At 38.6% G+C, this 71,889-nt stretch overlaps 3 protein-coding genes, 1 long non-coding RNA gene and 1 pseudogene across 8 annotated transcripts; 4 read left to right on the top strand and 1 right to left on the bottom strand.

Moving 5' to 3' along the window:
- Nucleotides 1–1,480: 1,480 nt before the first annotated feature.
- Nucleotides 1,481–8,839, top strand: LOC131313339 (uncharacterized). 5 transcript variants are annotated; one of them, XR_009196171.1, is made up of 6 exons: nt 4,904–5,223; nt 5,363–5,501; nt 6,064–6,177; nt 7,249–7,682; nt 7,824–7,917; nt 8,412–8,839. It is a non-coding gene; the product is annotated as an uncharacterized LOC131313339 (long non-coding RNA). The 5 variants fall into 5 exon arrangements; XR_009196172.1 differs by lacking the exons at nt 4,904–5,223; nt 5,363–5,501 and adding an exon at nt 1,481–3,023; XR_009196173.1 differs by lacking the exons at nt 4,904–5,223; nt 5,363–5,501 and adding an exon at nt 1,481–3,023 and having other exon boundaries at nt 6,832–7,682.
- Nucleotides 8,840–20,453: 11,614 nt separating this feature from the next.
- On the top strand, nt 20,454–35,835 carry LOC131313338 (uncharacterized protein At2g24330-like; annotated as a pseudogene).
- LOC131313960 (uncharacterized) lies at nt 23,512–25,626 on the top strand. Its single transcript, XM_058342458.1, has 5 exons — nt 23,512–23,621; nt 23,726–23,887; nt 23,967–24,316; nt 24,602–25,140; nt 25,198–25,626. Exons 1-5 carry the CDS (start codon nt 23,512–23,514, stop codon nt 25,624–25,626), a joined length of 1,590 nt encoding a protein of 529 aa, XP_058198441.1.
- Nucleotides 35,836–44,414: 8,579 nt separating the features above from the next.
- Nucleotides 44,415–45,548, top strand: LOC131313959 (uncharacterized). Its single transcript, XM_058342456.1, has one exon. The coding sequence runs from the start codon at nt 44,415–44,417 to the stop codon at nt 45,546–45,548; it is 1,134 nt and encodes a 377-aa protein (XP_058198439.1).
- An 8,461-nt stretch (nt 45,549–54,009) lies between these two features.
- LOC131313337 (uncharacterized) lies at nt 54,010–63,492 on the bottom strand. The gene is made up of 22 exons (XM_058341600.1): nt 63,335–63,492; nt 62,952–63,215; nt 61,827–61,906; nt 61,129–61,215; nt 60,974–61,024; nt 59,766–59,883; nt 59,598–59,654; nt 59,412–59,476; nt 59,192–59,275; nt 58,973–59,023; nt 58,761–58,823; nt 58,624–58,670; nt 58,435–58,501; nt 58,290–58,352; nt 56,748–56,837; nt 56,564–56,602; nt 56,202–56,429; nt 56,017–56,102; nt 55,734–55,782; nt 55,547–55,627; nt 55,353–55,446; nt 54,010–54,488 (listed from the first exon to the last, which is right to left on the bottom strand). The coding sequence occupies exons 2-22, from the start codon at nt 63,067–63,069 to the stop codon at nt 54,298–54,300; spliced, it is 1,809 nt and encodes a 602-aa protein (XP_058197583.1). The 5' UTR covers nt 63,070–63,215; nt 63,335–63,492; the 3' UTR covers nt 54,010–54,297.
- Between the last annotated feature and the right edge of the window lie 8,397 nt (nt 63,493–71,889).

The raw sequence follows: 71,889 nt of genomic DNA, 5'->3' as shown, positions 1-71,889 counted from the left end.
ACTATTTTTGAGAAATAGTTAAAAAATAATTTTTTGGGGGAAAAAACTGTTTTTATAGTTTTTATTGTAAAAACAGTTTTTTAGTAAAATACTTTTGTTTGAAAACATTGTTGAGAGAGAGAGAGGGGGGACATTTTGTGTAATGATGGGTGTATTTGATTGAGAATATGTGGGGTCTAGACCATCCAGTAAATTTGGTTATTGGCAAAAGGTTGCTAGTTTTGGCTATCCAAAACCCAAAATTTGATTATTTCTAATGAGGTTGTTAAGTTTGATTATACCATTGTGAGCCATATTTTATACCCACATTGTTAACTTTAGAAAACTTTTACTTTTGATTATGGCATTGTGGATACTATTAGAGCAACCAAGTTGAGGGCAAACAATGAGATGCTCTCTCTCTCTCTCTCTCAAAAAATCCCTTTACATGGGTATGAACGAATTGGCCATGAACTACAATCTTTGCATTATCTCACACTAAATCTCAAATGACCACAAACTACTATTTAGTTGTGACTCATATTTACCATGGATTGATGACACTTTTAAGTTTCACAATCAAAATTCTTTTGATGTTTTTCTTCTTTTTTTTTTCTTTTGTGGAAATAGATGTTCTGATGGTAGTCTTCAAGATGCATGTTTTTACCGTTGGAGGCTTATGGGCGGTTGCGAATTTGACGCTCGTTTTTGGTTGATTTTTTACCCCACTTGTAAAAATTCTTAGCTCCATCCTTGAGAACAAATCAATCATGCTCGTTAACTTGTCATTCAAAATTTCGTCAACTCTACTTAGTTTACGTATAGACTGCGGTGGTATTGTGTGACGCAGTTGCAAGTATATCAGACAAGTGCTCTTTCCCTTCACAAGCATGTAGAACAAAAAACACGATAAGATGAAATGGCATTTCCCTTGTGACATTCAAACTTTCTTTTACTACCTTAATGGTGGATGACATTTCTTACGGTGGGAAAAAATAATCGTTTTTGTCAGTTGAACTATTGGGCTTGGCTGTTTAGGTTAAAATTATTTGAGATCAACTTATAGTATGAGTGGTATTCCTGAATAGCAAAATTGAATTAACATGATTCACTCTATCTGAAACTTACAGAATTAAATATGTTTGACAATCTCTTCTTGCCGATGAGAGATCTACATTGAATATTGTTATGATCAACAGAATTATAATAATCTATTGCTCACTTGCTTTTTCAAAATTTTGGTTTTTATGCTTCTTTTTTTTGCATGTAGAAGCTGGCGGGGTAGTTTCCTGCATGGATGGTGAAATTTTTTGTGTATTTGATAAATCTGCCTTGGTATGCAATGGTGTGTTGCATGCCCAGATTAGCCTCTGTTTCTTTTGTAGGAAATTTGAATAAATTTGTGTCGCTTTTGTGTAACAGTGCATGTCTTAGGCTTGCCACTGGTGAACGTAGTTGCATGATTTATACTCGAATGAATTGCAGCTTTTGGAGAGAATTGGTCCTGCTATAGAGAACTGAAGAAGGGTATTGATTTTTTGCTGTGGTTTAAGCCAGCAAACTACTGCACAGATCTTTGACGTGCTTGAGTGCAATTTCATTTGAAATCTCTCAATCAGGTGCTGTCTACATTCATTTGAAAAAGGAAAATAGTGGAAAATTGGCTTCATTTGTTACTACTTTTCATTGACAATTGAATATTCTTTTCACATGATTGTAAATAGCTAGATAGGCCCGTAGTTTTGAACTGATGCCTCAATGAAGGCCACATCTCCCTAATCTGTGGTTTGGCCAGTTTTAATAGATCGATTGATTTCACTTTACTTTCTTTGGCGGTCTTTTGAGTTGAAAACATGTGTGGGACTCCGTCTTGAACACTGCATGCAATTTGGTATTTCCATCACATTTTTGTCAATATGCTGAATTTCAAATTCGAAACCAAATGAATGCAGCAGAAAACATCTATCTATTGAGCCATGCAGTTCTTCAGTCTATTGAACTTCCCCTTAACATATATGTATATATTTATTTATGTTTACATACGCACATAGTGATTGTCCGGGAAACTAGGGAAAGCTGTTAGCGTTCTTGTGGCAGACAAGAACAAGATAGAAGGGTAGCAGAATAACATTTTAGATACGGCTGCAAACAAACCGTGCAGCTCGAGGCTTGGCTCGTTATGGGCTCGACTAGGGTCGACTAGTTTAGCAATCGGGCCGAGCTTGAGTTTTAGGCTCGTCTTTGTTTGTACAGGCTCCCCTCGATTACAGAGGGTCGTTTAGTAAATGAACCAGGCTTGGCTCATTAAGTGCTCGTTTTTGAGCTCGAACTCGAGTTTTAGGCTCGTTAGTTAACGAGCCGAGCTCGAAAACTACAATGCTCTGCTCATTTGCACCCTCAATTCCAGAGCGTGTCCCACCACAGTTAATTATGACTTCCAACCCTAGAATATGAGTCTGGTGATATGTCCATTGATTGTCAATTGGTTTTGATTTAGATGCTATTATGATATCAAAGCAAGGCTTTTAAGAAAGACTCTATAGATTGATTTTTCCATTGTTTGTGTCATTACTCATAAAAGCTCTTTCTTTCATTGAGACCCATGAATCCTTTGTTTACCTCGCCAATTTAATTCGAGGGTCGCACATAGGAGTGATAAGGTGTTCCCACATCGGTTAGTAATCACTTCTAGTCCACAGTCCTAGAGAAAGGTGTGAGAAACCATTTAAGCCCCCTAATTGGGGAGCCTCAAGGCTATTGAATAGGGGCAATTTTGACTTTTCGCTGCTAAAATGGGTACTGTTATTTTACTTAAATTGGTTTCCGGACTTTGCCTTTTTCCCTTTGTGTCCCATTAGCCAGTGCAATTTCGGCCCATTTTGTCGTCTGCCTCTGACGAAAGCCTGCAACGCATTTCTTTGTCCCTATTTTTTCTGTGGGTTACTGAGAGAGAGAGAGAGAGAGAGAGAGAGAGAGAGATTGATTGTGTGTTCAACAAGTGGATGTCAAAGATTCGGTTTGGCTTCTCCGGTCAGTGCATTAAGGTAGGATTTTCACCATTTTTATTCGCCAATATAAACTTGTTCTTTTGGTGAATACGAGTGCTGTGTACATATGTTTTCATCTTGCTGGATAGTTTCATGTCAGTGCATAAAGGTTTGATTTTTGCAATTTTTTCCCCCATAGATTCATGTATAAATGTTTGATTTTTGTCGATCGAAGTAATGTATGCGTATGTATTTATCAGCGTTGGGTTCTGATTATCTTCACCCAGAGGGAGAGAGATGATGTATCAAGGCAATAAAGGTGTCAACTTTAGTAGAAAGTTCAAAAATGGAAGTGGAAACAAATATCATTTTTCCGGTTTAGTTGAGGATGTGTTTGGCTTGGTCTTTGTTTTTTTTAACAAAGAATCACTATGTTGACTTGTTTTTTTTAATCGTTTGGTGCATTTAATTTGATTGTGTTCTTTGATTCGGTTTTCCAAATTTTTGATTGGATGTAAGTATGACTGGTTCACCCTGTGAATGTTGTGTTTGCAGATTGCTGTTTTTGGGCCATTTGGTGAGTGCATTGATCTCTCTTATATACTCCCTCCATCCCAATTTGGTTGTCCCTTTTTGACTTGTGCATGTCCCAAATTGACTGTCCAATTCCAAATTTAATGGATTAGATTGTGTAAATTTTTAAATCAATGAATAAGATTTGGTTTCCTTAATAAGTTGAAAACCCGAGATTGGACAAACAAATCAGGACGGAGGGAGTAGTTGATGATTTTATTTTTTTTGGCTAAGATTTTGATTCTCCTTTCACCATGGTTGTTGGGATGTAGAGGAAAAGAATGAGTCTTGTGCATCGTTTTTTTCAAAGAATAGAAGGGAAATGGAAATTGAAGTTTTTGAATTTTTGGCAGAGTTTCCCAGCATATAGGACTTATCACAGAAACTAATTGAAAAAAATTGGAATTGATTCTTTATTTTGTGAAGAGATGAAAAAAAAATTGGCAAAAGAGCTCATTCAACCTGGCCTGATTACACCTACCTATTGATGAATTTATCTATCCAACTTAGAAATGTTATACAAGTTGAATCTTGTGTATTGTTTTGAAATACAATCTAGAGCAAAGGAGTGTTTCGAATTTTGTGCATTTTGGTGTCGAATAGAAAGACTATGCGTTTCAAGTAAAAAGTGCATATGCCTGTGTGCATTTGTACAAATGCGTCGAAGAAAAACAACTTGCTACCATGTCAAAGAAAATAAGGACTAAATCTAAAAAATAAAGAAATAACTCGTACAAACACCAAATGAAAATAAGTGAAGTAGGGACAAAGTTAATAAGAAATTACACATTGGCTCACCTTTTATTTGGGATTTTGAAAACCCTAAATACAAAAATTACACTTAATCTTCCAAAAAAGAAATTAGTAAGGATCGAACCATTTTTTTTTTTTTATGGTTTTTGGGGTTGCCGTGAGCTGTGTTTTGGAAGAGAGAAAGAGAAGGATATAGAGAAAGATGGAGACATGGAGAGAAGAGATAGACACAAGGAATGGAAGGAAGTATTGGGGGAGTGGGCAAGGGAGAGGACAGGGAGAAGGTGAAGGGGAAGGTGAGAGAAGGGTGACGGAGAAGGAGGAGTAAGTCAAGGTCATCAAGGAGGCTTGCTGGTGATCATGAAAGAAAGAAATGAATTTTGAGAGGAACCTTGCTACAGGTATAGCAACAATTGTACAGCAGCCAGGTACAGATCTCGTTTGCGCCCGTTTCGGGTCCTGCAAAGATGATCGGTACCGCTCATTTTGTTTAAAACATTTCGTTTAGGTTCCTGTAAAAAATCATCTCAATCCGATATCGGAAAGGGTATTTATGAATTATCCAACTTTGCTTCAAAATTTAGCCGGGTATTGCAAAGATGATCGGAACCGCTAGCCTAAATTTTGAAGCAAAGTTGGATGATTCATAAACACCCTTTCCGATATCGGATTGAGATGATTTTTCACAGGGACCCTAAACGAAATGTTTTAAACAAAATGAGCGGTTCCGATCATCTTTGCAGGACCCGAAACAGGCACAAACGAGATCTGTACCTGGCTGCTGTACAAATTTTGTTGTACTACTATCTTTACACTTTTGAGAGAAGGAAATTGATTTTGAAATAAGAGAAACTACAATATCTTCAGTATTACACACAATGAGGGCAAAGATAGTGCTGGCTTTGAGAATTCGATGGCAATGGTTAGTAACGTATGATGCATTAGGTGGATGCTTTGGTAGTTTGTTTTCTTGCTCCCCATTGTTGTTTTCCCTTTCTATGTGCAGTAGATTGATAAATTTACATCCCATTTAAGATTCATCACTGACTATATTCAAATTGGTTTACCAGTGCGCTACGTTTGTGCAAATTATCACATACATGTCACCCGAGCGAATTCGAAATGAACGCTATTCTTACCCATCTGATATTTGGAGCCTTGGGCTTGCTCTCTTTGAGTGTGGGACCGGAGAATTTCTATATTCTACAGGTATTTCCTGTTATATTTCTTTTGTTCATGATTGCTTTCCTTTGCCTTCTATTCAAATGAAGCTATTATATAGTTTCAAGATATGAATGATTTAGCCTCTGAACTTTCAAAATCGTACCTGCTTTAAGTGATTAACTACTATCGGATGTTACTTGCAAATTTTGGTAATGTATCGACACAAGTAATTGCCCTCAATGCATATCCATGGAAGAATCAACTATCGTAGGACGCCTTTATTACTATTCCAAACTAAAAGAGAGGAAGGGAGGGAAAAGGAGAGCTGCCACTTGGTCCCTTTTTCCCTTCTCTCTAGATGCATAGATTTAAGGTATATCTTGTTTATTTTGGTCAATTAGAAGAAATGATGCTTTATAATTTATGAGTTGATCAAAGCATTGAAAATTGAATGGATGTGTCCTTGTTTTCTGTTGTATTACATTATGACTATCTTCATATGCAATCACCAATATTTTCTTTTGGTTCCATCTTACTTCTCGTGAGGTAGATGTCGACATTTGCCTGTGTTTGGTAACGAAGCCAATGTTGTGGGTCTTTGTGTCAGATTTTGGATGATCCATCACCATCGCCCTCCGATCATGTTTTTTCACCTAAGTTATGTTCATTTATTGATGCTTGCCTGAACAAGGATGCAGATTCAAGGCCAATGGCTGGGCAGGTGAGCAAAAGGCATACGCTAATCTGGTACTTATACAAGTTGAAACTTTCAGCATTGGAACATCCTGTCTTAACTAGAACTAATATATGAAATTTTGGTGAGAAATAAATAGGAATCCCAAATAAATACGACTGCAGCATATTTTGTGGTTATTTTGAGGGGTTTTGCAGCTGTTCTCAGAATAATAACCAATTATATGCTATGAGTTTTATTTTGAGATGGGTATATTGTTGCCAACTCAAACATACTTAGCGTAGGCATTTCTGATTCAATAGCTTTGGCTAACGTTCGAAGATAAACCATAAGGAAATTCTTAGCCAATATATATTTTAGCTGATGGGGTGAGCAGGTTATCTAGATTTTTGTCAGCAAGGATCACAACAGTTAGGGATCTGATGCTGTTGCGGAACAGAGTCACAGATGCTTTAAAAGTTAGAACCTTCTGAGCAAATGGGAAGAAGTACTTGTGGCAAGTCAATTCATTAGGGAAAGTGGCTACCGTAGTCAATTTATTATGTTTTACCGTAGTTCTGAAAATGGCTGCATTAGACATCCCTTGATTGAGAAGAGGCATCTGTTTCAAATAGTATGTCAAAAATCCAAGTTATAAAAAGCTTGCCCTGCTGATGATTGGCTTGGCCTGTTATTTCACAGGATGTTTGAATTTGAGGTTTGTATTGTTCCATTGATCCTGCCATTTTGCCTTCACCTGTGTTTGGAATGATTAATGCACTCTCTAATTATCAAGAACATTGAGAGAAAAGGTTGGATCCATATATTAGAATTGATAATGGGTTCACATTTTGCCTTCACTGATGTTTGGAATTGTTCATCAAGTTGTTATATATCTGTGGGACATGTAAAGATCAGACATGCGCTTGGGTACCTACGGAGCAGTAAATGTTGGAGGAGGTTATATTAATTGAGCTGAATATATGGAAGACTTCCCCGTTTGATGAGGAAAGCTGAGATGAAAGTTAGAAGTGCATAGAATGGGAAAACTTTCTTGGAGTCTATCTCCGGCTAATTGTTATCGGTGTCTAATAGCACTTGTGGAATATATTTCTGCAGGTTAACTTTCTGTGATCTCAAGTAGATGCAAATCTTTTAGCGTTTTTTTCCTCCTATATAAAAAGAGCCAGTGCTTCGCTTACCAATTTTTCAAGTTGGGACGAATGTGCCCCTCAATTGCAGCCCTCCTGCACTGCTGCTTGTGCCCACAATAGTAATTTCCCCCTTGCGCAAGTGTGGCAATCTTTGCACTTGACACTCACCTCTCTCGACCTTCCACATCTAGGACCTTTCACATCCTTCCTTCCCTCCTCTCCATTTCGATCCTCCCTTCTCTCTCTCTCTCCCTCTCTCTCCCCCCCCCCCCCCCCCCCCGATCGTGTATCCTCTCTCTCTCTCTCGATCTTTGCCTCTCTCCTGACCTTCGATTCCATGGCCACGATGGCAATGATGAAGAAGACAAAGAGGATGGCATTGAAGAAGGCAAAGGACAGGTGATTTTGTCTAACTATACTAAGTTTTACGTGTTCAATTTGCACAGATCTGTTCTTTTCGATTTGTATTCTCTTTGTTTTCTCTTCGCTTAGATTTTTTCCGGTTGAGAAATTCTACTGATTTTGTTTCCTGAAAAATAGATTGAGTTTGAACAGTCAGTAGATGCTTCTTTTCAGCCATGAAGTTTAAGAGATGAGCTCGGGAAATAAAGAGAGAAACCCAGTTCTTGTACAGGTAAGAAATGAATGTCCTGATTAATTGCTTAAAGCTTTTACTGTGTTTGTGTCTACTGTCTAGGCTTTTGTTTGAGTTATGGATTGGCTGAGAGTTTTATGTATGAAAAGGAAAGCATAAGGGAAAAGATAATAAATAATGAGAAATGATGAGAAAAACAATAAGCGAGAATCTTATTACTTGTTTGGATAAATAGAAGAGGTAGAAGTGGTGCCAAAAGATAGAGAAATGGAAGGTTTTTATTTGCTCTGTGATGGCCCATTTTGTTTTTTAAACCTCATCTTTTCCATGTTTCACCAGTTTGTCCCCATCCAAATAGGGCTGTAAAGTCTTTTGTGTTTCTGGATTTGTTCTTTGTAGTACGGTGTGTATGATTCTTAAATTTCAGTTAGTTGGCTTCCCCTTATAGCTTATTTCAGCATAGACCCACAAACTCTTGAGATTGAAGGGTTCCTAATGCTCATGAACTTCTAAATTCTGGTTTGAAATTGCAGGTATGGTGATGGATTCAAGCTCATGAATCACAACAATAACATTAACATATGCAAAATAAAGAGAGAGATTGCCATTTTGGCACCTTGAAGCTCCTCAAACATCCAAACGTCGTCAGATTATACAATGTGCGCTTCAATTTAGTGTTTAATTTTATTTGCTCTCTGCAAATACTTGATCATATTTCTTTGTTTTTTTGTAAGGTTAATTTATTGAAACACCAAAACTAGGTACAAGATCACTGGGGCAGAAGCAACAAATAAACCAAAACATTGAGCATATTTGTTGTTTTGTTTCTCGGAAAATTTGAGTATATTTCTTTATTTGGTTTGGTAGAGTAGCAAAACTACTTGTAAATGCCAATAAAAAAATGATTTTGTTGGCTGTTGTTCTTTTGCTATATGGTTGGGATCTCAACTGATTTCATGGCATTGAAGTATGAATCTTTTGTATTCCAAGCAGTATTCCTGGCCATTGGAGTGAAAGTAACCATTCCCTTAACTCATTTTTCTTAAATGACTTGCAGTATGAGGTGGCAATAGAATCTGACACATGGTAGATGATGGTTTTCATTTATTAGTGTTGGTTTCGATGGGGATTGTATCCATTTGTTTTATCTCCGATCTCTTGCTGCAAACGTAGAGGTTTGCAAACGGTTCTCTGTAGGAAGAGTAAGCTTTTGACCATTGATTTTAATAGGGATGTAATGCTGTGTTATTGCCATTGCCAATTCTATTTTCACTGTGAAGGGCCCAGATGTGGTTTTGCAGTTCTTTAATGCTTTACAGCCTTTCCTCAAAAAATAAAAAATAAAAAATGTTTTCTTAAGATTTCGGTGTAGGATTAGAAGATTTCTTCATTGACAGAGCTGTCTTAGAGGACATTCATAGTCACATTCAGGAAATTTCAAATTTCACCTGCATTTGACATATAATTAGGTAATTGAGCTGCGAGTAGAGAAGCACTTAGAACTTCTGATATTTATGACCTGTTTAGTCCACATTTCCTAATCTTTTCCTGTTCTGCTGTTGCTGTTTTTGCTACATACCGGAACCGTGCTCACTGAATAACCAACTATAAGAGGCTGTGATATATTTTCACTATCTAAACTGTCTTTTGACGTTGCTACATAAAGTTCACCACAAAATATAGATATTTATGTGTCTTCTCATGATTCAGCTTTATACTTTACTGATCGCACTATTTCAATTCATTCATGTCACTTTTGGAACTAATCCACAAAAGAGAAGGAAAAAGTACATATACCAGATAAATATTCACCACAAATTAATCCATTGCTTTTTTTAGAACTTCGTAAGATAGATATTACATATGTCAAAATCCAATAAATACTTTATCCTGGGGTTTGTGCTACAGTACCATGGTTATTCATCGTAGCTTCGCACTTTCTGACTGCACTCTCAAGCCTTAGAATTGGAGGCTACCAACTTTATTTCCACAGAGAGCTCTCTCCTAAGTACTTCTGGTTACCATAGAAGTGCTCCAAGAAAGCTCTGAATTTGCTTTGCTGCTGAACCAGTGGTGCATTGATAATTTTTTTTTTCTTATCATATCCTTCATTAAAGTTGTCATATAAGATTCATATCTACTTATATTTTCGTCTACACTATGTGTTGGAGCTCGAGTCCTTTAGCTTGTATATGCTATTTGGACATTTTGCTCCATGAATAATGAAAATGTTATACTTCTTTTGAGCTGAACAGGAAACTTGAGTATAGTTGTGTGCTCATAACGAAGATGCATATGTCAAACTTGGCCCATGCTACATGATAATAATCTGCTCTCTACCTTCAGTTCAACGACTACATTTTCATTACCATGTTACCGAATCTTGAGGTAAGGGTTGTCGTTTTTTATGTCGCAGAGGACAGTGAAAGGCTATATGAGTGGCTTGGATTTAGGAGTGGTGTCTAATGCTATTGGAAACTTGCAAATGACAATATATAAACGATTGTGTACGTGTTGTAACAATCAACGGGCATGACACACGTGATGTGCACGTAAAAGAGCCAATAGTTCGCTTGTCTTCCATGTGGTAAAGTTAATGATACAACTTCTGCAATGTTGTACAATCGGCCGATACGTCTGCTAAAAGAGTCTGAAAATTTTCAGGTGAATTTGGAAGCAAGAGTTGGATTTAGCTCCAGTGTTGGGATAGGTCTCGTTGAGGAAGCAAAAGGCTTATCAGCAGAATTCCTTCTTATCGGCCAACCGAGAAATAAATCAAATAGGTGAGAACTGCTCAGTATCAAACTGAAGTAAGTTTGTTTTCCACATTTAGCTCAAAAATATTCAGTCTTCAATTTTTTGTTCTCCAATTTTTTTTTATTAAATTGCGCTCTTCTTACCTCTCTTAAGATGGGAAACATCCTCTATTTTGAAGAATATGGAGAAAATTTAGATACTAGAATACAGCTTTCGAGTCTCAAGTTCGTGATTATTCTTGTTGTAAAGCAGTATTATCCCATGCATTACTGCTGGGTATGAACTGCAGTGCCACCATATTTGTCTCATACTTAAAACAGCTCACTGAACCCTCTATTGTTGCTGATTGAGTGAGGAAAAATCCATAACAACTAGCAATATCTGCTGGTGTTGTGCATTTTCAAATTCTCAGGAAACTATTGATAAAAATTGTGATGTTTTCTTACTACTTTATTGAATGATGAGGTTCTGGTAATGTCATGATCAGCATCCATTTTCCAGTCTCTAACCACATCTGTGGCTCAGTTCCCTTTCTAATGAAGTGCATGAAATGGGAACGGAATCTGTGGGTCGTATGATCGAAGTGAATTTGAATTCTCCTACAGAGGCTCAAACCTATGCGGACAACTTTTGTTACGCCCATCTACATTTATGATTTAAGAAACATCTGCAAATCACAAGCAAATTTTAATTCCACCAAATTTCTTTTGCAGTTACTTTTGCATGCCAAATTTCCATAGACTTAATCATGGCAAGTCTTTTGAAACAATACATATGACTTTGGCTATATCATGCGAAGTCTTTTGAAATTGTACATATTAACTTATAACCTGCTCTTTGACTACCTGCAATAGCAGGACCTTCTGCTACTCTTATCTAATAATTAAGTATGCCACAACTTAATGCACTGTTGCACCTTCTATAAGCTACGCCAAATTCTCAACTGTTTACTATGTTTACTCTTTTCTCTTAAGAATAATTTACCAAATGCACTTAATAAACTTGAACAATGAAAGCTTAGTAGATATGCACTTGCATAAAATAAAAACTTCCATTTCAACAATAACAAATCATCACAGCTTTACTCTAATTTCCTAATCGCCAACTCAACGAGCATGATATATGTGTTGTGCATGTCACCCTCCACCTTGTTTTACCTAAAAGAGTTGGAAAGGAATATGTCATGGGCATGACCAATTGTGCAAAGGACGTAGAAAATTTTGACGAACTTAATTTGTTTTGATCTGTGAATCTTGGTGTTTAGTCAAAGACAATCGAAAAGAATTGTTTGTCATGCAAAAGGGTTGCCAATGCTTTTGATACTACTAGATGCAAAGCTTAAGCTTCGTTAGGATTATGATTTTGACTCATTGGGTCAACAAATTGGTTGCTTTCTGTTGGGGTTCGGTTAATTGGGATATGGACAATGAGCGGGCTCTGGTTCCTTCCTCCGGTGTTTCGCGCTCCCTCCGCCTGACCTGCAGTAAGTCACTAGGGCTGGTGGCAGCCTAGTGACCCTCCAATGATCAAGTTAGATCTAGGGAAGAAAGTGTAGGTCTAGGCTTTGGGTAGAATGGCATACCTCTTTAGGTTCGAGTCCCTTTGCTTTTATAGACCTCGCTTGACTTGGTCCCAAAGCAAGTGCGTGGAGGGTATGCTCGGGTAACCGCCTCGGGTAACGTCACAGGTGACACACAAGATAAGGCGGTTACAGAACACATGGCCAAGTCACACCTTAATGATTATCTTCCTGTAACTGTCTGGGCCCCAACCATGATAGCATCTACCAGGGCACGGGCTTAGGACTTCGAGGATCGGACCATTCCCAAGCCGTTCCAATACGACGGAATCTGGCTTGGTGCTGCGCACCAAGCAATACACCGAGGGGACTCTGGGATGCTTCCGGGCCTTTCGCCCATTACGGGCTCATGGGATCCGCTCTTTCATGCCCGATGGCCTGCGTCTCAGTGAATGGTCCGAGCCCCATTTCTGGGGCCACTACATTTTCATTGTAATTGTTTGATTTTAGTAGGCAAAGATCCTTTGGTTTGACAGCTTTTCTAGAATTTATCAATTGTGCTCACAATTAGCAGAAGAAATTCATCGTGAAAGTGAATATGAAGTATGGTTGACTCAATGAATGGAAAAAGTTCTATTTGATGTACTACAACATTTGTTTATATGCCTATAGAAGAACTAATACGAACGGGGTTCGTTGCAAGACTTTCGTTGTCTTGTACTCTTGTCCCTTGTGATATTTAAAAGAATGCATAAGTTTATTAAGTTTGGCTAGAGCATCTGCACCCAAATCCTTCATGTTGGAGAGGTCCAAACCAACGTATTTTATCAGAAAAGTGGTTTTGGAGACTAATCAAAACTTGATTCTCCATTTCGTAGTTTGAAAATAAATTGTCCATTGGACGAACTCTTGTCCCCATTTTGGAGAAATAGAAAATGATTGGAGGTACTCTTATACCTTGCTTCTGTGACTATTTCTGAGCTGGAGTATTCTGCTTGGAGTCAAATCAATTTTCTTTGCCTTGACTTGTCTACCAATTGCTCTCATCTTGAATTGAAAGTTCTCCTTTAATAACTTTGAGTATAAATGTAATCCTGAATGGTTTTGATATCGGTAAGTGGGCCATTTGGATAAATGAATTGGATTGGAGGTGGACCGAAGTGTGTTGATGAAAGGAACATCAGTGAAACTATTGACAACAGGTTTTCAATGATCAATCAACTAGAATTTTTTGTCACAGTTTCCTTAAATGGGAGGGCGGTAATTAAAAGTCTTGGTTATGATATCCCTACTAATGGCGCTTGGGGACAATTTTTATGGTTTTCTATATACCACCATTCTGTTTGCTGCTCTTTTCTAATTCTCCAGCTTCCAGATGTAGGCATAGGAGAAGGCAATCAAAGATGAAACAGGCCTGTGCAGTGCGTTTTCCTACTTATGCTTTTGAATAAGTTAGTGCAAGCTCTTGTATTTATTTAGCTGCTTCTTTTTTACCCTAAGACGAGAGGGGTTTTTCATGAAGGGCTCTAGGCACCCTATTTGGTATATCCTTTGGCTAAAAAATTATCTATGTGCAATATGCTTTAGCTTATTATGATGCGTTGTTTGAAACCTGCCTTGAATTTGTCTTGAGCATTCCTCCTTTTCGTTATGGTATTTTAGGAGCTCAATTATTAAGCAACGCTTCCAAAATGAAAAATAGAAAATTATTAACTGAAGATGTGATAAATTGTTGAAGTTGAAACAATTGTATGTATTCTGTAAGATTTATGGCAGAGATGCATTCATCTTCAGTTGGACGTTACCATGTTACTTTAGAATCATTTGCTAATGGGTTTTGTTTAATGAACTGATGCAGACAATATGGTAAATAAGCCCCACATTTACAAAAGTTATAAACTAAACTCCTAATGAATTAAATATTTGTTAGATGCGACATTTACCAATTTCCACAAATTGCATGCATAAGGCAAGCAACCTAGAACTTAATTATATATATAATTTATGTTTTAAAATCAACAGGCATGACGATCGTGTGTAGCACGTAGCAATGTCTATGGTACTAGTATACAAGCCTGAGTGGTCTCTGCACTCCTTGCCAATGGATTTTAAGTTGGATACTTTTGACCGATCATGAAAAGAAGATGGAAAAATTTAAGGGCTAGATGGCTACTTGATTTGTAAGTTTGCATGAAAAATAAAGTGAAGCATTTGTCTGAGAGTGGAGCTTTATTATTGTCTAGCCTCAGGTTGCTATGATAATATTTATTACATGTCTTGTGCCAAGTTCGCAAGGCTTCCATTTACTAGGGTTTGGAAGCGATAGTAGGTACGCATTGTAAGTCACACTTTTGCAGAGAGACTGATCCTTGTAGTATGAACCCGGGCCAGAGAACTAGCATTACATAGCACTTGGTACCACGCTAGTTCACATCGTCTCGATAAAAAGCTGAATAAGAAAGTGTATTGTACTTCTTGGTAGTGCTAAAGCTTCCGTTTTTGGCCGAATGGCAATGCCTTTAATGACCAGATCTCTCTTCCATATCCCAGCTTTGCATTCGTAGAGGGAGAATTGAATGTCTCCAGTTTTTTTAGATGTCCTAAACTCCCCTGCTGGAATTTCTATCCATTATCCCCTAGGCTTTTCCATCAAATTTTCTTCATGCTGTTGAGTTGTTCCATCTGGTAGATATTCACTGGAACCTCCCACCTAAAAGTAGGATCTTTCAACATGACCAAAAACACCATCTCATAAATGGTCTATGGACACTCCTAGAGGTTGGCGTGTTCCTATGTCGAACACGGGAACACGGCGACACGGAAAAATACGTATGGGACATGCCATGTGGCATGTCCAATAAATTTAATTAATTTTTATAGGGGGACACGCGAGGGACACATATGGGGACATGGCAAGAGTTAAATATGCAATTTTTTTTCAAAACTTTGAGGGGTAAATGTGTAGTTGCTTCATATATTTTGGAATAAAGATTATGTTTTACGATGTATATATGATGCTTGCTTATAAATATTGTAGCTCCAAGCTTGTACACCTAACTATATTTTTACTGGTATACAATAAATATTATTTATTTTTGTCGTGTCCACTGTCGTGTCTGTGTCCCATTTTTTAACAAATTTCATGTTGTCCATATCCGAGTCTGAGTCCGTATCTGTGTCCATGCAACATAGTAAACGGTTCTTGGTGAGAGGTTTACCATCTCAAATTTTCCTTTTGATTTCCAGCCAACAAACTTTGGCTCTGTTCGTTTTCAAGTTTAACTTTGTTTTGTTTTTGTTTTCTAATCATTACCCTATTTCTCCAATTATTACTTTCATTTCTCTCTCTACTCATTACCCATCTCTCCAATCATTACCCTATTTCTCTCTCCACCCACTACCAAAATTAAAATACCCAAAAATGAAAACCAAACAAAGGCTTAACAGTTCAGCATCATCAACCAACACATCACTGTGAAACAGAAACAAACAAAATGGTATTGAATTGGTGGGAGGACTTTAGAGTAAGTAAGGGTTGACAGCACGACTTTGATGATTATCCAATGGGATTTTAGATCGTCAACTCTTTGGTGTACAGGTTGGGGGTATCCTTCCCAAGGATTGGAATTTGGTTCCTGAACTAACTAGGTCCAGGCAAAGAAATAGTAAGGTTTCAGGATCTCGATCACAAGCGCACATAACTGTTTTCTCTTTGAAAGTTTTATCCGAAGTTTTGTAATATTGAAGTTTAACCCCCAGAAGAGCTTCGTTAAATTGTAAACTCGACCTTTGCAGTGTCCCATATATGTCCTGCCATGTCCCACGTAGATCATCTCGTGTCAACCGGAGAAAACTAATTAAAATAAATGAACACACCACTTGGCATTCCCCACCTTGTACCCAGCATATTTGTGTCTTTAGCGTGTTCGACGCTCATACAACGACTGTCAGTGCTTCATAGCCATATGTTGTATTTGGATATTAGAGTGTTGGGGAAAAAAAACGTATGTTCCTTTTTCTATCTATTTTCGCTCCACAAAGCAAGATTTTGGATCATGGATTGGAATTTGGTTGCAGCGCTAGTTCTTCGGTGACCTATCATAGTCATGGATGATGGATCGCCATAGGTCGTGTTTGGATATTGGATTGCTGGTAATTTGTTCATATTTTTCCTCCATTTTGAAACAACCTTAGCTAAAGCCTTGTTGGTTTTTTTCACAAAATACATACACGCCCGTGTATAAAGAGTTGGGTTTGAATATTTGTTCTTCTCTGTTTATGTAGTTGAATGCAAAGGATTCAAAATGGTTGAAACTGTCGGATTTGATGATATGTGCTAACTATTTTTTCAAGTGTCTTCTATGTTTCTGTAATGTTATGTAATGATGCCTCAAGAAGTTGTTGAAGCTGCAGCGCTTGCGGTGAACGGGCAACCTTTTTAGGTGGCATGTTATGTATTAAGGCTTGATTTGTGAGGCTCTCTAGTTATATATTGAGGCTTGATCTGGTAAGGCTTCGATGAGGATTCAACGGTGCTTTGGGATGAGGTTCAAAATGCCATTTGGAACCGATGATTCCCGAATTAGCCGATTTACTATTACTTATGTTCAGGTTGCAACCCCTACTGGCCTCATTCCCCTTGGAGGCTGCTTCGGGTATAGTAAGACTAGCTGCCCTTACATCACAAATCTTCAAATTAGGCAGATTAACTCCATTTCCTCAAAGATTTTATATGGCATTCAGCTTATCTAAAAGGTAGTATATGGTTTGTAGTTATTTTTGTTGTTTATCTCCTCCATGCTACTCATCAAACATTGTTCATTTATCACTACCATTTTTTTCATTAAAAACATGACTCTCTTTGATGATGGGAACAAAAATCTCACATGCTTACCATTTAACATTAGTTTTTTTTTGCAGCCAAGCACACCATCAACTGAGCATATATGCTAACGGATAGGGTTTTTCTCACTATTGGGATGGACGACTTGCAGAACCATTTTGTGTTTTCGTTTATATTGCACTTATCTTCTTTTTTTTCCCCAAAAAATTGACTTCCTCTTAGGTTCCGTTTGTTTTGAAGTAAAATGTTTTCCATGTAAAATGTTTTTTCAGAAAACAAACTTTAAACTTTTTTTTTCCTATGTTTGGTTGACACATGAAAATGTTTGGATGAAACAACCTTGTTGCTTATAATACAAACCTGAGTCAAATGTCAACAATTAAACAGGATCACAAGTTTTGCAATAACGCGTGATTGGGCAAAGCATAAAAGGTCGTTTTTGGGTTTGATTTGGGAGAAGCACAAATTTCAATACCCACTTTATACTTTTCTATACACTCTCATATACTATACACTTTTACACATTAATTTACTTTTTCAACCTTAACAAAAGCCCACTGACTTTTTTAACATTTTCCTATTTTGTGAATTAAGTGGGAGCAAAACAAGGGGAGTGTATATAACAAAAAATTATCCAAAAATAAAAAGGATTAGCTAGAACCTAGGCCTAAATTTCGGATTGTTCAGTTTGTGTGTTGACTACTGAGGGAAGTTTTTGGAGGTAATAAGTGGAAAGAAATTGATAGAGAAATTTTTTTGGGGACAATGCACAGAGAGAAGAGTTGGATTTTGAGACCCAAAACGAACACAAACAGTCTAGAACAAACTCCATCAGTTTCGTTTCTACAAATTACACACCTTGGGGGCCAGTTCATATGGAGAATTTGATCTGGCTTCAAGTGTGGCTTCTGTTAGTGGACGGTGGATCTATGGTTGTCATGATTAGTCGAGGTGTGCATAAGTTAGTTTGCCCAGACACTTGACTATAAATAAAATAAGAAAAACAAACAAACAAATAAATCTCTTCTCGTCACATGCAAATGGCCTCCCCTCCCTTTGTCCACTCCCTCCCCCCTTTATGTAGTATTGTCAGCGGATAATGAAAGAAGAAAAGTAGGGTAAATACAATACCTATTACCGGTAAAAAAATCATCTCTCCATTAGATTTTTAATCTTCTTTTGCCGAAAAGTATCCCATATACTTTAATTGCCATATTTTGTGTTTATTAGCATTTTCTACCTTAGTTTAGTGGGGACAATAGACCCGTCACATGTTATGGCAGCAATGGCAGCAAGAGATTTCTGCAACAGAAGAAAAGCTCATCCGTAGCACTAGTAGTATGCATGTTAGTTTTGTAGATGCAGTAAGTTGTATATGCAGTTAAAAAGTCTAGCATAGCGTGAGCATCGATCCATCGGAATTTTACTGGAGAATTATTTCCTCATTGTCGCAGCACACGTGACGATATATATCTCTATCCTTGAAGATAATATCATGCATGCGTAATGCTTAAATGGCAATGGAAGAAGAGAAGGGTCTAACATGAAAGAGAAGAGATTGTCAACTTAGCCAAGGTGATTGCCTGAATTCAAACAATAGTTTGGAATAATATAATATTGATCTGTTTGATTATTTCCAGATCCCTTAAGGAGGAGGAAGCAGGCAAATCATCCTTGGCTACTCAACAAACCTCTTATCTACATGTGAGACCACTCTTCCCTCTTGATTTTACTCAATGCTCCAATGTGAATATGCCATTTGATGGGGGCTTCAACTCTATTTATAGCACATGTGATTATTCAAAACTTTCTTATATGTCAATTTGTACTCCGAATATATTCTTTTTCCCTTTGGAAGGACCAAATCCAGAACGAATGTCAATTAGAAAAGCTTATAAGAAAATTTGCCACATGCATGAAAATTGGTTGTATAGCACAATTATTGACCACCAACTTGCTTGACCTTTAGCTCTTTCGAAAGGATATAAGGTGAGGATGCCAAAAATAAAATTGATACAAACCCAAACAAAATAAAATCTGGAATGGAGTCACTAACTATGATATGATAGACTCGAGAGGAAGTCGAGATTTTGATTCTATTGGGGAATAATCTGATGCAAAATTGAAATGCATTTTTTCTCTTGTTCCATAATCAAAAGTAATACATGTATGAAATGGTAAAGAAATGCAAATTTTTATGATAAACGTGTAAAAAAAAAAAACATCTTATGTTTTCAGGTTGGCTGCTATTAGTCACTCTTGTTTAGACAGTGTTACATACTTTGGGCTGAAAAGTATCGAGAAAGTGAAATTTATAGACTAATGGCTAATGTTGTGGTTGGATGTTTTGGAAGAGAAGGAAAAGAAGAGAATTAAACAAGAGAGAGAAATAGTAGGCGGAAAATTATCAGCTAAATGTATTATGTTTCTCTCTCTCTCTCTCTCTCTCTCTCTCTCTCTCTCTCTCTCTCTCTCTCTTGCTTTTATAATTTTGACTTAGTCATTTTCAAGCATTGGTTATTGCATAGGGAAAGTGTTTTGTACCCTGTATGGTTATTGTTGCACTGAAATATCGGATGTTTTTCTTTCACTTTAGTTGACATTTGGATAACTTTGCTAACACCTGTTTAGTTTTATCATTGTTGGCCGGCCTACCTACCTGCATCTTTGAATTTTGCAATTGCTACCTACAATAGTATGATATAGTAGTAAAGAGACCCGTTAACCTGTAATAGCTCGACGTACTCTAAAATAAATGCACTACTGCAGTGGACCTAATTAGGGGACTCAGGAACTCAACTCTGCTGCCTCCTTGAACGACACCCTCCAGCGGATAGTCTGCCATCTGGCCAAATGCCACCATTTTGTGGCATTAAGGAGGTCCTCGTTTATGCTCTCTTTTTTCTATACATACAAAATTAGAGGTAGTCCCTAGTTTTTAGATTCGGTTTTATCTCAACCATAAATATTATTTTCGAACCAGAATAGGCTTGGCTTGGTTATGGAGCATAATGTCTTTTTTTACACCAAATCAACTACTCCGCAAAGTTAACTTTAAAATATCTTTTCAAACGACTGAAAAAATGAGCTCCATACGATAAATGAGAGTGCTTGATTCAATCTTACAATTTTTCATTCAGCGTTCCAGATTAAAATTCTGAATGAAAAGTTGTAAAATAGGATCAAACACTTGCCTTTATTCAATAGAACTCATTTTTTAGAGGGTCGTTCAAAAAAAATATTTTAAAATTAATGAAAGAATTATACTTATTTTTGTGAAATCTAAAAGTGAGCCTCACGAAAAATCTGTAAAGAATCTGTGTGTAAATCATTTGTGTGGGTAGTGTGTTCAAAAATCAAGGAGTAACAGAAAGCATCGATAGATTCCATTCTATGTAATTTCCAAACGAAGTAACCAAAAACAGGAAAATATAAAATAAAGAGAACTCTGAAATGAGAACTTCGCGTGAGAATGAGATCCCAAAACCAGAGCTGCGATCAAACTCTGAACTGTAATCTGCGAGGGGAGTAATTCGATACAGAGGATCAAATTCTAGGTTTTCCTTTGCAATCGCCACCTACATCCAAAATTCTACGCGATTACACCCGACCCATAATTGAATTCTAGGTGTTCCTCTCTCTCTCTCTCTCTCTCTCTCTCTCTCTCTCTCTCTATTTAGATGCTTAAACATGACATGTTTTGGGGCCTAGTAAGTAATCTCTCGTTGAAAGAGTATTAGGATGTCCAATCCCCACACCAGGTAGCTCTGTACTTGCTTTCTAAGCTTCTACCCAGGGCCAGCCCTAAATATAGCTTCTTTTTACAAATCTTTTGCACGTAGCTTTAACGTGTTATATATGAGTTTAGATCCCGGGCTTGTATGGAATATGAATCATTACCTGGAACACACTAGCACTTGTAAAGCCAAGCCCACGTTTTGTCTAGTTGAAATTTGTCACACTCAAAATTTCATTGAAACGTATGCTGGATGATGTTTTGAAAATTTTTGAGTTTGGTTTTTGGGATAATGTGGAGAGATAAATTAGGGTAATAATTGGAGATAGGGATAATGAGTGGAGAGAGATAGAGAGAGAAATGAGAATAATAATTGGAGATAGGTAATGAGTGAAGAGTGAAATGGGAGTAATAATTGGAAGCATGGGTAATGAGTGTTTTTGGAGTTGAAATTTTTTTTCCAAAACACCATCCAAACAGGGCAGTTAGCTTTGTTTTTTTTTTTTCTTTCCCCTTTCCATTCTTCAATTTTAAGATGTCCAAAGAAAAAAATTCAGGAAGCTCACCCAAAAGGGCTAGCCATGGACAATAGGATTGTTACTCCTACAGTCCTACTTGCATAACCTAGATACCGAGCCAACTTTCAAAGCAGGGTAGGTGATGTAGGTCATATTGTCGATAAGGGATTGAGCGCTAGAGTCATTATGGCTCAACTTTTTCCTTAGCAGTTATGACTTTACACACTAGATGAATCCCTAGGCTTATCATGCAGTGTCCTTGGATCCTCACAGACTTTTGCACAAGCTACCTCTGATACCTTTAGTAAACAACCACGACCTTCTAAAATGGATGCGCTCCCTAGACGGGAGCTCAAATCAGCGCTCCCAAGATGGGAGCTTGACGGGAGCTCGCTCCCTTCGAGACGGGAGCTCGCTCCTAACTAAGATGGGAACTTATCGGCCGCTAAGGCAGTTATTTTATTATTCTCTTACTTTTAAGGGAGTAATGCCATTGTGGAAATAAGAATATGAAAATCATACAACCCAAGAAGTTTTGCAAATTCGAAAAATCTAACTTCCATTAATTACCCTTTAAGATCGGGAAAATCTCAATAAGCATCACTTTTCCTGCAATGGTTAAGTATTTAAAGATATTTTATATATGTATTTATATATAATCGATATATGCTCCTTAGGCGCTCCCAACCTTAGGAGCTTCTAGGTGCTTCCGCTCCCCCGCTCCCGCTTCGTGCTACTAAGCAACAAATCACCTGAAAGTACTCTCGAAGAAAATGACTAGTGGAATCATTGTACACATCTAGTGAATGACTTTAAGCCCTTCCTTTGCCCCAGTAGTGAGCTCTAATTTGACTGCACAATTGAGATGGAGACAACATCGTTTGAGGATCTTAGGTAGAAATCATTTAAAAACCTGGTAATTAAGGTGTGGGGTGCCCTCACATTTGTATACTCTACAATCTACATCATTCACACCGAGATAATGCGGGACTTTGCTTCGCATCCTCCATTACACATAGTGTGTTAACAACACCTTCCTCGTGTTGAAAGATAAGCTTGAGAACAAAAACGTGAGTGAACTGTACCTTTGGAGGCTTGCATGTGCTGAGAAATCAGCATCAGCTTTGGGAGAAGAAAAACGTGGATGAAGACTTTCACGCTTCCGTGATATATTTTGAGATTTGCAATAAATGAGAGATTATCTCATTCTTGTTTTTTCTTATGGTTCTACCTTTATATATAGACTTGTAATCTAATTGTAAAAGTATGAGTGGAGTGAGAGAATCAGAGAGATAGAGAGAGAGAAACAGAAAATTTCCTCCTCCTCGTATGTTTTTTTTTCTTATATTGAGTGAAATACAAAATTATGAGTTTGTGTGTTCAATTCTCTTGTCGAGTTCATTCACAATTAGTGTCTGAAAAATACTCCTCCACCCAACAAATTGGTATCAGAGCACACACGCCGCTCCACGCCACTGCAAAAAAATCAAACCACCAGTTCGACATCACCAGAAGATTTGTCTCTCGGAGACGAGCAAATCCGGCAGTGCAATTCTCGCTTCATAGTTGCGGCGAGAAGAACAAGAAGCAAATTGTTTTTCTTCTTGTGTGAGAAATCAAACCCACCACAGATTTCGATTTTATCAAAGAGGGCTATCTTTGAAGTTGATTTCAGTATTCCAAAAGAATCAGACCCACGGCCAGACTTGTCTAATCCCATTTATTACAAATCAAAGAGGTGGTTGTCATTTTCCAAAGAGTAGTTGGAAGTCTGATCCCATTTAACTCCCACGAAGCTTTTCTCAAAAAAGACTGGCCCACAAAGGTTTAAGAAGGAGGAAGATAATTCAGTGCCGTTGGAGCACAACTCCAACAAGCCTAATTTCACATTACGTCCCTGCAATTGCTTTATTTTCAAATTCAGTCCCCAAGTTTTGAGATTAGTCCCTGAAATTCAGGTTCGATGGCTAACGGAACATCCCAAGCTGTCATTCCAAAGCTCACCAAGGACAATTTTAATAATTGGTCCATCCAAATGAGAGCACTACTCGGCGCTCAAGATGTTATGGAGGTGGTAGAAGAAGGTTACGATGAACCCGCCTCAAAATAAGCTTAAATAGCTTTAAAGGAAGAACAGAAGACTACGCTCCGTGCCGAGCAAAACAAGGATTGCAAAGCCAGGTCCATCATCTACCAAGGACTTGACGAAGCCACGTTCGAGATCATCGCTTCCGGCAAAACTTCCAAAGAAATTTGGGAGATGCTGCAGAAGACCTACAGAGGTGTTGACAAAGTAAAGAGGATTCACCTTCAATCTCTACGAGGTGAATTCTTGTCTTTTCGAATGAAATCCTCAGAATCTATTTCTGAGTATTATGCTCGGATTATGGTGGTTTCAAACCAAATGAGGAGAAATGGCGAAGCTCTCACCGACACGAGAGTTATAGAAAAATCTTGCGATCTTTGGATCGTAGATTCGACTTCATCGTTACGTTAGAAGAACTTAAAGACGTTTCAACCATGTCTATTGAAGAGCTCGTGGGTTCACTGCGAGCCCACGAACAGAAGTTGCACAGAGACAGTGATAGAGCCTTAGAACAAGCTCTACAGACGAAGTTATCCCTCAGTGAAGGAAGGTACGAGCAAGGGGGGAACATCTCATAGGGGACGAGGCTATGGTTCCCATGGAAGAGGCTCTAGAAATTCAAATTCCAGAGGCAGAGGTGGCAGAGGACTCTTCAGAGGAGGGAATCAAAATCATGCTCCAAAAGGAGGTGGTCGAGGACAACAAAACCATGCTTTAAGAAGAGGTGGACGAGGACAGCAAGGTCATAATCCAAGAGGAGGAGGACAAGGCAGAAGAGGCGGTTACAACAACAGTTCGAATGTTGACAAAAGTAACGTTCAGTGTTACAATTGCGAAAAGTATGGCCACTATAGCAACGAGTGCCGGGGAAGACCAACATCAGATCAAGTTGGCGAAACAACCAATTTTGCAGACAAGGAGCCAGCAGGAGGAGATTCAATGAGTCTCATGGCACACAGCCCAACCGAGCAGGATCAAGGTATATGGTTTCTTGATTCTGGAGCCAGTAATCATATGACTGGCTTAAGGCAGCTTTTTACTGAACTTGATGAAACGGTTCGGGGAGATATTTCTTTTGGTGACCTCTCTAAAGTACCAGTTCGAGGGAGAGGTGATATTATAATCAAAAGGAAGAATGGAGATCATGCATTCATCTCCAATGTCTACTATGTTCCAGATATGAAGACTAATATTCTTAGTCTTGGCTAGCTGCTGGAAAAAGGCTATCAAATTAGCCTAAAGGATATGCAACTGACGATTGCAGATGCTCGAGGGAAGTTGATAACTCAAGTACAAATGGCAAAGAACAGGATGTTTCCGCTAACTATTCTTCATGACACGCCAAAGTGCCTTAATGCCATTATCAACGACAAAGATTGGATATGGCATCTCAGATATGGGCACCTCAATTTTGAAAGCTTGAAGTTGTTGGCAAATAAGAAGATGGTCAAGGGCTTACCTCATATTCAACGTCCAAATGAGGTATGTGAAAGTTGCATTCTTGGCAAACAACATCGCAATAACTTTGGAAAGCAAGTTGATTGGAGAGCATCCATGCCGCTCGAGCTAGTACACACAGATGTCTGTGGTCCGTTGAAGCCAATCTCAAACGGTCAGAACAGATACTTCCTCACGTTCATCGACGACTATAGCAGAAAGACGTGGGTATACTTTCTAAAATTGAAGTCAGAAGTATTTGAAAAGTTCAAAGAGTTCAAAGCTCTTGTTGAGAAAGGAAGCGGCTACCACATCAAGACGTTGCGGTTAGACCAAGGAAGAGAGTACATTGGAGATCAATTTGAGGTATTCCTTACGCAACAAGGAATCAGACACTAGTGCACACCTGCCTATACTCATCAGCTAAACGGTGTAGTTGAAAGGAAGAATCGCACCATTCTCAACATGGCTAAAAGCATGTTGAAAGATAAAGACATGCCCAAGAGATTTTGGGCCGAAGCAGTTCAGTGTGCAGTCTATCTACTGAACAGGTGTCCTACGAAGAATGTGCAGTCAAAGACACCACAAGAAGCATGGTCCACTCACAAGCCAGGTGTGGGTCATCTCAGAGTGTTTGGTTGTATTGCCTATGCCGAAGTTCCGGAGGCAAACAGAACCAAACTCGAAGACAAAGGAGTTAAGTGTATCCTTGTTGGATACGATGACAGAACGATGGGATACAGGTTGTATAATCCTATCACCCAGAAAGTGATTTTCAGCAGAGATGTCATTTTCGAGGAAAACGAATCCTGGAGCTGGACCAGACAGAAGTTACCAGAAATATGGAGCTAGAAAAAGAAGAACAACAAGAGCAGCCATCACCACAAAGAGGTGAACCATCCTCACTAGTTGCACAAGAGTTTTCAGACATGAGGCCCAGAAGTACACGGAGCTTGGATGATCTATGCCAGAATACAGATCCGCTAGATGCAGATTTCATCATGTTCTGTCTACAAATAAGCTGTGATCCAGTTAGTTTCGAGGAGGCTAACCAAGAAGGCAAATGGAGGAAGGCTATGGATGAAGAGATTCACTCCATAGAGAAAAACAAGTCATGGGAGCTGACCAGTCTCCCAAAAGGTCATAAGGCGATTGGAGTAAAGTGGGTCTACAAGGCCAAGAAGAACGCTCAAGGAGAGGTTCAAAGATACAAGGCAAGGCTTGTAGCAAAAGGATACAAGCAGAGAGAAGGCATCGACTATGGTGAAGTATTCGCCCCTGTTGCCAGGATAGAGACGATTAGGCTAATGATCTCATTAGCTGCTCAGAAAAGATGGAAGATCTACCAGCTGGATGTCAAGACAGCATTCCTAAACGGATTTCTGGAAGAAGAAATCTATGTGGAGCAGCCACCTGGATATGTGAAGAAAGGTCGTGAAGACAAAGTGTACATATTGACGAAGGCGCTATACGGGTTGAAGCAAGTGCCTCATGCATGGAACACCAGGATTGATGCATACTTCCAGGAGAATGGATTCGAGAAGTGCCCCTACAAACATGCACTCTATATGAAGAAGGAGACTGATGGAAGCCAACTGTTTGTATGCCTCTACGTTGATGACTTGATTTTTATAGGCAACAATCTAGCTATGTTTGATTCTTTCAAACAAAGTATGGTTCAAGAGTTCGAGATGACAGACATCGGACTCATGGCACATTTTCTCGGAATCGAAGTGATGCAAAGAGATGACGGCATTTTCATCTCTCAAGCTGGATACGCCAAAAACATCCTCAAGCATTTTGGCATGGAGAAAAGTAATCCAGTGACTACTCCAGTTGAAAGTGGAGTAGAACTCAGGAAGAGCGAAGTCCGAGATGTTGATCCGACATATTTCAAAAGTCTGGTAGGAAGTCTTCGCTACCTGACGTGCACAAGACCAGACATACTATATGGGGTTGGTCTTATCAGCCGATACATGGAGACACCCAATCAATCCCACTTGAATGCAGCCAAGCGGATTCTACGCTATGTTAAAGGTACAGTCAATGATGGACTATTCTATACATCAACTAAAGACTTCAATCTTGTTGGTTATTCTGATAGTGATTGGGGAAGAGACCTGGATGAAAGAAAGAGTACTACTGGATTTACTTTCTTTCTTGGAGATACAGCTTTCACATGGTCATCGAAGAAACAAGCAATAGTGACGTTATCGTCTTGTGAAGCAGAGTATGTAACAGCCACCTCAACAGTTTGTCATGGCATATGAGTTCGGAATATGCTAAATCATTTGGGGATATCTCAAGAAAATCCCACGGAGATTTACAACGACGATCGTTTAGCAATTGCTCTCGCAAAGAATCCCGTCTTTCATGAACAAAGCAAACACATTGATACAAGATATCATTTCATCAGAGAGCATGTCAAGAATAAAGAAGTGGAGCTGGTCTCTTGCAGGACACAAGACCAGGCTGCCGATATTTTCACAAAGCCTCTCAAGCATGAAGCATTCATCAAAATGAAGACAATGCTCGGAATGAAGGCGCTCCCAAATACTCAAGCTTAAGGGGGGATGTTGAAAGATAAGCTTGAGAACAAAAACGTGAGTGAACTGTACCTTTGGAGGCTTGCAAGTGGAAGAGAAATCAGCATCAGATTTGGGAGAAGAAAAACGTGGATGAAGACTTTCACACTTCCGTGATATATTTTGAGATTTGCAATAAATGAGAAATTATCTCCTTCTTGTTTTTTCTTATGGTTCTACCTACAAATAGGATTGTAATCTGATTGTAAAAGTATGAGTGAAGTAAGAGAATCAGAGAGATAGAGAGAGAGAAACAGAAAATTTCCTCCTCCTCATATGTTTTTTTCCTTATTGAGTGAAATACAAAATTGTGAGCTTGTGTGTTCAATTCTCTTATCGAGTTCATTCACAATTAGTGTCTGAAAATACTCCTCCACCCAACACCTCGTTCATTTTGAGGACGTGCACCCTCCTAATATCCTTGGGTACTTTTCTGATGGTACATTGTCTAGGGTAGAATTAGACCCGAAAAGCTAGTTGTTGAGGTGAGCTTGCCCTCACGCTTGTGCATTTCACATTAACTTCTTTACCAAAGATACGTGACATTGCTTCTCGCAAAAGGATAGCCAAGGACACCAAGATCACCATGCAAAATTCTAACATTGGATAGGATCGTTTCTTACTTCCCAAGTTGAAGTGCTAGAGTCACTCGCAGGCACAGGATGTAATAGCCAGAGTTACTTCACAGAAAACAATACCTTTCTAGGCTTCACGCAATGATTCCTCAAAACCATACAGTCGTGTTCTACGATTGGCCCTAAAATCACCGCAATGTCATTTGGATTCATTGTATACCAAAAATCACCCATAAAAACTTACAGTGTTGGAGGGGTTACAAAATTGTATATTTGTAAACCATGCACTTCTGTTTTTCTTTGAGAGAGCAACTTTTTAAATCCAGATTCAAGATTTAATGTTAAATTTTCTTGGAAGATGGTTCATTGGTTCTTACTCATTTACAAAAGTCGGTGCCTAGATTCTCTTAGGCTAGAAAGTGTTTTGCATGTTACCAATGATATCACATGCCTCAAGGGGAATACGCTCTTAGTGCCTCCGGTACCGTGAATCATTGTTGTTTCATGGTGAACTTTTTTTGTATGTATGGGTTACCCATTCATCACTATTCTAGCTAATATAGTAGTATTTCTTTCTTTACCTTTTTTGGCCTACCAGTTTAGATTAGTTAACAAATACATATGAATCTATTTGTGTTGCTGAGTTAGAACTAACCCGTAGGAATGGCTGGAGAGTCCAATAAGGCCCAAGACACAAGAAAGAATGACAGTGCAACTACTGTGAAGAAGCAGCAGAAAGGAGTAATATCTCGAATTTGAAATGGACTCTTTAGACAACATGGTGATGATTTTGAGAAGAGACTTCAACACATTTCAAAGGAAGAAGCTACTGTTCTTGCTAGAATGAAAAAGAGATCTCAAAGTTGGAGAAGGATGATTAGGCATCTGATAATATTCTCTGTTATTTTTGAGGTAAGATCTGTTTCCTTTTATTTCTTTATATTCGGACTGAGAATTTGTTTGTGTGGCATAAAAGTGTAGGTATGCATTTGCAAAACTTCATTGTTATCATCATTGGAGTTTTCTTTATGTAGAGTGGTTTATAGGCTCTTTTAATTGGTCTCTTTTGGTGTTGTTGGCCTTCTGGTTCTTCGTTTTCTTTTGTAAATGGGTGGCATCCCCTTGATGCCTTTTTCTTGAGGAACATTGTTGAGAGTAGTCTAGTGGGGGCATTGCATCCTGGTACTGGCTCAAACAAGTTTGCTTTAAGGGCAAGTTTTGGAATGTGAGAATTTGAGTTATATTGCTCTTCGACAGTTTGCTAGATTGTTATGGTAAAACTAAACTTCAATCTGAATTGTTTTTTTCTTTTCTTCTGATTGATATTATCTTTTAGCTGATGATGTTTGCCTGTCCATCAATGTTGAAGAAATATAAGTGGCTTATTGTGTCATTGTGTTTTCCTGTTCCTTGTTGATTGTTAATTGCATTTTGTGCAAAAGCACTACTTTATTCAGTCTATATTCTCTAAGTCCTTTGAGTCTTAAGATAATTTCTGTTGCCAGGTTATTGCAGTGATTTATGCTATCATGACAACAAGGTCCTTAGATTTGAACTGGAAAATGAGGACATTTTGGGTTCTGCCAATGTTGCTTTTGCCGGGGTTATCGTCTAAACTTACTCAGCACTTGTAACCTTCACAAGGATGTGTAAGTATCTGAAAACTCTTCCAGAATGCTGTATTGTCCTAATATGTCCCGTATTACATTTCTTGTTTTTTGATTCACTATTTTACTTTTGTTATTTTCCTCTTTTGTGATAAATAAATTTCTCTCTTTTCTGTTAATGCTTAGGCAGATGATTTCCTTTGATTTTGGGCTCCCTGTGAAACATTGGTTTTTGTATTTTTGCTAAGTCCACAGTGTTGGAATCTGTTTAATTTTGACTTTTTTGAATCCTTCGATTTTGATTATCGTTGGATGCTTTGCTTCAATTATTTGGCTCAACTGTCTCTTGAAGCAATTTAGGATTGCAAATTTCGGACTCAGTTGTGTCTTTGTTAGAGAATACATTCTTTTTGGAAACTCAGGATCCTGGACTAATAAAAAACATGCTTTTTTGAATTTAGCATCGTGCCTTAGGTTGCTACTTATGTTGATTGCTAAATGAGTGCCTTAGGTCACTACTGAGTTCTCTACTGATAGACATCCGTTTTTATATCAGCAATTATGGGAATACAAATAAAAAATTGCTGTACGGAAATCAGCAAGGCACCAATAAAAATCAGGAAGCAAAGTTATTTTTTGATAATTATATGTACAAAAGGAATATTGAGGTAATCTAGCCGTAGTGTACACAGGTTATTGTATGAGAACTAGGATTCAATAGGTTCTTGTTCAATTCTCAAGGGATTCAATAGGATCTTTTTCAATTCTCAAGCTATGACGGTATGACAGAAAACATACAAGCCGTGTTGAAATACTTCAGGTGCGGTTATTCTCAGTGCTGGTCCATAAGCTCTCTGGCTTCAGAATTGTTAAAAATTTTGGTTAGATGGGGCCGATTTTCATTGAGTGTAGTGGAGGGCTGGGCTGGGCTGTGGTTGGTCAGTGGAGGGTTGTCCATGGTTATAATGGTGTGGTTGGTGGGGACTTGGGGGTTGGCTGTGTGGGGTGTATGAGGATGTACTAGAAAATGGCCCGTGGCTAAAGGTGCAGCAACTCAAGATGATCGCAACCTAAAACCTCTCAAACAAAAGAAAACTGTTATCCTCAGATTATGTAGAGCCTTTCTCGCAAGAACTTATCCATGTATTTGTTCATAGTTATAAATCATACTTCAGCTATAATGGATTCAAGTCTGATGCGTGGATTTCAGGATGCTGAAACCAAAATGGGTAAAAAGTTTGTCTTTAGATTTCAGAATAACATGTGTAAATATTACATACTCAGTTGTAAATCAAAAGGAGATCGAGATGATAAATTAGACAAGATCCGTTTGAGCTGTGGGATTCGTGAAGTTCGATGAAGTCCTAAACATTGGACCTTTGTTTTTTTATTGGCTCAGTAATAGTCAGTATGCCCGGGAAGCCCAATTGGTTCCTAAACATTTAAGTGGCAGCAGAGATTGGTGGAGATAAGGTAACCCTTGTGGGGGGGTGTACTTTGTTACAGGAGACTAAGAGAGAAATTAGAGAGTGAGAGAGGGATTAGGGAGAGAATGAGAGAGAGGGTGATTTAATACGAGCAAAGGAGTTCCAAATTTGAAATGAAAGGGGCTGAGAGCCAAAACGAATGTATAAAGCGGGGAGAGAGAGAGAGAGGAGGAGAGGAGAGGGCTGGATCTTACAGTTTTGGGAAATCATGCGCTTTAATTCAATTTCAACCCTTAGAACATGGAGCAGTTTCTTTGGGCATGAGACTTGACCTGGTATCTCACATTGAAATCTCTTGGATTCATTGAAGATAGTTTGCAACAGTTGGATTTATGTGATATCTTTAAAAATAAAGCTTCCTTGCCGAGCAAAAAAAAAAAAAACAATCAAGCTTCCTTGCCAAGCAAAAAAAAAATCAAGCTTCCTTGTTAGTTAAGTGTATGAGTATATGCACATATATCATGTGTTTGTCTGTAACTTTGTACACTAAATTAGGAAAACGTTATTTTTTTGTCAATTGGCAAAGAGAATTGGACCCCAACAAGAATAAAAAGAGAATTAGAAAACCTAAAAAGTTCAAAATTATATTTATTAGAGGGAGATTTTGATTAATGTATGACTTCAGCTTAATATGGTATAAAATTATGTACATAAAGACGAGAGAGTAAGAGAGATTGGAGAAGGATAACCACAAGAGGGTAACATGCATTTTTCCCTATAAATAAATGCATTTTGTTACCGATAAGATATTTTGATCTATCATTGCTTACTGCTCAGTACTTTTATATGCCAATTATGTACCTATTGTATGGCAACTGAGTTGGCTAATCATATGTATTATATTTGGCATAACTTATCCATGTGAATCCTGATTATGAACAATTGCAAATGTTCGGTTTGTGTTAAATAAGGTTATAACATGCTTATCAATTAGCCTTATGGCATTTGCTAGTTTTGAACCTCCTTATGCGTTGCTCATTTACTCCTAATACTAGTCGTACACGACTACAACCATTGTGGCAGTGAATATTGCAATTTAAACCCCTACTCAAATCTAAACTAAACACAGAGATACATATATGTATGCCTATCTAATATGCAAGAGAACCACTACTAATCCCACCCATCACTCTTCAACCCAATCAAACCCCCACCATTCTAGGCCAACCCCCTCCACCTACCATTTCGAGTTCTCCACCACCATGACAATGTTGTATGTGAAGGAGCCAAGTCATTTTTATTCCACCATACATGACATTACATTAGGCCTCTGACGTGTTACCGAGACAGAACGAAGGGCTGAAGCAGTGGGATGAGGAAGGGCTTGTATTTGCTTTGCTGAGGGGTTGGTGCAATGTGTAGCAATCAATTATTGATTAGTGAATGTGGAAATAGTACTATATTTAGGGTTATAAACCACCACAATGAGATACGTTTCAGAAGTGGAGATGTGGTGGCCGGTATCAGATAGTACCACCCAATACATAGGTAAATACGGGTTGTGAAAGTCCAAGATCTTGTTACCCATTGGCCGATCAAAACAAAAATGATCTTGTTACCCATCAGTCGATGGGTAACGAGTGATATTTTGGACACTGGTACAGTTCTTTTTTTCCTTGTAGCATGTTGATACATACAAATTACATGCTGAATGCTGAACCACAGCTCAATATATAAGAATGGGTGTTTTATTCTAAAGGACAGAGCTCAGTGGAGAAAACGGATTCACATAGCCAAACCCAATTGATTTGGACTTAAGGGTCGGTTTGGTTAGCTTTAGATTCACTCAATTGATGCTGAATAGTAACGTTTGAGACTTTAAACTTGGCTATAGTTCCTCCTTACAAGCATGCGCCGAATTCCTTTGTGAAGCATTTGATGAATTTTTGGGGCTTGCACACTCAAAACTTACCTTGCGGGAAAAAATGACCAATTCTTAAAAAAGGAGGGTTTGGGCACTTGCCCTTTACTTGGATAGAAGAAGTTTTTACCAGATTTATTTCCATGCGGATAACATTCCTAATTCAAGTCATTTTGTTTCTACTTTTGTTATTAGCAAAAGGAAGTTGACCTGTACATCTGCATGATTAAGTCTTTTGTTCCCTGTTTGGTACGATGTCACGCTTATAACTATTTCATGGATTTGGAAAACCATACAGGGGCATCCTGACTAGAAATAGGCTTTCTCATGTTTCCATGCTTTCGTGTGTGATCTCATAGGTGACCGTAAGGATCAGAAAACTTTGGAAAAGCTTCGGGCTGAAAGGCAAGAAAAGATTGATGAGCTTAAAGTGAAGACAAATTACTGTATTACACAACAGCTAATTCAGGTGATATGACTACAGAGCAAGTACCGTTCTATTATTGTTTTGTGCCGTCTTGCTACTATTTGATCTCTCTGTGAAGTATTAGCGAACTATTTATTTTTCAGAATGTGAATGCATCAGGTTGATTTTCAACTGGATGTGGATTGGCCAATTATATCAGATAGTACCACCATCAGTCATCTAATCCAAAGCCCCAACATTTTGCCATACCAACCAAACCCCAAAAACCTCTCTCTCCATGAAACCCAACTTGCTTAATGCTCAAATTTAAGCCCGCCATCGAACACAATAATCCCAGTGACAAGCTTGACTTGAATTTGGTTGTTGGGCGTTGGTTTGGTGCAATCATAGTTTTATAACTTGGAAATGGTGGTGATTTGATTTGATTGTGCAAGGTTTTAATTTGAATTGTGTTGAATTGATCAAAGAGAATTTGGGGTGGTTTAAGGTTTGGATGTGTAATTGCTAACATTAGAGGTAAACGAGGATGTGAGCCCTAGCGCAAAATCTGCCTCTTTTTTCACATTCCAATTCCCAAACCATCGTAGTTGACCACCATCCCCAAACCCCTCGCCAAGGCAATTGTCAACACTCAAATTTAGCGCCCACCATTCAACACCCAACTGAGAGATGGGGGGGGGGGGGTTGTTGGCATTAATCTGGAAGAGATCATTGGCTTTGGTGTTTGGTTGTAAATCTAGGTCAAGGTATGGAGTTCTTGGTCTGGAGTACTGTGAAGAATAGAGAGTTTAGGCTGTGAATGAGATTATACTTCTGTTTCGGCAATGGCAAAAATGGGATATTTGAAAAGCAACAAGACGATATCAGACTTCTCCCTAGCATCACAAACACCGTCTGTATGGGAAAGGAAATCAGATACTGGCAACTAAAGCATGAGGGAGGTTACTTCATTTTATAAACCTTAGGGGAGGTTCTTGTAATTGTCTAGGTCAGTCGATGTAATTTAGCCTTTGAAATTTTAGGTGAAAGAGTTGAAAAGTTGGGGACCAAAATGAGATAGTGTTGTCAATTGCAAAATAGGCAGGCATAAAATGCTGCCAATGTTCTGAATGAACTAGTTCTTAGAGAGGCATTGTTTGAGATTTACCAGCTTCCGGTGGCTTGTTGGCTTCCTGTCCACTTTGGAAGCTCTGGTCCCTGGGTTCAAGACTGGTACTGACAAAGCCCTGAATTGTTGGGACTTCCTGTATGTTTACGATTTTTGTGGAGCCTTTCTTTCCCCCTTCTGTGGAGCGTATTTCATTCGGTATTCCTGTTATATTTCTCGTTTTCTACATTAATGCCTCTTCTCAGGCATAAGACCGTATTTGCAAAATTGAGCCAATTTCTGTACCTGAAATGCTTCGTATATTAATTGCAGAATTTCAACTGCAGAGGTATGACCCTGACCCAGCAGCAAAGGCAGCTGCTGCAACTGTACTTGCATCTAAATTGGGTACAGATTCTGGCTTGATAGTGTATATAGGAGATAACTCTAAGCTCAATGCCCCAACAGGAAAGAGCAACAATGTTGAGATTGTCCAATCTACTGATCTTCGACATAGAAATCAGCCCCGTACGAGATCCAGTGGCACAGGGAGCCCTCTGTTGCAACACACTGACGAACAAATGCTCTGTAATACAGGGAATGAGGGTTCCGAGACTTCTGAGCATGATCAGGTGGTTGTGGAACATCATAATCCAGGATCGACCACGCAAGATGGAGGGTGGATTGCTCGGATTGCAGCATTGCTGGTGGGTGAGGATCCAACACAGTCTTATGCTCTAATATGTGGCAACTGCCATATGCACAATGGTGAGTAAACTTTCTGTGCCCATCTTTTAGACAAACAGAAGAAGAGATTGACAATGCTTAGCATAATCAGTTTGGCTTTGTGCAGAATGCAGTGATAAAAGGTTATTTGTTGTCCTATCATTTTGTGCAGGGCTTGCAAGGAAGGAGGATTTCCTGTACATAGTTTACTATTGACCACACTGCAATGCCCTGAATGGGTCAAAACCTATTGGTGTTTCTGTTCCCAACTCCCCAAGTATGAGCCCCAAAATGGCAAAGAGCAGTACTCAACCAGACAGCGGTGGTGTTACAGTGAGTGAAATGATTCCTGCAAGTAGTAGCCCAGTGACAGCTGCTGTCGAAAATACAGAAGGAAGCAGAAGACTTGTGTCTGGGGATTTGGATCCAATTAGTCCTTGTTGAAGACGACTTCAGGTGGAATTATAACGGCAAAGGGTTTGGTTTTGCGTGCTTTTGAGCATCATACTTCTTCATAGGTCAGAGCGCTTTGAGTGCAGAGACTGCTTGAGTTTGCTTCTGGTTTCTTGTGTAATTTTAGTTCTTTTAAAGGTTTAACTAAATCATACGGCATGTTCCATCCCTTGCCTGTTTGGGTTTATGCCAGTTAAGTTACTGTGATTCAGCGAAGTTCCTGACTTTGCTCAATACATGTGTGTTGTGGTGCTTTACGTTGTCGCATGCATTACTGTGTTATGTCCTCATATTCATAAGAGGGCTTCAACCAAAAGTGTGCGAAAACAGTCACACGGAAACAACTCAAGTTATTCATATGGATTATTGGGTAGGATCTCACCAAATACAATGAAGCAACACCCACAAAGGGTAGAGAAAGTTCCACATAGGGAACATAAATCTCCATTAAAGGAGATAAACAAGAACAAACGAAGAAAAAAAAAACTTTCGGTCGCCCAAACCGCCGCCTCGGGTCTGGTCACTTATTTGTTGAAGGAAGCATGAAACCACCCTAAAACTTTGCGATCTCAGTAGATCTGCCGAGGCTTGGGTTAGAGCCGAGGGAGGTGGATCTGACCCTCCATCATTGCCACCCATGGAGGTTGGACTGTGGAGGCCGTGAAGGGCGTCAAATAGACGAGGTCGCGAGGTGGGGGAGTGGCTAGCGAGTAGAGAGAGGGGTGGGTATTCTCGTTGAAGGATAGGGTCAGAGAGAGAGGTTAGGGCCTGCGGGTTTGTTTTTTTTTTTTAATTTTATCTTCAATGTAGTTAGCAGATTTTTATACCAAATTTAACTTTAGTGACACATGTGGCAAGTTGAAGAGCCACTTGTTATAAATACATTTCAAGGAACTCTGCAAACTTTAAATTTAGTACACCTTTGACTTTAAATTTTAAAGGATCGACTTTGCTATATTTAATGGTCAGACAAATTGAGGAGCCATTTCACTCTTTAAACTTGTAGAGTGAGGACATGCACTTATATGATGTAGCAACTAGCAAGTTTACTACTCCTACTTTCTTTTGAATGTATTATGTTTAAATGATTTTTCAAATAGGACTTGGTTTTAAATTTGCTACCTCTCCCTTGGAACTGCAGTAATAAAGCCAGTTCTAGAATGAGAGCTTCTCTCTCTAGAATGAGAGTCTTGCCCTAATGGCTCCACCTCTTCTTTCCAACCGTACATCCCATCTATCCACCGCCTCCTCCCCACTTCCCACCCTCATCTCTGCATTCCTTCCCCCCCCCCCGCCCCCACCCTTCTTTTCCTTTTGTTTTTCTCTCTTCATTGCTATTTCATACCTTTACCACCATTGACTTTCTTCCCCTTTTGTTTCTCTCAATTCTAATTTCTTTCTCTGCTTTTAGTTTTCATTCTCTTCCTCTGTTCGTGCTCATACTTTGTTTCTTGAGTTTTTCTGCTTCTAATGGCAGAATCGGAGGTTCTAGACCTTGAAAGTTTTGGAGAACAGGGGTGACTCATAATCTTTGCTTAGTGGGGAAACTTATCCACACCAAAACCCTTAGTGCCTCTGTTGTCTCCAACATCTTATCTATGGAGATTGAGATCCCATTTTCATGTGAGCGACTAGAACAATAATACATTCCTTTTTCGTTTTGAGGATCCTGAAGATAAGTGTCAGGTAACACAAGAAGGTCCATGGTCCATCATGAATAGTTTGCTGGTTCTCCGAAAGTTGGAGGAAGGTATGGTTGCCACTCAAATCGATTTCTCATTATGCCCCTTCTGGGTTCAAATCCACGATCTCCTTGTGGAGAAAATGACAAGGGCAAATGCTGAAATCATTGGCAAAAGATTTGGTAGGATTCTAGCCCTTGAAATGTCCTCTGATAGCATGCTCTTATCCCGTAGCTTCCTTCGTGTTCGAGTGGAAGTTAATATTCTTCAGCCCCTTCCAAGGGGTTTCTATCTGAAAGGGAAGTCGGAGAATGATCTTTGGATCTCATACAAATACGAGAAGCTTCCGGATTTCTGTTATCATGTGTTCGGATTGGGCATGTTATCATGTGTTCGGATTGGGCATGATAACAGAAGTTGTCGTTTCACAGCTAGGGGCTTTGAGGCCCAGTCTGGATTTGGACCATAAATGAGAATAGGAAGAGCTAGACGTGGAGTGATCCCAATAGAAGAAATCCGCCATGAGGTGGATGAAGCAGAAAGACGGGTTAACAACCTTCTCACACGGCGACCAGTGTTGCAGAGGAATGGAAATGGTGAGCGCGTGACGAACGATGGTGAGGAACGCGTGATACGACACGCGCCAGGTACAGCAAGCAAATGTTGGATTGGAGGTGCCTCACTCGTTGAATCGTACCAGTGATGTCGTCCTTGGAGGGATGGGTGTTGGCAGCTCACAAATGACAGATGGCCCTTCTCAGAATATTCCTTTGAGCAATACCTAAGGTATATCTGTTTCTGCTGATTCGGATTTAATAATACCTTTATCAGATAATGATTTGAATTCTTGAGCCCAAAACAAAAGTTGGATGTTTGGATCAGAAATTCATATTGGCCTTCTGGGCCAATCTTCTGAGTTGGGCCCCCAGTACTTCGTAACTGAGCCTCCAGATAGCCCCAAAGCCTCCCCCCTCCCAACCAGCCCAAATGATTTTCAACCCAATCCAAATTCTTTTACCACCCCCCCCCCCCCCCCCCCCCAAACCCAAAACAGCCCACCTCTTCAGGCCAATCTAATCCTTTCTGCTCACCCACACAGCTCACCCTATCCACAAATCGTTGAACTAAATTTCCTTGTGCCTCTCACCACTCCCAAACCTCTTGACCTAACCTTGTCCAATGCTTTCTGTTAGATATTTTGGCACTTTCCAGGGTTGTTCAAAACCTTCATTGGTGTCTTTATTAGATCGACTCCATTTGATTGTAATGGGTAGGTTAATTAGGAGGTAGTTGCTCGCTCGATGCTCCTCCCATTATCTGCGCCAAGTTGACCGCTACGAAATTGATTCAATTGCGTGAGAGGTAATTAGCATTAACACATCATGCATAGTATTTTGTGAGATTCGAAATTTTATTTCTGCACGTTTGCCTTTCCATAAAACTCTCCGAAAAATTTGTTTTCCACACACATATATATATATATATCATTATCGTTACAAGGATTTTTTAGAGTATAAAAAATATAGATTGCACACATTTGTCTTGCTGAAAAAGAATTCTTTGAAAATTTGCTTTCCATACTTGATTGTCGGTCAAGAGAAAATGCTATATAAAAAAGGTTTGATCAACCATTAGGGCACACTCTTTTCAGAGAAGAGTTTGTGTGCAGCAACATTTGTGTTTATTACATGCTTGCATCTGCGAACGAAAATACACAGTAAGGCGAGAGAGTTCTTGCTTATATATGGAGTATTAAATAAAGAAAGGGTTGCACGTTTTGTTTTTCGGCGGTGAGAGAAAGTTTGCTTTGATAAAAGAAAGAAAGGGTTGCACAAGTTTTGGTTTTCAGCAGAGGCGAGAGTTTTGTTCTCGCCTCTTGCATCTTCGAACGCCGTTTGGGTTGTTTAGATCACGTTCACATCATATCATTCATCCATTCACTGTTCGTGGTTTTTGGTGCTGTTTGCTGCTGTGGCCGAATCTTTGGGAGATTGATTCGGAGCCGGTTGAATCCGGAGATCGGGCGTGAAGTCCGTGGTGCATCCATTGGATCTTGAAGAAGCTCTGGGAGCATCGGAGATTGGCGAGAATAGGTAAAGGCTTGGGTAAGGTTTTTGCTATTTCGCAATCTGTACTTCTTTTCGATTAATAGAATAAAGCAGTAGTATTAGGCCGTGTTTTTGGCTTAGGGTTATTTAGGACCCTAAGTTTTTCCACATAAATCGTGTGTCTCTTGTTACAATTTATTTTTATTCTACTGCAGTACTTTATTTTTATTTTTTTTGGATTAATTGAGATAATCAACCCGTTCATCTATATTATTTTTTATATCAAAAAATTGGTGATTTTTTTATCAAAACTCCTATTCCTATTCACACCCCCCCCAGGAGTAGATTGAAGCTTCCGCATAATTTCACTTTCAAATCCTTAGCCATTAAGAGGAAAGCTCAAGATGAACTTCCAGAGAACCAATCCAAAATCCTTCGGCTATGCTCCTCCATTCCACCCCCAAAACCCACTCAAATCTCTCCCCGTTGCTCTTCTCGTATCACTCTTAAAGGGACTCGCCACTCAAAAGCTCAAAGGAAAGGAAAGTTATATATTGCTGATTCAGCAATGGTTGAGGATAACCTGGTGGACGTTCAAATTCAAGATTTTAATGAAGCCTCGGAGATAATAGAGGAGATGTTTACGGGAGTCAATGCTCAGAATGAGGACTCTAATCAGTTAAATGGAAAGGGGCTCGTGGCTGGCCCGAAACAGCCACAGTCGCAATGCTGATCCTAACCTGGAACTGTCAAGGCCTTGGGCGTACCTTGACAAGCCAGGCTTTAGGTGATTTAGTGCGTAAAAACCGCCCCTACATCGTCTTTCTGATGGAGACAAAGAATAATAAGGTCATGCTTGAGACCATCCGCTGTAAGTTTAATTTTGATAATAGTAGTTATGTTGATCCTGTTGGTTTGTCTGGGGGTTTGGCCATGTGGTGGGTAAATAATGTGATTTTGGATGTGGAAATTGCTACCAAGAATTTTATGCACAACACCATCTCGGAGAAGTCAGTTTCTTCTAGCTGGGCAGCCACGTTTATTTATGGGTGCCTTGCTAGGTCTAGGAGAGAGGCAGTGTGGGAAGAAATTAAGGGCATTGCTTATTCTGAAAGGCTACCTTGGTTATGTATGGGGGATTTTAATCAAGTTCTTTGTGCTGAAGATAAGATGGGTGGAAACTTACCAAGCCAAAATGGTCTGTCTTCCTTCCATAATATGCTTACGGACTGTGGTCTAGTAGATCTGGGTTGTAAGGGGCCTAAATTTACTTGGAGGAATAATCGGAGTGGAGACAACTTTATTATGGAGCGTACAGATATGGCTTTTGCGAATTCCCAGTGGCGAGAGAGTCATGAACATGCCATGGTGTTTGTGGAACCTACAATTGCTTAACCTCCAACCTCGCCTTCAAAAAGGTTGAGAAAAACCCCAAGCGTAGGGCTAGATCGTCGGTTGCATAATAAACCGGTAAGACCGGGATCGTACCACAGAGAATTCGAATATAACTTAATCGGATTGTAGGTTTAATATGGTGGTTTGTGGCGTTTAAGACGGCCAACTTGGTGATGCTTTGAAACGGTGAAAATTGCCAAGGCAAAAGACTAGGAAAATGCTTAATTAACTTAAAAGAGGCAAGTCTAGGGATCGTCTAACCCTTGACTTAAGCCGTTACCGGTTCTCGATTATAACTCAGGCAAGAGTCACGACCGCGCGCTCACGCCCGGAGAATTTAGCTTTAATGACTACGTTTAACAAAAGATGTGATTAAACGGAGACGAACCAACTTGTTTTTAATATTCGTCGAACACATAGGAGGCTACGAGCCCTCGGTAAGCTTTTTGCCAAGACCGCTTGGCTAAACATCTTACAAAGGAGTTAACACCCCTTGTTTAGACCAAAAATGCAAGTTAAGCTCTATTCCGAAAATCATGATTTTAAGCTCGAGGTCTTGAGAACCAAGTAACCACCTAAGTACTCAGGAAAGATTACCCCGAGACTTGGCCTAACGACTACTCACACATACTTAAAGCATAGAAGAGAGTATAAAAACGAGACATGAAGTTTAACCGACGGGAACGAAAATAAACTTGAGATTAAGAAAGATCTAGTTCGTAGCTACAACATTAATACATGACAAAACAATAAACGATAAAGACTTACTTGAGTTCCCAAGGAAAAACACTAAGAAAACTTAAAGGGACATTAGTGGAGTTCTTCTAAGAAAGTAATGAACTAGATGATAAGAAGAGAGAGAGAGAGAGAGAGAGAGAGAGAGAGAGAGAGAGAGAGAGAGAGAGAGAGATGGCTATTTATACAAAAAAATGCATTCTCCCTCTTCAAAGTTATCAGAAAATATCCAAAAAGTGGAAACATGCCACAAATGAAAAGTTAAAACTGTCAAAAAGCATGTCGGTGAGACACCCGTATCGATACGCTAATACCGTGTAGCCTTGCTTGAATTCCAAAATTTCCCGTAGAGGAACCGTATCGATACGCTGAAGCCTTCAAAACTCTCTGTTTCAATGAAGTATCGATACGCAGAGAACCGTATCGATACGGTTCTGTTTCCTGGCAGATCAAGATCCTCAAGCCTTGTTTTGCCACCCGACGGCCCATAACGGCTCCGGCTTCCACGGTTCTTCATACTTAACCCCGACGGCTGACTCCTTCAAAGCCTCGCCTACTTGCTTGCCTTCAAGGGTTGTTTAAGACATCCAAACAAACCCTTTTAATGCGTATTGCCTGAAACGCTTAACAGAAAACCTTACGCTCAAAATCACTTAAAACAGTAAATAAACATAAGTTAAATGACGTAAAACGGAACTAGGTGCATAAAATATCTACAATATTGGGTGCTTATCAGCAATCGGATCAGACCATAATCCTTTCATTCTCAACACTGATGTCCCCCTCAATAAAGTTGGCAAACCGTTTAAGTTTGAATCATTTTGGGTAACAGATGAGGAATGCAAAGAAGTAGTCTCAGAGGTCTGGAGCCAAGTTAGAGAAGATCCAATGATGCTGAAGGTATGTAAGAAGCTAAGGAATTGCAAAGATAAACTTAAAGCATGGAGTTTAAGGAAGTTTGGGAATTTGAAGCTGAAAATTGGGGTAACAAAAGACCAGCTAGTCGAGGTTCAAAAACAGCTCCAAATTGGTTTTCATTCTAATCTAGAAGCCCAAGAGAAGTACTTAATTAGGGCACGCAGGAAGATTTATGGAAAAAAGACGCAATGTATTGGCACCAAAGGTCAAGGATTAAGTGGTTACAAATGGGAGATAAAAACTCACGTTTTTTCCACCTATCAACAATTCAGAGGCGACAATGCAACCAAATCTTGAGGCTAAAGGATAGTAATGGGGTATGGAAGTCTGAGAAAAAGGATATTTTAGAGATTATCAAGTTGCACTTTCAAGAAGTTTTTAAGGGCCCTCCAAATCGAGACTTTGAGGATATTATTAGCCTTGTTGAACAAGTTGTATCCCCGAAATGGAATGCCCAACTCACTAAAGCAATCATTAGGGAGGAGGTTCAGCTTGCAGCCTTTCAATTAGGCCCTTTGAAAGCACCGGGATCAGACAGCTTTCCAGGCATTTTCTATCAATCTTACTGGGAAATCGTTGGAGAGGATGTGTTCAAGGCGGTTCATGATTTCTTCCAAGAGGGTATCCTCCTCAAAGAAGTCAATCAAACCAATGTCACTCTCATTCCAAAGGTGCCAAATCCAGAAGGTATGAATCAATTGCGTCCAATAAGCCTTTGTCGTTTTATTCATAAGATTATCTCCAAAATTCTTGCTAATCGACTTCAACCTTTCATGGGGAATATCATTTCGGAGAATCAATCTGCTTTCATTCCTGGGAGGCAAATCCAAGACAACATCATAGTAGCTCATGAGGTATTCCACTTCATCAAGCATAAAAAGACAGGCCCTAAACCAGCAATGGCAATTAAACTGGATTTGAGCAAGGTGTATGATAGGGTCTGTTGGGACTTCCTCTTCAGGGTAATGGAGAAAATGGGCTTTGATAACAGATGGATTGGTTGGGTAAAATAGTGTGTATGTTCAGTAAAGTACTCGATCATGGCCAATGGAAGACAAACTTGTGTTATCAATCCAAGTAGGGGGCTTCGCCAAGGGGACCCACTATCCCCCTACCTTTTCCTACTGGTTGCTGATGTGTTCTCCAACCTTATGCAGAAGGCTCTTTTAAACAAGTCTATCGGGGGAATTCATATGCGTAAGAGATGTCCAATAATTTCACATCTTCTATTTGCTGATGATTCTCTGATATTTCTTGAAGCACTCCCTCGTTACTGCTCGAATTTTATGCAACTTGTTTCCTATTTTAGTGAGGCATCTGGACTATCTCTCAATGTTCAGAAATCCAGTATCTTATTCTCTCCGAATACTGAGGAGAGTCTGAAACAAGAAATAAAAAGTATTCTGGGTATGGGTGATATGGATGGGAATGGTAAATACCTAGGGCTGCCAATGTTTTGGGGAAGGTCTAAGAAGGAGGCACTAAGTTATGTCAGAGATAAGATGATGAAGAAAGTCCAGGGATGGGGGAACAAGGACTTAAACCATGCTGGAAAAGAAGTGCTTATTAAGCCAGTACTCCAACCTATTACAATGTACACCGTCATGTGCTGCAAAGTACCACGTTTTGTTTGTTCAACTTTAAACTCAGTAATCAGCAAATTCTGGTGGGGAAATGGTGATAAAGGGGGAAAGATCCACTGGGGAGCTTGGAATAAGTTAACGGATCAGAAGGGAATGGGGGGAATGGGCTTCAAAGATTTCGAGTCCTTCAACATTGCTCTTCTTGCAAAACAATTTTGGCGATTGGTGACATATCCAAATGTCCTATGGGCGAGAGTTCTTAAAGGCCTGTATTTTCCAAAGAGAAACTGTATGGAGGCAGTAAAAGGATCGAGACCTTCGTGGATCTAGTGTAATCTATTGGAGGGAAAGAATCTAATCAAAGAAGGGATACAGTGGAACGTGGGGAATGGTGAATCTATTAATTTTTGGGAAGACCAATGGGTTCCAAAAATCGAAGGTGGGAAGGTGACTCCTGTCCAAGATTTTCAAATGGAGAATGCAAGAGTTGTGGACTTCTTGAAACCAATTTCCAAGAAATGGGATCTTGCGAAACTTAGAGGCTGCATACCAGAAGAGCAAGTCCAGGCGGTTTGTAAAATCCCAGTGAGTCTTTCAAATGCTTCAGATAATCTTGGTTGGCACCACACAAATTCTGGAAAATACACTGTCAAATCAGGATACTTTCAAAGGAGGAAAAGTTTCGCCAGGACCAGATCCAATAGTGCATCGAGCTCCTTTACTCCTTCAAAATCTATGTGGACGAGGCTATGGAACTCCTGCACAAATCCTAAGGTGCGTACGTTTATGTGGAGAGCTGCCCGAAATTGGTTAACGTGTAAGGAGAACTTGTGTCGAAGGAAATGCTCCCCTAACCCAACATGCCCTTTATGTGAAAATGCTGTAGAAACGGTGGAACATATGCTCTTTCACTGCCCATGGTCCAGAGCAGTTTGGTTTGGGAGTGGGAAGCATCACTGGATTCTTTCGAAATCGATTGTGGCCATGGATAAATGGCTAAAGGACCTTCTGTGTGGCTGCCTTTCTAAGGAAACCAGCTCCATGGATGTGGAGACTATTTTCCAATTGTGCTGGGCAATTTGGAAGGCAAGGAATAAGTGGGTTTTTAGCAGGAAAGTATCAAAGCCAGAAGAGGTAATTGAACAAGCAAGGGCAACAAGTATTGATTACCTTCAAGCAGTATGTGATCGAGTGAAAAGGCCATCTCCTGATCGAGTGGAAAGGCCATCTCTTAGGCCTCCTTGGAAGGATAGGTGGTCACCACCTCCTACCTCCGTAATTAAATTCAACTGTGATAGAGCATTTAAGTCCTCTCGCAACTTAGCTGCCTTTGGCTTTGTTGCTAGAGATAGTGGTGGACGGGCTCAAGTGTGGCGATGTGGTAGAGTTATGATTTCTTCAGCTTTGGCCATTGAAGCTTGGGCTTTGAGGATTGCATGCAGTGTGGCAAAACAATGGGAAGACCAAGAAGTTATCTTCGAGTCGGACTGTCAAGCTCTTATCAATTGTATAAAGGATCCGAAAGTGCAGTGCCCATGGGAAATAGGAGCCTTTGTCACCGACATCTGGGAATGGGCGCGAACAAGGAAATGGACGTTTGGATGATGTGCTAGAGGAAACAAGAAGGCTGCCCACTGGATTGCGTCTCGTTGTTTAGATAGGAAAATCTTGTTTCATACGGGTTGTATTCCGCCCGATTTGGATTCTGTTTTGCTTAAAGACATGTACTGAAGCAGTTTGTTTAATCCAATGACATGTTCAAAATATATATATATATATATTGGAGGGTGCCTCTCTCTCTCTCTCTCTCTCTCTTCCTGAAAGAGAACCCAACCCACCTGCACCATTGCATCCTTCATGTTCCCTGACGGTTCCATCTTCTCTCCTCTCCCCTTTCTTATCCTCTCTTGCCTCTCTATAGCTGTGAAATGATTGATATTCTCTCCCGAAGGAAAGAAAATCGCCCGCACTCCCCAACTATGGTGGAACCAAATTGGTTTTTGGACTCTTGGATCTAACTAGCCTTGGCAACAGACTCTTGACTTTTCTTACGATGGCGAAGACATCATTGCAGCATGGACTATGACTGGAACGAGCTACAACATGATGTAGATCATTATTTCTCCACCACCTAAACAAGCAAATTTGTGACTTTCGACACCAAAATTGTATATATATATTTTTTTCCCGGGCTTTTTATTTCTGTATTTTGATTATGTTTTCTGATATTTCATGGACCCATGGGTCCTTATCCCTTTGGATAGCTGGGTTACTAATACTTTTGTTGCCTTAAAAAATAAACTATTGATGGGAGCACTGAGAGGAAATCGGTGTCCGTACGTGAAGCTCCCAAGTTTGTGGCATAACTCTTGACTTGTAATTTATTCCGAGTCCAAACAAATTCAGTTCAAATTGATAAGAACTTAAACTATGAATTATGCAATTTACATGCTTAACTAAATAAAAACTTCAACAACAAATAAAACTAAGTAAACAAAAATACGGGAAGACCCATTGTTAAATGCCTACACAAACTAAAAAAAATGCTTCGATGTTGGAAACTTGGAACTACAATCCCGCTCATCAAAGGGGTAAAACTATCATCTGCATCAAGCTCAATAAGATCTATGTTGTCGGTCCTTGCCATAGCTGCCTTCACCATTCCTGAAAATATGGAAGACCACTGCCTCCACATGTCATTTTGCAGCCTATAGCCACCAGTCATTTGATCCACCACAAATTAGAGTTGCTCAATTCAATAAAAAAGAGAAAATGGGAGATCTTTATGTTTCATTCTAATAAAGAGCTCAACCCAAATTAGGAAAATGAAAAAGCCAAATCCTTGTGGAGCGGAGGAAAGCGGAAGGGAAAAAACGGAAGGTGAGGGGAAGAAGGGGTGGCACAGCTTGGGAAGGAGTGTAAATCCTTGAGTTCTCACATGTTCTCTCCCTACTCCTGTCTCATGGGAGGACATAATCATTTGAAAGTCTATAAAGATAGTGAGTAATCTTTTTTTTTTTTTAGGAAAGAAACCTATTGTTTTAATAATATAACATATTGCAATTAAAACAAAGCAAAATACAACAAAAACAAAAACAACTAATGTATAGGGGGAAGCCTTAATGTCGGACCTATCGATCTGCTCATAGAGACGGGTGGGGAGTCCATGGAGAGTTCTAAAGAGCTTCTCTCTCTTCCCTGGAGAGAGAAAGCCCTCTTCCCCATTTTTCTCTTTTCTCCGGCCGCCTCCCTCTTCGTTTCTTCCCTCCCCATGGCGGCCCTTCCACCTCTTTCCTCCCCATTTTCTTTTCTACTACTCCTTTCCTACCTACATAGTTGTGAGATAGTTGAGACTCTCTCCCTCCAGTGAGAATATCTCCCACTCTCCCATCATTTTTGGACTAGAGAGGCCCAGATATGAGTTTTGGCTCTTGAATCATTCGGTTTGGCGAGAGTTGTAGAGCTTTCCGGTGGCCGCGGAGAAGGCGTCTATAGCAAATTTGGCGATCCAACGGCAGAAACAAGCCTACCACTCTAGATATCCATGGAGATCGATGAGTCTGACATTAAAGTTATTTTTTTTCTTTCTTTGTACTTTTATTCTTTTTGGTTTTTTGTTGTATTTTGTTTTGTATTAGTCGTAACATATTTCTGTTTTCTCAAACAAAAATCCGGAAAATATCAATGGGAAAGTAGGTGCACGCATTCAATACACATCACCATCTAAGTGTCCATCTCAACCTTTTTCTTTTTTGCTAGAAATTAGTTTGTCTTTCAAGAGCAATGTATGATAGGGGTGAGCATGGATCGGATTGGTCTGGTTTTATAGTAATCCAATAACCAAACCACTACTTACGGATTATGAATTTAGAGAACCAAACTAATCCATAAAATTCATAAAACCAAACCAATCCAAACCATTCAAAGGTGGTTTGGTTTTGGTTTTAAACCACGGTTTAATACAAGAAAAAACACTTTTGCCGACTAAAATAATAGTTGCCAAATGGCTATTTTTAGTTGTCAAAACCTTTCCGCGACTAAATTTTTGGTCGCCACTTTGGTCGGTGACACTTGGTCTGGGAAAATTTTTGCCGACCAAAATTTTTTGTCACCGAAACTTGTTTTTCCCGACAAAACACTTTTGTCGCGAAAAGTATTTGCGACTAACTTTAGTCGCCGTATCTAATAAATTCAAACCCCTTCGAAAAGTCATATTTACATACGGCGACAAAACTTTTGGTCGCCGAATACAACTTTCCCCGACTAAAATGAATTTGTCACCAAATGTCATGCCAAATAAATAATATTAAATTTTTTTTGGGTGCCACGTGGCCCCATCTTTGTACCGCCACGTGGATCATCCTGGAACTTCCACGTGCCGCATGTGGAATAATCCAGCCTCATGCCTTTGCCACGAATCGAACCGCCGACCTCTCATGCCTTATGAGGGCGCACAACCACTGGGCTACACGCTTAACTTGTACTTTATTCCTAAAGATAATATATTTATTACGTAAGAAAATAAAATAAAATATAAAATATAATTTATATATTATTTGCGGAAAATTATATATATAATATAATTATGTTTATTATGATACAATATATAGTAAAAATATGGTTAAATTAATTACATTTATAATTTACCCTTAAATAGTCATAATTAATTTTTAACTTTATGCTCCCATATTAGAGTCATGTGACCAAATGAAAAACATATACTTAATTATAAAAGCCCTAGAAACAAATATTAATTATGGCCCTTTAGCATAAAATGATCAGAAATCCTCTTCGTATATTTTCCATTACATATATAACTGTTTTTTTTATTAAAATTCAAAAATTCCTAAGGACCTAATCTAAATTGATACTCCACTATCGCAAGACCTATAAGGACCCGTATTTTTGAAAAACTTAATAAAAGATTTATTAAGTATTTTAATTAAGGAAAATATGGATTTTATTGAGTTTAAATGAATTGGGGTGAATGTGATAGAATTGTTTGTGGGAGGGTGCATGTGCAATTTGAAGTGTGGGTAGTATATATGTGTGTGGGTGTGTATGTAGAGGAGTAAAATACTTCTCACTTTCTCTCTCTCACTCCCGATCTCTCCCTTTCTCTCGGCACTCTCTCTCTCTCCTCCTCCAACACCAAAAACTTCACTCCTCACTCAAAACCCAAGACAAATAATCTTTAATCCTTCATCCATTCTTGTTATTGAGCCCGTATCTCGTTGGATATAGCTTGGAGAGGAGTATTCTCGAAGGATTTCGAATTTCAAGGCTAGGGCTCGATCAAATCCCATTGGGTTTCGTTCTCCAAGGCAAGGTAGGGAATTCTTACTCTCTCTACATGTTTATGGGTTGATTGTGTGCCAAATTTTTGCTTTAATTGGTTGAAATCGAAGTTATACATAATCTTCGTTTTCTGCAAATCGTCCACTGTCAAGCAGTGGTACCAATACCTACTTTTTGAGGTATCAATACCTTGATCTCGGATTGCTATCTGGATTGGTTTGGTACCAATACCATTTTTTTTTAGGTATCAATACCTTCATATCAATACCTACTTTTTGAGGTATCAATACTTTGATCTCGGATTGCTCTCTGGATTGATTTGGTACCAATACCTACTTTTTGAGGTATTGGTACCAATGCCTAAGAATACTGTTTTTGAACTCTATTGATCATTCGTCGATTGTATTGGCTCCCGATCACCTCTAACGCTCCCCAATCATATTCTAGTCATCTCTAAACTTTGTTGCTCGTGTTCCAACGACTCGTTGTTCGTCCCTACTCTTTTGGACCTCGTTATAATAAGGATAAGCGTAAAACTAAATGAATATGATACTTGTTTCCTTTGTTTATGCGTTCGGGTTATTATGTGAGCATTGTGGCATATTTTATGAAGGATATGGACTTGACATGGATTATGCTATACGGTATTGAGGCTTGTAGAATGAAAAATTGCGTTTTAGAACAATAGAACGGTACGAAGAAAGCCACGGAACCACTATGAGATGGGATGCCGGAAATGGGACGCACGGGGTCCCATTTGCCCGGAAAAGAAATCGAGAACATTCGACATATTGAAAGCGGAGAACTTAGAGAGTGTTAAGCTTCAAGTGTGGAAACGGTGTCGGTTATCAAGTCATAGATCCTTGCTTCGGTTCATGTGAGAATCTTACGTTGTCATTGTTCTTTCCGGTGCATAAATCATTTCATATGCATATAGTTTGAGCAAAGATTTCTCTGCTGGGCTAGTGTAACTCAACCTATTATTATTTTCAGATACCTCTCAGGGGCATTGATATGGAGTGCGTGCTGTGCATTTGACCATACTTTTGAAAGCTAACACCGAGGAATTACCATGGCATCTTTTGTAAAATCCCTTTGAAGATGTAATCGTAATTTCAATTATATTCTTTTGCCTTACTATCTTGGGATTATTGTTTAAGAATTTGGGGCAGGTGTGCCATTAATGTAAACTTTTAAAACTTGATTTTTTTCTCTTGGATGGATTATGGAAAGTATTTGGGGGTATTACGTTGAATTGTTGCGAAGTATTTTAATTGAAAATATTATTATTATTATGTTAAAAATTCAGGGCGTGACAAGACCCCAACCAAAATCATTTCTTCTACCAAAAAGGACACTCTAAAACACTACCTTTGAGTCTTCGACATCTAAAAAAAAACCTCTAACTTCTAAAAAAAATTATCCTCGTCTCACTCTGTTTCTTTATCACATTGAAGCTACCTCCTTCTTCTTCTTTTTTTATAATTTTGTTACATGCCTACAGTCATAATTGTCGAACATGTCCCATATCAAATGAGTTTAACGTAATTTTTTCCTGTCTTGCTTTTTTTTAAAACGCTTCATGGAATGCATTTTTAATTGTAGACAAGAATATTTATTTTAATTTTCAATGGTTGTGGACCTGTGGTTATGTCTTGCTAATGGACCTGGAAAGCGTAAATTAAATTAGTGTTTAATTTTTTTAGTGCCTTAGTAGCATAGGAAGATTTTTTTTTTCATTGGAGTTAAAAATGGAGAAACCATGGCCAAATAGAGATTTGAGAAGTTCGTCGTAATTCTTCTTTTTTATAGTGGGGTTTTATGACAAGAATTTGTGCAATGTACCAATGGGCGGCATCTTAGAAAAACTAAATGACCCACAAACAGCATATTATTTTCATCTGCTCGGGTACATTTTGTAGATGCACGCTGATTAAATGATGAACGTGGATCTCCTCCTGCCCCGGTAGGAGGACTTCCTCCAACCTCAGACACACGACAACCTTTCATTGGCCTAAGCTCCTTTCTCCTTAATCTGCCTAATCTCTACCTAACGGAAGTTAGCCCAACCCATATTCCACCGTGGGGAAATTAATTTTTTTCACCATTAACTCCAACAATTCAATGTCCTTTTTTTCTCATCCAGGAATTAGTTATAAGGCTAGACAATCTTTCTTTGTCTGAAAATATAACAGAGAAAAATCCAAAAAGACCAATAAAAAAACATGAAATAACACATATCCAACAGGTGAACGCCAACAGAAAACCTTAAAAAATAAAAAATTGAAATAGCTAATTTGGACATTCAATCAAATTCAAAAGAGTCCGGAGAAAAAATGTCATTGCCATTTGAATTCCAACAATGTCATGCTGCAATTGAAAAATATTTTCATCGGTGTAGATGGAAAAAATGATATCGGTAAACTCATTTTGCACTGGCTAGAAGTTGGACTATATATGATTCATTGAATAACAAGATTATGCAATTTGATTGATTCTTGTAAAGATTAGCGTAAGAGTTAACTGGATAAATTCTATTAGATTTTTCATGTTCCACTTTTTAAACGAAGGTTTTCTCCATTCATAGGAGCATTTTTTTTGGCTTTGTTGAGAATATATGGAAGAGAGACATACTAAATTTTTTTTTAAAAAAAAAGTGTAAGGAGAAAAGTTAGATTTAATTAAGGAGCGTTTTTTTTTGTTTTTGCTTTGGTAGCATTTAACTTCAGATTTTAGGAGTTGCCATTTAAAAAAAAGTGAGATTTAATTAAGGAGTTAACGGTGGAATACGGGTTAAACTTTGGTTAAGTAGATGGAATAAATATATAAGTTTATTATGATATAATATATAAATTTTCGGCGACAAAATGAACTTTGGTAGCCAAATGGCAGCCTTTTTCCCACTAAAAATGTTTTAGTCGCCAAAGGTTCAAACAAACGGCGACAAAACGAATTTAGTCGCCAATTGGTAGCTTTCCCCGACTAATATTTTTGTCGCCTAATGTTTTTTTTGCCGACTATGGGTTGTCGCCAATTGTTTGTTTTCGGCGACCAAATGATCGTTGGTAGCCAAATGGTAGCACTTCGCCGACTAAAAATGTTTTAGTCGCCAAAGGTCTACAAAATCGGCGACAAAAAAGAATTTAATCGCCAAATGTCTAAGATTGGCGACGAAAATTATTTTAGTCGCCAAAAGTTGACAATCAGCGACAAAAAATAGTTTGGTCGCCAAATGTGTTTTTTTTTTTGTAGTGTTCGTTTAAAATTGAGATATCATTACTATAAACTATTTTAAGTACTTAAAATTGCATAGATAACTTAAACTAAAAGTTATATTGAAATTAATATATTAAAATCATCAAAACTCACAAACATCAATCAACTAAATAAGAATAGAATACATAAGAAAGTAAGTTACCGAGATAAAAGAGTAGGACATCACTTTACTAAGCCCAAACCATGTATGTTTAGCGTAATGAAATTGTAGGAATAGGAAGTTTAGGAAATTAATATTGAAAGTGAAAGAAAAGAATAGGGTGGTGGAATAGAGTATTAGATAAGGAAATTAAGTTTATTAAGTATATCTAAACAAATTATATACTATATGTGTGTGTGTGTGTATATCACACGGTTCGGATTGGTTTGGAATCAGAACCATTAACATAAATCCATAAACCAAACTATTTAACACGGTTTCTATTTTTTTTAAACTGAGATCTGACCACATCATTAAAAAACCAAACCAAACAATTCGGTTTGGATTGGTTTGGACTGGATTCACGGTTTCATGGTTATTTTGCTCACCCCTTGTGTGTGAGTGTTTTCTGGGGCCAAATTAGGATAACTGGAAGAGGGGGGAAAAAAGTCCATTATATCAGTCCATTTTCAAGTGATTTCTACTGCAATTTTCGGATAAAAAAGTAAATTATTTCTGTGCATAATTTTTAACACTTTTTTGCACCAATTTAAAGAACTAAGTAATTTAGATCTTTAATTTGGTGCAAAAAAGTGTTAAAAATTATGCACGAAAAGAATTTTTTGACAACCACTGCTTAGTTCAATTGGTCAGTCATTACCTCCCCATATGAAAGGTCTTAGGTTCAAGCCCCACAAAGGGCAGGCCCTTTAGGGGACCAGGGCTATGGATAGTTTCTGGTCTCCTCGTGCTAACTCTAACATCCCCACTAACCCCCGCTGATGTATATCTCCATGGCAAAAAAAAAAATTGGTGCAAAAAAAGCTTTTAAGTGCATTATTATTTTTTTATCTAAAAGTTGCATGTATTTTTGTATGAGACAATTAAAGAGGAAAGGAAAGAGAGTAATACATCTAAAAGTGGAGCATGTGTCGAGAGTTACAGACTGCGAGTCTCATTTTCCATGGTTTAATGTCCTTTGATCAATTGCATGTTATGATCTCATCAAATAAAAGAGTACCATTAGAAATATCAGATGGTGATTTCATATTACTGCACTCGCATGCACACACACATATCGAATAGATATTATCTATACTCAGATTATAATTTAGTACATGATTATCACCTGCTATGCCTTCAAAATGGATTTGTGTTATTTTTCTAGAGGGTAGCACACTTGATCCCATGAATGAAAAGTTGCCACCTTCATGGTAACATACAGCAGCATAGGCCGATTAGCTCCTCATTCTTCTGAACTAAATCCACAGGAAGGTTTACGACCAATTAAGCGTAACTGCCAGAAAGATGATAATATTCACACTCATAGCAATATTTTACAAATCAAAACAGTTATTGCAATTGAAACATCAGCAATAAATAAATCAAAAACAAATAAATAGTCCATTATCCCCTCGTTAATCCGCAATTTCCTGTAAACACAAAAGGCTGTTCCGTTTAAAAGACCGGAATCCAGCTCTGTTCTATGAACCGAGTCCATTCGAGAGCTATAACACCCTATCCACACTCTGGCTGTACAGACCAACCGAGAAGAAAGCTCCTAGCAAAAATAATAGGGCACTCATATAAAGAGGTAGAGAGGTGCCCAGGAGTAAATTAGCACCAAAAACAAGTTTCTTGTTAACAGTGGACACCATTCCCGTTTGTGTAGATAGCATTAGCACCCAATGATGACCAATTGGAGGTCTTCTCTCCATTCCCATATTGGCGTGATTTCATCGTTGAATTACCGTTGCTCATACTACTAGCCCTTGTCACACCATTCTTCTTGAGGAAAGCATCCAACTGTCCACCTGCTGCTGCTATAAGCCCTACATGTGACATTCAATAAATGAGGATGTGAGATATGCCGACCATTGTTTTGCCCAAACTTGAGAGGATGCAAACATTCGAAGCAGGACATTTTCTTGCATTCCAAAGACAATGAAACATAACTAGTCTAAGGATGTTTACTCTTCACAACTTTCTGCCAAGATTTTTAAGGAGTGTATTTACGGAAACAATTACACTTTCATTGCATCTCTAATCTACATTGCGAATAAACATAAGACTTTCAAGAGTGCAAAAAATATAAATAACAAAGGTGGAACTTGACAGGCTTGACTTATTGGTTGTTAATCTATGAGCACTGAGCAGGGCCACAGACTTAATTTGGCCAATAAAAACACCGGTCACAACAGCTTAGACGATGCAAGGTTGGATGATAAAACCAAGGTGTTGTGTCTGAGTCATCCTTGTGACATGTGGTATGCATAAACTTCAACTTTTTCAGATAGCTACTAAAGACATTCAGTCACTGAACCAGTGCTACAAGGTACATTGCTTCAAATGAGAAAAGGCTGGATTCCAAGGAAAATCTTTTTCAACATCTGTTCCCATAAAATTATTCAAGATGCCACACAAACATTCTAGTTGCTCAACTTACACTCATCATAATGATTTTTGTCTACCATTTTGAGGTTTACATGAAACATTCAGGTCAATAAACCACTGAATTACAGCTATTCATTCCCTATTATTTATAACTAATTTTGATTCGATGTCTTCATATATACATACAAAAGATACATATGATATGACGCTGTGAAGTAAAGGACGATTACAAATTAATATTGAAAGGGTATAAATTACTATAAGTTGAAAGCTTTGGAGAATATGGATGACTATCCAAATACCTAAGAAAAGAGCAGAAGGTTTCTCTGGTCTTGACTTGAACTCCGGATGGAATTGAACGCCAACATAGTATGGATGGTTAGCCAGTTCAATAATCTGCAGCATTAAATACCAATATAGAATCAAAATTAACTATCACATAGATTGTCATAGATTCAAAAGCTACAAGGGCCATTTTCATGATTCTGACATCTACCTCCATGCGACAACCACTATCATCTTTTCCAACAAAAGCGAGGCCAGCATCCTCAAGTTGAACTACCATATCAGGATTTACCTACAGAAGGCAAAGCTTTTTCTCAACCCAAAAGACCTACTGAATAGACTTTGCGACAATTAGCAAACAACTGCGTCAGGCCAATGTGGTGGTTGATGCCAATTACCTCATATCTGTGCCGATGTCTCTCGTCAATGAAGCTCTTATTGCCATACCTAGAAAAAATCAATCTCACTATCAATTATGTATACTGGGCATGTTAATTCGGCATGTGTGTACCTAAATATCCTTCATATAATCTAGCCCAATTCTTCTATATGTTGAGTTCCGTAAATTGATTTCATAGCAATTGCAACTTACCTCATAAAAAGTAAAACATCTGGTTTTACATACTTATACATCAGCATCTCTTTACATTTTTTCACGTGAAGGTAACCAAGAGCACTTACAACTTTGCAGCTTTGCAGTCTGTGACGTGAAAATAAGTCTTTCTTGATCCAAGGCGCATAGTGCCTCCCATATGGGTTTTTGAACCCTGTCATTGGTACGAAGCACAGATTTGTCATTAAAAGTGAGGAGTGAAAAAGAAGGGGAATACTAGAACTGGAGAGCTTAGGCGATAAGAGATCTAAACCTCTGGCATAAATATAACACAAGGGCTCTGGGTGTTAGGATCAAACTCTGTGCTGTTGGCGTCTTGTAGCCCAAGGACTGATCGAGCAAACTCAATGACAGCAATTTGCATGCCTAAGCATATTCCAAGGTATGGAATCCTATTTTCCCGGGCATACTTTGCAGCCATAATTTTCCCCTGCACCCCTCTGTCCCCGAAACCGCCTGGAACGAGCACTCCATCTGCACCCTGAAGGTAAAAGCCCATGATAGAGCTACTAAAAAAACCTACTGTGAAATAAAGCTAAATATTAACCGGTAGAACCCTAGGAAAGCAACTTTGCTCGGCTAATTCAACGTTGTGAAACGGTAATATATACCAACCTTCAACAACTTCCAAGCCGATTTATAAGCATCAAGATTCTGTGTGCAAAAAAATAAACATAAAAAGTTGTCAGGCAATGCTAAACATAAAAGACACGTGACCAAGAAATTTATGTGCACAGATCCAGAGATGTGCCTGGATTTGTGCACGTAAATACACAGACTTTTCCTAAAACAAAATTACCTCTTTAGCAGTTGCCTCTTCAAGATCACTGGATAGAACCCAATCGATAACAAGTTTTCTACAGCAAGCAACAGAAGCATGCAAAAGAGCCTACAAGGAGCACATCACATAGTTTAGTTAGCAGCAACGTCAACTTATGGCTCCTCACAAGCCACAAGATGCATACAGTTATCATGCACCTATTTGTTCATTAGATCAAAACGGGACATGTGAGATCAAAGTCTCCGCATTATCCCTCGCATGCAGGTGTTTGAGAACTTCAAGACATGAATTAGAACAAGCATATCTGGGGTGGGTGTGGAGAGAGAGAGAGAGAGAGAACATTTAATAGATACTACCGAATACTAAAGCCAACACAGGATGAATGCAGCTAATAAGCCAACCTATCGGAACTCAAGAGAGTTTGTGATACTAGTGAATGGTGTAGTTATTGTAATGAAGACCACTCTTACTTTCAAAGGGTGGCCAGTATTTTCCTTTTATGAGACTTTGGAATACAGGGGAAAATACCCATATACCTAATCCGGATAATATGCACCAGGCCCACATTGCATGGACTCAATGACAAGTATCGTCTGGGTATGTATAGGTGTCACGCATTCCAAACCCTTAATCTTAGGAAACAGGGATGTATGTCCAAAAATACAGGTACGTGGATCAGTTGAACCCAACATTCAAATATGTACCCATAACTCCCCAAATGGGTCCCAATAACAGTACCTCCCATAACTCACTACCTTCCTATAGTCGAACTTGTATGAACGCCGCCATAAATGAATCTCATCACATCAAACAATCTTATTGATAGGCCCTTCTTCCTTTAGACTTTGAGAGTGTGTCTGTAGAAAGCCCATCATAAGTATTTGCTTTTTCTACAAACTAGACATTGGGGATTTATTATTTGATGGCCTTTCTTCTTTCCTCTATTTTTGTTTGCCCAAACGCAGAAGGAACATAGCTACTGCATCTAAAGAAAAGGGAAACACCGTAAAACTGACACAATTAGGTTCTACTAGTATTTTAGTTCATCAGATTAGATTCAGCTAGTATGTGAAGGCTGATACTTCCAGAGAAAGCACCAATACGTCATCCATGCTGCATCTCAAAATTGCCTCACCAGAAGCACAACCTAGAATGAAGCTGCAATACTACTGCTTCCAGACCAACCAAGTCATGCCACATAAGCTCAAGAAAAGCAGAAAATTTTGGGAAACCATCTGAAATATGTGGAAACAAATTAAGCCCGTAGATGAACGAGAAACCACAAGGACTGCTAATGTATGGTCTCAAAGCATTTTATATACTGTTCACTTTTCTGTTCATGTTTTCTCTGTTTGTAGCCTTACTACATCAGATGAGATGTTTCAAGCATTACTTAAAGAATGGTGTCAGTCGATCAAAAATTGAAGACAGGATATCTATCCCCAAAAAAATGCAGATAAAATGTTAGTGTAGATACTACTATGAGAATTACTCTAAATGGAATTACACAAGCTAAGAAGACAACATGAGTTTAACAAACCCACAGACAGCTAAATTCACCTTTAGAACAGAAAGGTACGAATCTGAAAGGCCAGTGTATTTTCCCACCATGGCAATTCTGACCTGTAATTAAGTGATGAATCTTAATGCCTTGGCAGCTAACAGTAGAAGAATCTACTAATTTCATGGAGTACTAGGAACATACAGGCTGATGTAAGCTATCGCAGAGTTTAGCCCTAGTTGTCCATTCCCCCAATTCTGGTTCGCTGGCACTACACAAAACAGAATAAATAAAAAATATCATCAATATGACAACCAAAAACTAACAAATTGAGTGCGAATATCCATCCAAGAAAACAGAAGCAATGAAGAGAATTAAGCACAATCGACAAACCATGAAAGGTTCAGCACTTTCAAGATAGCCTCATGTGCCTTCTGATCCTAATTGAGAGAAAAAATTGCCTATTTGAGGGCTTGCAAGAGATGAAAATTGAAACTGAGTAAACTTCAATCAATCACTGAGTAACTTACCTTTAAAAGCAAAGGAACATGCCAGATGTTGGATACATCATACAGAGTGATGATATTTTTATCCTGAAGAAACATTGGAGTTTAACAAAGCACCATCTCGCAAAGCAAATAGATAAACATAAAATGAATGTGGCAGCCAAACCAAAGTAAGCCTTGTGTCACCATCAGTCGGGAAAAATACAAAACGAGAAAAGTCCTCAGAAGCAAGTTACCGGAACATGGCAAAATTGAGAGAGCTTGGCCTTCACATTTTCATCAAGTTCCTGAAAATGCATTACAATACATGTTCACAACGATACATGGGGTGCCCATATAAGGAGGCATGGAGTATTATGTATGCACAAAAAATGTATGAGCATGTATGGAGAGAGAGAGAGAGAGAGAGAGAGAGAGAGAGAGAGAGAGAGAGAGAGAGAGAGAGAGAGAGAGACCGTTGTGCTCCGGCAAGCTAAAATATTTGGCATTAATCCCATGCTCCTTAGTCCCCTTACACTATGTTGGGTTGGTTTTGTTTTCTGGACATGGTAAGCAAAATTACTGGTCATCAAACTGCCAATGTCATTTTCTTAACAAGTCAAAAGAAAGACCCTCACTGCAACCATGTACCATACAAGAGGCAGAGTGAGTCATGTATGTATCTTACAACTTTACCTGCTCACCAACAACACTCAAAACAGGCACCAGGCTGACATGTATCAAACAAAAGTTGCCCTCACCTGAGTAGAGAGCATTCATGGAAGAACGCAAAACATATTAAAGATGGAGTACAACTTCAGTTTCTTTGGCAAGAAAGCAATTGACATGTTTGTACTACGCATCGAAGTTCCTTGTGCTTACCTACGCGGTAGGAGAACTGTCCTAGCGCCTCAATGAATGGCATTGACTCAATGTCCCCTGCATCAGAAAAGAGATTTTTAGCTAGCCAAACAGTAAAACATCTCACATTGGCATATATGGACACTTTTCATCGGCATTCTGTCATGCCAGGCCTTTGTGAAAACCTACCTATAGTACCACCCAACTCAATGACACAAACATCTGCTGGACCTTCCTTTCCATCAACAGGAATCATTGCTGCACGTTCTATCCATTCTTGAATGGCATCAGTAATGTGAGGTACAACCTGCCGAAGAGAAATAAAATAACAGAATACAGAATATGCATGAGAGCGAGATATGCATCCAGAACATATGATGCAAAACAGATTTCTAAGATTTGGATTGATACACAAACATTATACATGAATTAACATCTTGTATGATGGATCTTAGATGTCATGTTGGTCAAACTCATAAATATATCCCATGGTTTGTCATTCTTATCATCAATAACATAATCTAGGATCATAGATTGCACTGGGGCTTGGACCCACATCACTTGTCATAGAGACGAGTGTTTATGTATTGCATGATGTGCAAATCATTCAAAACAAGTTTTTTCTGTTGTTTAAAATTGGGTCCACACAAACCCCCGAGATTCAATCATGCATTCGGCCTCGGTTTGTAGAATTGTGGTACTTCCTTTCACAGTATTTCGGAAAAAAAAAACCCACTATTCCTTTTGTTTTGGAAATCCACCTTGAAATGATGACCATCCCCACAAAATTGTTGCATGGCAAGTGAGACGCAATACAACCAATTTCAGTAGCCAACGGAGACCTATCTCGCCAGTTCCAGTAGGCCAGTCCCTTGACTCCTTTCCTAGTCATGGTAGGTTTAAACTCAACAAAGATGGCTCTTCCAAGGGAAATCTCAGTTTAAACTCGTGCATAAGAACTTGAATGAAGAACAGCATCTCAGTAACCTCATTCGTGATTGCAGGTACGTACTGGACTAGCTCGGGCATCCTCCAATTTATCATGTTTCAGTGAAACTGTGCTATCCACTTGCCTTCTTGCAAACTTAGAAGATGAATTTGTTGTTTTCTTTAGTATTTTAGCTCCATGTACTTAAGGAACAAATTTACCATGGTCATAGTTTTGTATACCCCAGTACTATGTACTTCTGATTTGCCTTTTTATACACCACTATTACGTGACCAAAGTAGTACTGTCTACATTTCCTCCGTTTGGAATTTTGAATTGTGTGGAAACTTTATGATTTACAATTCAACTTGTTATTCAGAGAAAACAGAATTTCGATTCAAGTCCTTCAATAACTATGCTCTTACAAGTGAGTGCAACTTAATAATTGAATTCAGCAGCAGAGATAGACCTGAACAGTTTTCCCCAGGTAGTCGCCCCTTCGCTCCTTGTCAATTACATACTGGCACACAACAACAGGTCAATCATTCAGTAAGGAGTGACCTTGAGAATCACTAGCAGCAAACTTTGGATATGAGAAGACAATTCACAATTTAACTCACATACCTGATAAATTTTTCCGGTAGTGATGTTATTATCACGTGTCAGCTTGATGTCTAAGAATCGCTCATAGTTTCCAAGGTCGAGGTCCACCTTCAAACAATAACGGTATAGCACTTTGATGTATTACACGAAATTTCCAGTTCTCCAACAAAAGATGCAAGCTTATAATCAGAAGCAAAATGAAGTGCACGGACAGCATAAACTGCTGCAATTTAAAACTTATGCACGATGGAAAAGTCGAATGTCAAGTATAAATACAATGGTCACTTGACTTTCGTTCATTTCAAAGCAAACCCGCATACAAGTCTGCATTTCACCTCCACCAAAATCTCCAGAGCCACAGCAATTAACTTTATCACCTTTTGAACACCATCCCTACCCAACAAAAAAAATATAATCTACAACTACTTGGTTTTGCATTATTACCCATCAGGTTGCATGTTCTGATTGAAAAAACAAAGACAAGGTAGAAATATTCTTCACAAAATAAACTGATTAACATCTCAGAGCTTTCAGCTCAATAATAATCTGCAATGCAACACCAAAGTGTCTCAGTTCACAAATCACAATATTCATGCTGAAAAAAACAATGCCTCACGTGGTCTAGTTAACTCAAATAAATAGATCCCACTTCTCCAAATTAGAATTACAGTACGCAAAAATAAGAGTCACATGAGAGAGACCCACGGAGTTTCTGTTACCTCTCCACCGTCATCTAGAACAAACACTTCTCCATGCTCGAAAGGGGACATGGTTCCAGCATCAGTGTTCAAGTAAGGATCTGAATAGGGAAAAAGATAGCTGGTGATTAAAGAATAGTTCCTCAACTGTGCACCGCAATGTGATTTTAAGAAAAACTAGAGACTGACAATCTCAGATAATACAAGAGCAAACACAACTTTAAAACGCTGCAGACACAATTGTATCCGGAGCCGGTAGATGAACGTGGGACCACTTACATCCAACGGTTCCGGACACATGTCAGGAGTTGTGTTCTAAAGTTGCATTCCTAGACTTTTTGTCCGTAAAATTTAACTGTTTATGTATAAAGGGCTAATAAATGAAAACATTCAGGAATATTCTTAGACATCTGAGAGGCAATATTTTTTCCTCAGGTATTGCACTTCAAGCAGATAATTACCGATATCCCTAATGCTGACAATTTCTATCCTGAATTTTCTATTTCCACAACCATTGACAAAAAAAATAAAATTAAGAAGATGTTTCAATTTGAGGCTGGTTGAAAAGCGAAAGTATGCTCCTTTTCAACAAGTTATCAGAACCTTTAGACTAAAAAACACTAAAAATAACTAAAACGGAATCAGAGATTCCCCAGCCAAGCTCTGTATGTTAAACAAAATTACATTTCTACAAAAATACTTTGAATCGGTACCCTGGTGGGAAAACCAGTATTCCAGTAATAATAGATAAGACATGAGCACAAAAAGTAGAAAACTTTACTGAAACAAAAACAAAAAATGGGTAGTTTTGTTTCCTAACAACGAAAAAATCAACAAAGTAGAAAGGCGGCCAAAGCTTTTCCTTCCGACTTTAAATCAAAAAAACTCAAAGGTTAATTTTACAAGAACATATTCCAACCACCAGAAAGAACATAGACCAAACAAACGATGCAGTAATATGCTTATACATATACATATAGGCCTGCCTTGGCTTTAATCGGACTTCCCAGTGGACGGTGGGAATGAACCCGGAAATTAGTCAAGGTGGACGGTGGGAATGAACCCAGAAATTAGTCAAGGTGTGCGTATGCTAGCCGTAAACCGGATTAATTAAAAACTAAACATACATATGTATGATAGACGTACCAATCTTGATGGAAGTAACACGGAGGCCGCAGGCCTTAAGAATGAGGCCAATGCTACTGGCCGTAACTCCTTTACCAAGACCACTAACTACTCCCCCTGTCACCAACACATACTTCATTTTTCCTTTTCTTCTTTTTCTGTCAATTTTTTCCCCCTTTGACTCCTTCAGTTGCTCCTATTTTCGTCGATTCAGAGCAACAAATAAGTTGTTGCTCGCCCGCCCTTTTCTTCTTTCTCAAATGGAAGGATTATGATCGAGAGTACCTGTATTAGGAAGGAAAAAAGAAGAAGCACAGATTATTATTAATATTAGTAAGTGTAAATAACTAGAGAATGAGCGTTGGGCATTTCGTAAGGAACAGAGCTGGGGGGAAAACACAAACCGAAAACTCTTTGTGCCTTACCTATACTGAAATCTTCGCCGTCTAACAGAGAGGTGAGCAGAGAGGGAGGGAGAGAGAGAGAGAGAGAGAGAGAGAGAGAGTGGAGGCCAGGGGAAGAATGGTGATGGGGGAAGATGAGGCAATGGCGGCTTTTATAGAGGTTTATATGGCATCAAGAAGACCTTGTAGGCTGTAGCTATAGCGATTTTGCCTTTTTAAGAATATTAAAAAAATTATAAATATTATGCTGGGCAAATCCCTAAACTGAATTCCCTCCCCTCCAAAAAAAAGTTAAGTTAAACCCCCCACCAGAAACAAAGAAATAGACCAACCATGCCCGACCCGGATTACCCGACCCTTTAATGTGTGCTAAGTGCTTGTTTGTTTCACCCATTGCCAAGTTTGTTTTTTTTTTTTTTTCTGATCCGCCACCCATTGCCAAGTAAACGATAAGTTTTCATTTGGATTATTTTTGGGGAAATTACAGTAAGCCCCCTCTAACTATACCTCGGTAACGAGTTGCCCCCTTCATCGTTTAACTCGGACACTTAACCCCCTTCATCTTTTATCGCATGACACTTAACCACCATTCGTTAGTGAGCCGTTAGTCAAGAATACATACAACGGTACACACACACACACACACACACACTCTCTCTCTATTTCTCTGCCCCTCCCAACGGTACTCTCTCTCTCTCTCTCTCTCTCTCTCTCTCTCTCTCTCTCTCTCTCTCTCTCTCTCTCTATGAAATCTCTCTCTCTCTGTGCTCCTCCCAACGATACTCTCTCCCTCTCTCTTTTTCTCTGAAATCTTTCTCTCTTTCTCTCTGTGATGGAATGTAGCACTGGGTCTCATTGTATTTGTGGTTGCAGACAAAATTTGGTTGTGGATTTTTCATTTGGGTTGACCCACCAAAATCTGAGAGCATCCAGTCCAACATAAAGAGCACCCAGAATTTACAAATCCGCAAGTTAGAGTTGCAGAGAAAGGTTGATGAATTGGAAAGTAGAGTGGAAGTGTTGGAAGCAATGAAAAAACAAATGCATAAAGAAGTTCAACAAATGCGAAAAAAATTGGGCAAATGCAGAAGGAAGTCCTATGTTTGAAGAAGAAATCGTGGTGGAAGAAAATAGGTTTTCTTTTGATTGTTCTCTTTTTTTTTATCCCACATGTACAAGAAAATGGTGACTGAAAAGTATCCTGCTTTGGCTTAGGTACAATATGAATGAGTATTTGTTGATTAACGTAGTGCATTCCAATAAAGATTACAACCCAGAAACAAAATTACTGGAAATGGTAGTTGTTACCCAAAAAGATAACCTACTTTTTTTAATTGGCCCGTGCATCGAACGGGTACAACGCTAGAACGGGTTAGTTTTGCCCGTGTATAGAATGGGTGGAACGCTAGTATGGAATTTGCTGGTAGGAACTACAGTGGGAACTAGCCGTTGGAGGTCATTTTACACTGGCCGGTTGACAGAGTGGTCGACCTGGTGGTCGACCGAATGGACGACCGGTTTATCATCAGGGCATCATCTTATTCAGGGCTGAAAGAGGGTAAATTGGTAATTTCAGCAATTCTGTTAATGGCATCTTCCATTTTGCGCGAGATAAAAGATGAAGGGGGTTAAGTGTCCGAGTTAAACGATGAATGGGGCAACTTGTTACCGACGTATAATTGAAGGGGGTTTAATGTAATTTCCCCTCATCTTATTTAGGGCTGAAAGAGGGTAAATTGGTAATTTCAGCAATTCCGTTAACGGCATCTTCCATTTTGCGCGAGATAAAAGATGAAGGGGGTTAAGTGTCCGAGTTAAACGATGAAGGGGGCAACTCGTTACCGAAGTATAGTTGGAGGGGGCTTAATATAATTTCCCCTTATTTTTTTTCATCTTTTGTCAACTTTTTAAAGTTTTTGTTCATGTTTCTTAGTTTTATTTTATAATTTGTCTTATCGAGACTAATCGAGAAAGTTGAAGAATTTCGAAAGGCCAAGAAGATTTTGCCAAAGACAAACATAAAATAATTATGAAAATATAAGTTAAGACAGCTCAAACGTACTTGTTTATGAATTCATCGATATTTTTAAATAACTAAGGCTCCGTTCCGGAAACGGAAAAAAGCCCTTATTTTTTAAGAAGGCAATTTCAAGCTCAAAAATGAAGGATTTATTGAAATCTAAAAATATACACTATGGATCTTGTTTGAAAGATCTCATTGAGATCTTTTATACGATGCAAAAAAAATTAAAAATTTATTTTTCATTTACATTATTTTTGAGTTTGAAAATGTGAAATAAACTGCTTATTTTTTAAGAAGGTTTCTGGAACGGGGTCTAAGGCTTCGTTCCAGAAATCTTTTTAAAAAATAAGCAGCTTATTTTACATTTTCAAACTTAAAAATAAAGTAAATGAAAAATAATTTTTCAAATTTTTTTGCATCGTATAAAAGATCTCATCAAGATCTTCAAAACAAGATCCATATTGCATATTTTTAGATTTCAATAAAACCATAATTTTTGAGCTTGAAATTGTCTTCTTAAAAAATAAGAATTTATTTTGATTTCCGGAACGGAGCCTAAATAAGTATAGACAAATAGTTCTTCTTATATATCGTGAATTTTATGTATTGCTTAATTATGAAGGATAAACAACAACAAAAACCAATCAAAAAGGCACGAGTGTTATTGTGACACTATTTTTCTACTCTTAAAAAATGTTGTCGGCCCATTCAAAATCATGAATTTGAGATTGATGAGACATTTTATTATCTTCTATTATTCCAACCATGTAATAGTGAATGTTGCTTTCTTACTGTTTGATGATACTATCACGTAATATTATTATTATATTTAGTATTCATCTTAAAGTTGACGGTCAATTTGTATAGTCATATGAAAGAATTGGAATATTTGTATTTTTTTACTACAACTCCGTGACTTATAAAAGAATATAAAATACATTGCTTTTCAAGGTAAATTTTCCTTAAAAAGCCACCAGAATTTTTTTATCTTTATTCAATATTTTTTTGTATACCGTTGATTCGTCTTTATTCCTAGAGAAATATTTATCTACACCATTGGTTTGTCTTGATAAGGGAAATCGAAAAGGCCAAAGATTATGACCGAAACCAAGCCCAAATTAAAATTCAGGTTTTGGGGCATTTTCTTAGAATCTTCAAAAAAAAATAAAAAAGTTGGGTTTCGGTCGTAATTTTATTACTTTTCCAATTTCTCTCGTCAAGACGAACTAATAATTCACTCAAGTTTGACGCAAAACTAACAAACGCGAAAAAAAAATTGAATAAAAACAAAACAAAAGGCCAATGCAAATTGTCTTTTTTTGGGGAAACTTAGCCTCAGTATGGTCTCTTATGGTTTTATGGTAACTAGGGCTGCTAAACGAACCAAGCTACTCTAGTCTAAACTTGTGTTCATTCGTTAAAAGTATGTTCAATATTGGTTTGTTACATAAACAAATATAGCTTCATAATTTTTTTGAAGCTCGTTAAGATTTCAAGCCAAGTTTGACTAAGCTACTATCCGGCTCATTCAGCTTATTTTATGTATAAAAATTCAAGCTATTTAAGATCAGCTCATGTTTGGTTTGATTAAAGCTTGTTTACGATCGACTCGTCTTATAAACAAGTTAGGCTTGAATATATTTTTAAAGCTCGTTAAGTTATCAAATTAAACCTGAACAACTACCTGCTTGGCTCGTTTGACTCATTTATCGCCACTTTATGGGTAACACATCCAACTATCCCAGCCCCCTCCGTTTCTTTCCATTCTAGATAATTACAAATTTTTCTATTTATATATGGTATAGAAGTGGCAGTAAAAATAAAATATGTTATCCAACTTAGAATCAAAAACCTAGTATCGATGGAGAAAGGTAAGACGAATTTTCCAAATGGCCGACTAATTGAACACTTGAAAATGACATCCATTGTAAACTGCGTAAAAAGAATACAAAGATTTTTTTATCCTTGGGTAACAAACTAAACCCTAGATTAATCTTTACATAAAGATTATAAAATAAAAAAAATTTAAACAGCAAGCTTGTAAAATTATCTCAATGAAAACCATCTATCTGCCTATTTCTGTGCACAAAAATACAAACTCTCACAACTTCACCTAATCTAATCTCATTTTATATTATATATTAACTACTAAAAAAAACAGAAATGACTAAAGGGCTAAATCAAAGCGAACCCAATTTACCCAAATCACTTACACAAAAAAAAACCAGTAAAAAATCGGTAGAACTGCTTGCTTTTCTTTGCAAACTTACATACGAGTATTCATTCAATAGTTAGAATATGAATGTAAATCCAGTGCGACATAGATAGATGTATGAATTTCATAGTTGGTTTTAAATTTATATTCTAACTCTTAAATGAATACTTGGAACTTAGATGAATTTAATTAGAGGCACGAGGAAGATGGACTTAATTTGCTGGTGGTGGAGGTAAGTGGGGAGAAAAAAAATTTGGCACCATTATACCCGTCAGTCATTGTGGATCCACCGAGTGCAATTTTGTTCACTCTCCTTAAAAGAGGGTGAACACATTACCCTCCTTCTTATTGGTTAAAATGGTGTAGATCTCACCACAAAGTGATGTCATGTTTACTATGCAATACACTTTTTGGTAAGCATGACATCACTTTGTGGTGAAATCCACACTATTTCAACCAATAGGAAAGAGAATAATGTTCACCCACTTAAGTGGTGGGTGAACAAAACTCTCATCTTACGGGTATTCAAATCATGCTATACATATATATAGAGTTAGATTTAAACATACTCCCTTGGAATTAAATCTGTATGGACAGTCCCATCTTCTTACTAAAATTGTCACATCTAAGTTGTTGGATTCACCATACTCGCATGGTAATAAGTTGTAATGGGCAGGAGGCTGTGTACGTTGTGCCGATTGCTTTCAATTTTTATTTTTATTTCTCATTCACTACAAAACATAGCTATTTATAAATATTAAAATAATAATGTTTTTAGTAGTAGTAGTAGTAATATACTCCAGTATATATACTACAGTATATTAATAGTTTTACGTTTCTTTCTTCTGCGTACGTGTTTTGGCATCTGAAGTCTCAGATATACACTTCTATAATATCAACGGAAGGAGTCAGAAGTCCAGTCTTAAAGTCTTGTACACTTTTTAACTCAGTCAATATCTCTCTTTCTCTCTCTAGTGTGGAAGGAAAGCATATTCTTATTTTCCTTATTTTCTTTCTTACCAAACGGATTAGGATAAAAAGTACCCCTCATCTTTCCGAAAGTGAAAACTGTACTTATTAGGGATAAGTAAGAGAGAGAGAGAGAGAGAGAGAGAGAGAGAGAGAGAGAGAGAGAGAGTAATGACAATGGGAATGGGAATTGTGATGGTCAAAACGGGTCGAAATACAAAACTAATGATGTAACCAACTGAATCCTTATGAGCCAAGAAAAGCACCTAACCGGGCCGAACTAACCTTCCACGGCATAATCAATTAATCATCCATCCCATCCCATCCCATCCCATCATGCATGTGTTCTGTTTGTTACATACGCTACTAACAAAAGCAAACAAAAACACGGGAGGTATATAGGTAATTGCTTGGGACTTGCACCTTAATAATACCTTGTGAGTTTAGGCTAACTCGTTTCCGCTTCTAAACTAAATGGATTAAAATTCATGTTTTTACGAATTTTTAGACATGTCATTTTTCATACGTTCATAAACTAAAATACCATTTAGCAAAAATAATTTCACTATTGTCATTAGTCGATCTATTCTCCAATAATATAATGAAAACGCAAAATTTTCATAACAGAATATCTAGACCAGTTTTTATGTACTTTCGCTAATTCAAAGTCTTGATATTAACCATAGGACAACCCATTTCCCAAATTTCTTTTTATAACCGGATATCTAGACTAGCTAGTTTACATGCATTTTGATCCACTAATTTGGAGTACTGATGTTAATTACTAGATAAATCTTTAGTGACCTTAAAAGTTTTATGCTTGTGGTAGGAAGGAGTCAAAGTTACAAATTCGTTTCGTCTGATAAGGATCTGTTTTCCTCGTCTTCTCCAACTCAGATCTCTTTTTTTCTGACCCAGTCCCATGCTGTTTGCCCTGGTTTCTCTCGTCTGTTAGCCGGCATGTCGTTCCTGATTGGAGGTACTACTGGGTCATCAGATTTCGCTTAACGGCATGGGTTCTCTCGGGTTTGGTGGAGCAGTCGGCGTTGGCTCCCGCCGTGGCTGTCGTTGGGCGGCCCAGGTTTTGCCTAATAGCTTGGTGTAGCTTCCGCAACAGATTAGACTTGCTTTGGGTTCGGGCTTCTCTGCCGTGGGTGGCCTGTGGAGGCGTGGTGGTTGCCGATGGTATTTTCCGGCGGTGGTGGTGGCTCTATTTGAGGCGAGCGGCGGCGGCTTATAGGGTTAAGTTTTGGGTTTCTTTTGAATTGGGCTTTATTTGTTGTATCTGGGCTTTTGGCCTTTTAGGTTTTATGCTTATTTTTTATCTGGGCGTTTGGGCCCTTAGGTGTTGCTTTGGGCTCTGCCCTTTGCTTTGTTTCCGACTTTTGGTTGGAAACTTTCCTCCTCCCCCTTTAATAAATTTTGCTTCGCCGTTAAAAAAAAAATGACACTGTTATCAAAATTCTTGTTTTCTTTCCAATCGACGGAGAATCGACGGAAAATCGTATCGTAAGCTTGCTGGAATGTGGGTGTGAAAAGTGAAGTTTGGTTCCTTGCCGTATTTCAGGACTTCTTTGGAAACAAACAATGAAGTGGATGAAGTATAGAAGAAGATTAACAAAATGGACTTTATTAACCCTCAAAGTAGAAGAACAATCAATCGAGATGATTGAGTGAACAATTACAAGTTAGCTCTACTCCTAGAAAAGAAAAGATAAAGGCCTGATTGGCGTTGTTTATGTGTCCTTGAAGCTGCTGCTAATTTGTACTTAAATAGGCCTCTATGAATTTGAATTCAAATCTTCCCTCCACAGTAGCAGTTAAAAAAAAACTCATTCGAATTCTGATGAAGAACCCTCTTCAACTGCCGATCATGCCCACGTCGGGAAAACTGTTTTGTTAGTTGCGGTTAGCATCCTCTTTAATCGTGGAATCATGGGACTTAATTTCTCTTGACACCTGTCATCTGATCGATGGTCCAAAGGGCCATAGGAATATGCCACGTGTAGGCCAATCGATGGGCAAGACTTTTTATAGTTTCATCATCGATTTACTTCCACTCTAAATTATTAAGGTGAGTCCATTCTATTCCTTCACCTTTACCCTTGCCACGTGTCGTACAGTCGACGGGTAAAAAGCAATTCTCAGTTATGGTACAAATAATGCCCCCCTTATTTGTTTGAGTTAAAAATCATTTGACTCGAATAAATAATTCCTTTACCTTTTTTCAAAAGGCGTGATTAACACACGGGGTTCTCCCAACGTATATATGCCTTTTCTTTTATAAAATTTAGGGCACCGTTACAAACCATCAACTCCGGAATCAATGGCGCCCAAAAAAGCTCTTCAAAGCAAAGCGATGGCTCCCAAAGCTTCTTCCAAGTCATCGACTCCTCGGTCAACCCAGAAGAAAGAATCAAGTTCTCAGAAAATTGAAACCCCAACAGAGTCCTATCTTCCAAGGTACTCTCAATGCCTAAGGGAGGCACCTCAGTTACCTCTTTATTTTGTTTCTGTAGTCAATCATCCCTCCAGATTCATATTGGGTCCTATTTATTCTCTAAACTTCCCTGATTCACTGCCGACATACTATCCGGTGAATTTCGATGAACCCTTGCTCCTTTCGCTCTCAGGTCTCCATCGTACTGGTTGGAATACCAGAGGGACAATCCGATCATGGCCCACTGTATTTCCATCTTGGACAAAGTGGGTTGATCGTATGAAGAGATACCTACATCTCTCGTGGCATACAATGGGAATTTATGAAGCAATAGACCTATCTACACAGGCCTTTGATTTTAACCCTAATTTGATCGCTGTTGCTGCTTGTTTTTGGTCTGTTTCATCTAATGCTTTTGTTTTTCCAAATGGCCCCATGAGTCCTACCGTTTTGGACATCATTCATTTGACTGGCCTATCGAGTATGGGTGCAGAAGTTAATGCTGCCTTGGATCATCAACCTTGTGATCCACCGTTTGAAGACTCTGATAACTCATGGAGTTACGCATATTTTATATCCATTTTTTGTACTTTTGACCTCAAAGAGCCATCATTTACTGAAAAAGCAGCATTTTACTTGTATTGGCTCAACAAATATGTGCTATGTGTGTCTGGTTTGAAGATTACCAAGGAATATTTTCGTTTAGCCATTTGCTTAGCTCAAGATGCAAAGCTTGCATTAGCTCCCTTTGTACTAAGAACATTGTACAAAGGATTGTGGACATTCACACAGAATAAAATCACCAGTAATTGTGGTGGTCCTTTCTGGATTCTCCAAGCATGGCTGTATGCCTATTTTCCATTTCTTAAGCCCTTGAGCTATTATCCAAAGAGGAAAGATGGGGGTAA

This window comes from Rhododendron vialii, chromosome 13a (assembly GCF_030253575.1).
Source record: "Rhododendron vialii isolate Sample 1 chromosome 13a, ASM3025357v1".
Taxonomy (NCBI): Eukaryota; Viridiplantae; Streptophyta; class Magnoliopsida; order Ericales; family Ericaceae; genus Rhododendron; species Rhododendron vialii.
Note: the sequence above shows the minus strand (reverse complement) of the source record. Positions and strands in the feature narration are given on the sequence as shown.

What these genes read in the sequence shown, in the direction of transcription:
- LOC131313337 (XM_058341600.1), bottom strand. Translation starts at nt 63,069, where the DNA reads ATGAAGTATGTGTTGGTGACAGGGGGAGTAGTTAGTGGTCTTGGTAAA. An exon ending in ACCTGGGGAAAACTGTTCAG is followed by an intron (nt 59,884 to 60,973) that starts GTCTATCTCTGC and finishes TCTCTTCGGCAG; the next exon opens with GTTGTACCTCACATTACTGA. An exon ending in ACAGTTCTCCTACCGCGTAG is followed by an intron (nt 59,477 to 59,597) that starts GTAAGCACAAGG and finishes CTCTCTACTCAG; the next exon opens with GTGAGGGCAACTTTTGTTTG.
- LOC131313960 (XM_058342458.1), top strand. Translation starts at nt 23,512, where the DNA reads ATGCTGCAGAAGACCTACAGAGGTGTTGACAAAGTAAAGAGGATTCAC. An exon ending in CCCAACCGAGCAGGATCAAG is followed by an intron (nt 24,317 to 24,601) that starts GTATATGGTTTC and finishes TGACGATTGCAG; the next exon opens with ATGCTCGAGGGAAGTTGATA. An exon ending in ACATTGGAGATCAATTTGAG is followed by an intron (nt 25,141 to 25,197) that starts GTATTCCTTACG and finishes TATACTCATCAG; the next exon opens with CTAAACGGTGTAGTTGAAAG.
- LOC131313959 (XM_058342456.1), top strand. Translation starts at nt 44,415, where the DNA reads ATGGAGAATGCAAGAGTTGTGGACTTCTTGAAACCAATTTCCAAGAAA.